The 62,026-nt window shown below is 43.9% G+C and overlaps 3 protein-coding genes and 1 long non-coding RNA gene across 8 annotated transcripts; 2 read left to right on the top strand and 2 right to left on the bottom strand.

Moving 5' to 3' along the window:
- The first annotated feature begins 6,420 nt into the window (after nt 1-6,420).
- Nucleotides 6,421-8,941, top strand: LOC135399333 (uncharacterized). The gene has a single exon (XM_064631204.1). It carries the CDS (start codon nt 6,641-6,643, stop codon nt 8,855-8,857), a length of 2,217 nt encoding a protein of 738 aa, XP_064487274.1. The 5' UTR covers nt 6,421-6,640; the 3' UTR covers nt 8,858-8,941.
- Nucleotides 8,942-10,504: 1,563 nt separating this feature from the next.
- On the bottom strand, nt 10,505-29,184 carry LOC135399332 (coatomer subunit gamma-2-like). 5 transcript variants are annotated; one of them, XM_064631198.1, is made up of 23 exons: nt 29,055-29,184; nt 28,343-28,395; nt 28,170-28,250; nt 27,498-27,649; nt 27,382-27,406; nt 27,254-27,304; nt 27,083-27,175; nt 26,552-26,638; nt 25,581-25,697; nt 25,233-25,273; nt 23,392-23,593; nt 23,117-23,328; nt 22,891-23,042; nt 21,868-22,032; nt 21,620-21,799; nt 18,984-19,118; nt 18,680-18,808; nt 17,804-17,866; nt 17,150-17,295; nt 14,675-14,846; nt 14,481-14,581; nt 12,162-12,300; nt 10,505-11,978 (listed from the first exon to the last, which is right to left on the bottom strand). In XM_064631198.1, the coding sequence occupies exons 1-23, from the start codon at nt 29,092-29,094 to the stop codon at nt 11,740-11,742; spliced, it is 2,775 nt and encodes a 924-aa protein (XP_064487268.1). In that variant the 5' UTR covers nt 29,095-29,184; the 3' UTR covers nt 10,505-11,739. The 5 variants fall into 5 exon arrangements, with proteins under 5 accessions (XP_064487268.1, XP_064487269.1, XP_064487270.1 ...); XM_064631199.1 differs by having other exon boundaries at nt 28,343-28,392; XM_064631200.1 differs by lacking the exon at nt 29,055-29,184 and adding an exon at nt 28,992-29,010 and having other exon boundaries at nt 28,343-28,392.
- Nucleotides 29,185-32,773: 3,589 nt separating this feature from the next.
- Nucleotides 32,774-33,808, top strand: LOC135397687 (uncharacterized). The gene is made up of 3 exons (XR_010423696.1): nt 32,774-32,814; nt 33,385-33,650; nt 33,734-33,808. It is a non-coding gene; the product is annotated as an uncharacterized LOC135397687 (long non-coding RNA).
- Nucleotides 33,809-36,110: 2,302 nt separating this feature from the next.
- LOC135399331 (mRNA-decapping enzyme 1A-like) lies at nt 36,111-54,540 on the bottom strand. Its single transcript, XM_064631197.1, has 10 exons — nt 54,374-54,540; nt 53,733-53,773; nt 53,519-53,646; nt 53,327-53,393; nt 49,132-49,282; nt 46,487-46,889; nt 46,109-46,338; nt 43,561-43,684; nt 43,325-43,482; nt 36,111-42,465 (listed from the first exon to the last, which is right to left on the bottom strand). Exons 1-10 carry the CDS (start codon nt 54,509-54,511, stop codon nt 42,385-42,387), a joined length of 1,521 nt encoding a protein of 506 aa, XP_064487267.1. The 5' UTR covers nt 54,512-54,540; the 3' UTR covers nt 36,111-42,384.
- Between the last annotated feature and the right edge of the window lie 7,486 nt (nt 54,541-62,026).

The raw sequence follows: 62,026 nt of genomic DNA, 5'->3' as shown, positions 1-62,026 counted from the left end.
TCGGCCCAAGTAGGAAAATTGTGAAAGAAGTCATCCCAGGGTGAAGGGTAAGCGCGCACGCAGCCCTCCGGTCACGCTCCGCCCACCACAGCAGCCCTCCACCCGAGCACCGCCCTCCTGTCGCGGGAAGGAATTCGGCACAAGTAGGAAAATTGTGAAAGAAGTCAGCCCAGGGTGAAGGGTAAGCGCGCACGCAGCCCTCCGGTCACGCTCCGCCCACCACAGCAGCCCTCCACCCGAGCACCGCCCACCTGTCGCGGGAAGGAATTCGGCCCAAGTATGAAAATGGTGGAAGAAGTCAGCCCAGGTTGAATGGTAAGCGCGCACGCAGCCCTTCGGTCACGCTCCGTCCACCACAGCAACCCTCCACCCGAGCACCGCCCTGTTACAGGTGGTGAAGGTTTTTCGGCTGGGTTTTTCTCCTTCACCTGATTGGCATCACAATTGGCACAATTCCCAGCACTATTGGCTTTAATAAATATATCTCAACTTGAATGGCATTAATAAATATATTTTCACTTGTCCTTTTTTGTGTATGACCCTTCTTTGCATGTCTCTGCATGTAAACCGCTCACCTGCTGTATCGGAAAAATATGTGAAGCCGGCCAAAGAAGTCTGCCCAGGCTGAAAAATGTGAGAGGGTAAGCGCGCACGCAGCCCTCCCCCGCCGATAATCACGTGGACAACCCTCCACACACGTGCCGCGCAGGGAAAAATACGCGCAGGGCTCAGGGCAGGGGTGCCATAGTTTGGACCGGCCGAAGCCTCGGCCAGACCTATTACTACTAACATGATTACAAACAAAATTACAAGTTGTATTATAAAAAGTATAATATTCCTATACGTGAGGACCATCAGTGCAATAGCGGGAAGTTCTGATAGTTGTATGTAATTAACTGTCAACAGCAGAGGCCCTGGAAGACCATGGGACACGAACGACACGAACACAAGAGGAAATAAAATCTATACCACTACAAAGAAGTTATTCTTAATCAAAACAACAGAGGAGAATAATCTATCATTTAACTATCATAAAATCGTCCTCGTGACATAACCTAATCGAACACTATACAATTCTCATTCTAAGAGACGCTACAAACATTACATTGTCTTAACAACACAGAAAATAGATATGTTAAAAATGAACTTCACTGCATAGCACGCTCCCAGCCAACAACCACATCTGATGATATCTGTCCTGGTTTGTTGAAGACGCGGGCCGATAGATGTATGGAAGACCACGGAACACGAACGACAAGAACGACAAGAACACCAGAGGAAATAAAATCTATACCACTACAAAGAAGATATTCTTAATCAATATGATTACAATCAAATTACAAGTTGTATTATAAAAGGTCTAATATATACGTGAGAACCATCATTGCAATGGCGTGAATATCTGTCATAACATTTCGAGCGCAATAGGGAATGTAAGTTTCATATTCCAACATTACACAACTTTTAATTGATCAATTTCTGCAATTTCATTGATCAATTTCTGCAATTTCTGCAATTTCAGCATAGACGTAAGGAAATAACGAGAAACAACACAATCAACAGCTACAATTAATAAAGAGCCAAACCTGCGCACCATCCAACACATAGAGAAATGATAGCTAATCAATCTATCAAATGGAGAAATCTTAACACTATAGCACAGACTTAACGCTGAAGAACAGAGGAACACTCTAAGCGGCGACACGTAAACAACAACAGAGGAAAATAATCTATCATTGAACCATCATAAAATCGAACAATATACAATTTTCATTCTAACAAACGCTACGAACCTTGATGGAGGTATCAAGACATAGAAAATATGCACTGTTTTCACTCTTTTCCTCAAAGCCGGGAGACTTTATGTCTCTATCTATATGACCAAAACGAAGCAACTCCCATGCTCTATCACTCAAAGGGTTGGGGGCTATATTCCTTCGTCCAGCAAACAGGACGCTCTAGAGGTCAGATAAGATAGTTCAAAGGCGATATATTTTATTGTGCAGTGCAAATAGATGCCAATATTATTCGAGGGGATCACTATCTTTTCGTATCCTTTCGTTGAAACGGAAATCTTTCATCAAAGTGGTTGACAAGTCGACGAAGTTTGTATAGATGCGATATTGTTATTGAACATGTAGAGAAAGTCCAAATTATTAAATGGTAGCAACAATACTCAATCAAAAACGAGAAACAAATTTATCAATTTCTGTAATATCTTGCAACAGAAAGTTCTATATAGATGAACCACACAGAAATATCAAATGTGAAATGCAGCTCAGAGGTATGATGCATTCCCATCTTAGAGATTATTTTTATTTATGTCAATCGAGTGAACAATTGAAACAAATACAAGACAATAATTATTTCAGGCAGTAACTTCACAACTCATAGAATATCAGACGAGTGAATACTTGAAACAAAGTCATAACAATAATTCTCACGACAGGTGGATATTATAGCATTCTAAACCAGATAATAAAATTTTAATCAATAAAATGAGCATAGATAGGCTTTTAATTAACTGTAGACGTGCACTCGAAAACAGAAGAGACAATTGCTCTACAGTGAAAACATGGACAGATTTTGTACTCGCTACCATAAGTCATGGGAAGATGTGATAAAAAACTGCTTCGAAAAGGAAGAGCCGCGAAACGATTCCATTATCGCTGCCTTTCAATACGTCCTAGACATGGTCGTATTCGGAGATATGGTACAAATTACAGAACTGAAGGTGCAAGAATTTATATGCCGAATCTACAATACTTATAAAAATATCTGCACATCAACGTTGGAAGGGCCACTGGGATTGATGACGGAGTTTTTGAGGTTTGCCAACGAAGAATTGAAATACACTAGACCAGATGTAATTGCAATCATTGCAATGGGCATTGCGTTCATCAAGAAAGCAGTCGGATCAAATTATCATATACAAGCGGTCTATATCGCACGATTCATTACGGATTTGTTGAAATTACACATATCTGAGATGGAAAGTACATAAAATGTTATCACGTGATATGTTCCACTACCATGGCAACGCAATTATTTTATTCTACTAGTCTCTGCAAAGATGTCGAATGAACAGAAGTTTAATATTGTCGTGCAAGGTCTGATGTATTATCACCTGTTGAAACTCAACAAACATATCAACTGCGTTGGACCACCGGACGATTTTCGTCTAATACTGTCTTGTACGCCATTCGAGAACATTCATACAAAGAAAGGAAACATCAACAAGAGATTGTGCAAGTTCGTCGGAACAAAGTGCCAGTTACTGAAGCGATACAAATGCGGCGACAACGTATCGATTGCATTAATCAACGCTGGATTCAGGCGACCGATAATAAGACATCATTATGTAATACATTCCGAATTCCTCAATCAAGACAACAAACGAAAACCTCAAAGATTGCAGGAGGACAATTGTAATTTATCGGAATAAACAAGCATATAACTGAAACAATAAATGTAATCTTTGTCATCATTATAATGAATTCCGTCCATTTTAGTCCGTCCAACTCCAACTCCAATTCGCATCACAATGAAAAACATGTGCATTTAGCATGGCTAGACTGAGAACAGTGATCGCTAAGGAAACGAATATTCCACACTGTGTGTAAGAATTCTCATATGGAATCAAAGCTGGCCATCAAATAGGTTTTACCCGACTACACTCTGTACAAGTTCAACATCCGAAGGATAGAATTGCCGGAGAAGGATCGGTCATTGAAATTTAGAGGCATGATACATCAGTCTATGATTACAAAAAAGGATCACTAATCTTTTGTGAAAACATATCATACTTCATGAATTAAATTCCACAGTGCATGTATACTTCTCAAACAGTTGCACAAGCCCGGACGCAGTAAAAGAGGAAGAAAAGGCGTCTTTGACAAGCAACCCGATTGGACTGCGGAATAAATGTTTTCGTCAACACAGTTGTCCGTTTGTATGACTGGATAGGAAAAAATAAGACGTCCAAGATAGGGCAAACCGGGAATAAGGCAAGATAACTGACTGCGGCGGGATAAGTCAAAGCGTTCGCGGCACAGTGTCATCAACTTTTACAATTGCATTCGGGTTTAGTGCCTGCGAGATAATACGAAGCCTTCGCGAAAAGCGAATCTATTATCAAATGTCGCGATGTAAACGGAGGAATTTACAAGCATGATGTGCAGGCGAAGTCTACATTTCTAATCACGTAAGCTTCGTAACACACGGCACACAAACGTATATGAAATAATTTCCAAGTGGCAATCAGATTTTGGGAGAAGCGGTGGTGGTGGTGGTGGTGGTGGTGATAGGGCTTGCCGTTGTCGGCCTCACGTATGTGGGCAACGTCACGACTCACGCCCTGGGGGAATGTGCGTCCTGGGCCGACTTCTAAGCGGATCACACAACTGCCATCAGATTAACCAATATACAATGAAGATGAGCGCTATGCATAAACACAATGGAAGATATATTATATTAATTATAATACGCAGATCAGCGCAGGTCACACATAAACGTAGATCCAATTCACAAAATATACACGAGAGATTTCCCGCAGCCATACAGTAAAACTATCACATTATTTTAGTGTCATAGCATCCGCGCACTACAAATGGAAAGGCCATACTTTAATTTTATAAGTTTTTAGCTCATAACGTTGTAAAACGCAAACTCCACATTTTCTCCTTTAAATTTTCAAAGTCAAAACAGCACGCTATTTCTTGCATTTTTCTTTTTACTATATACATTAAAAAGTTGTGCATATAGTCACGCCTACTATGCATAGTATGCAAGATATTTGATCAGTGTGGCTAAAATGCTAAACTTTATCGATTAACATTCAGGAGAAGTGGAGACTACCACACACCGGTAAGAGTTTAATTAAAATTTGAACAGTGTTGCGATTTACGATCAGTGTTGTAGAATGTGTAATTTCACAATACGCAAGCTTTAGCTCGCTCAGTTTGATGAGCACTCTTTCATGATCACAGAGAATTTAATCGAATCGATTGATATTTTCTATGTACACTATAACATAATGCGAATTCTCTATGTCGTGGATATTAAATGTTACGAATATTTTCCGAACGAAATTCCGAAGAAAGGGTCACCCGCGTCGACGAAGACGTTTCGGCACACGCCGGACCGCGTTTCCCCAATGCCGTGCCCGAAATGCTCATTAAAATGAGTCGTTCAAGTAATCCGATGAACGGCGGAGGTTGTAGCGCGGATATAGGGAAGGCAATCTCGCGTTCTCGATTACCTTGAGGCGAAAAAGAAATTGACATTAGAGCACCAGAAACTGAAATACTTGTTGATGCTTTCAATAAATGCGGTAAGATAAATTTATAGAAGTAAGTGAGCGGTAGCGTGTTTCTTCATTTTTCTATTTTTGTTCTTGTCGAAAGTACAATGATTTCGTGATTTGTCAAAAGTACAATGATTTGCAAATTATCATTACAACTGCACTTTACAGGCTTTGTCGATTGTTCTAGCAATGACTCAGGCAAAGCAGCCAGGTATGCCTCACGAGTCATCAAACGTACCATGCAAGACCTCTATATAGGGTGTTTCGCCTAAGGTGATAAAATATTCTAAATGGCTACGTTCCGACTCTTCACTCGCAGCCAGGTAGTCAAGAACTATACCCGGTTAACCTTTCCTTCTTTTTCCCGGTTGAGCTAACCTTTCCGTCTTTTTTACTTAATAAATATATCCCCCCTCCCCCAGTTATCATAATGATTTAAACGTTATCAGCAGACCGTCTGCATATCCGTGCTTTCGATTGCCCTCATGCTAGTCTTTTGCTTATTAGATGTAAGTTCCTCCGCCTCCCCCCCCCCCCCAAAGGAATTCTTTGTGGTAGTAAAAAAAAAGGCAAGAGAAAAAGACAGAAAGGAAGGTCCAAAAACAAAAAAGAGAAAGAAATCGTGCGAAATAAAAATGCACATAATGTTACAAAGGATAAGCAGGGGAGACAATGTTACAAAGGATAAGAAGCAGGAACCGACACTGAAGATATAAGACACTAAGATATCTTCAGTGTCGGTTCCTGTATTTTGTTTGTGATCTACAGGACTTGACTCCCCTCTTCGTATACGCTTCAAAGGATAAGAAGGGGAGAAAACGACACAAAGCAACACAAGGGCTCCGTAAAGTGGGCTTTACCTGACCTTACCTGATACCAGTGTCGGTTTCTGTATTTTGTTTATGTGATACCAAATTGCTACATTTCGCCGGAAACTTACGTGGCGGAAACTATGGCGGAAACTTACGTACAGTCTGGCCACAATGGTAGTTTTGTAAGGTGGGCTTCACCCATGGCTTCACCTAATGCACCCGTGTGCTAGGTGAAGCCGACTTGTAGAATGATGACGCCTACCGAAACAGCCCCGCACACTGCCTCAAAATCCAACTTGAATCCAATCCAAGTCAAACCGAAACTGCAGCAGCGCGTAAAAACAACTTTCGGTGGTGGTGGTATGTAGGTAGTTGTCCCATTCGTGCGTCAGAGAAACAACCTCTGCTGTTTAATGCCCAGCCTGTAAGAAAGCTACTTCTTCAGTTGAAAGTTTTTCTTCAGTTGCACTGCCTCACTGTCTCATTAGTACACAAATGTGAACGACGCAGAAAAACTCGGGCCATGGACGACACGTATATCACTGCCTACTACAACTCCCTCGTTGAAGCTACGTCAAGCTGTAGACCAGCTCGGCGAGCAAATTACGTCCAGTCACTTCACAGTACCATCGCACACTTGAAAGATCGTTTGGGAGGCAAAGGTATAAACATCGCACGCCCGTGCACGGGGAGCAGCGAAAACGACTGCTGGATATTCTCGCATTTAACTGTTTGGAACGAGATCCTCTACGCAATAAACAGTGAGCTCAGAGAAGACAGGGTTGGTCTGCTAGCGCTTTGCTCGCTGGATGGCGTACTACTCCCAGGTTACAAAGGAAGGACCGAGGCATGCGTTGCAGTACATTGGCTGCTGAAGGAGCATCACTGCATTTGCACGGTTGAGCTAGATGACGTGTCACTAGTGAAGGACCACGCTTTCTTGTTCTGCAATGCACTTTCGGTGAGCAAAGCCGTGAAAAATTTTGTCCTGTCCTTGTGTCATTTCAACAGCGAATACGGTGCTGAATTGGGCGCTGCTGTAGGACGCATGACATGCCTCGATAAATTTAAACTGCTTCTGCACCAAAGGGGCACATACATACACGATGATTATATTGCTGATATGGGTGCCAGTATTGGATCGACGAATACGCTAACTGAACTGTCTCTCGAGAAAACGAGGTGGCCGAGCAACGCCGTGGCATTTTTAAATGGTGTGAAGACTTGTACAAACTTGAAAGTTTTGTGCGTCACCCTCACGGAGCTCAGTGACAGTGGTGCCCGTGGCCTCTCCGACCTGTTACTAAACAACCCAGACTTAGAAAAAATTGAATTGAAAGGAATCCTGTTCACACACTGTGAGCTATGTGCCATCGCGGAGAAGCTAACAGCCACCCCTCTGTTGAAGTTGCAAACATTGCAGTTGCATCATTGTAGACTTCATGCATCTGCACTTGGTCTGCTTACACGTGCACTGCAAAAGCACAAGGCTTTGATTTCGCTCAAGATAATTGACTGTAATTTGGACTGTATTAATTTGGAGTCTCTCGTACATGGGCTTGACCATTGTGGTTACCTATGCGAGCTGTGCTTGGATTGTAACAGCATCAAGGACTTGGGTGCCACTGCCCTGGCAAGGTACCTGGGTGTAGCCCAGAAGTTGGAAGTTCTTTCCCTAAAGCGCAACATGCTATCGAGCTGTGGTGTGATGGCCATCATCGAAGCCTCTATACAAAAGGGGTCAGACACTAAGTTGTACTTTGGACACGTCGAAGTCAACGAAGAGGAAGCACACAAAATCAGTCAGACTTTGGAGGCTGAGGGAGCTCATGAAAGGGTCCAGATGGTTTATGGTTCCACCGGCTGCTTTCAGTTAGGAAAAGTGCTTCGGACAAACAAGTACAAATTGGACCAAATAGCTTTTGACGGAGATTTTGAATTGACGCCCAAGCATTTTGTAGAACTGTTCAGTTCACTTTCTTGCAACTGTACCGTTAAACATCTCGCAGTAGAAACTGGTGCATTCGACGGGGCATCGGCACAAGAGCTCGGATGTCTTCTGTTGACAAACAAAACGCTCAAGTCATTAGAGTTAGGAGCGATTCTTCAGCCATCACACATGATTATATTGTTTGAGAACCTCGCAAAAAATACCTCACTTTCTAAACTTGTTCTTCCCTATAGCAGATTTGATGCAAGCACCACACGTGTATTCGTAAGCATGCTCAAGATGAACAGGACTCTCAACGAATTTAGGACTTTCCTCGGAGCCAGCGAACCATTGAGTATACTAGTCGATGGCTTGCCAGATAACTACACACTTCTCGAACTTAATATTTTACCGGAGGTATACAACAGAAAAGTCATGTTCGATGTCGGAGAAGTCCGCCGTCGAAACTATGCGCTGCTGAACAAGGCAGCAAAGTTTGCGTTGATGAAGTCACCCGAGAGAAGTTTGGCATTGGCTTTCGAGAAAGTGTGCATGAACGACTCTTTGACATCTCATTTGAAAAGAATTAATGCGATGTCAGAAGAAGCTGCAAAGATGCTTATCAGACAAGCAGCTAGGTGTATTACGGACCAGTACACCGTCCTAAGTGGTATCGTGAAGGAGAAGCTGGAGTGTTGCCGGAACAGTGGTGACGCAGTTCAGATTGACCAACTGAGTGCCGAATGCCTTCAGAAAATATTTTCATATCTAAGGCTGGAAGATGTTATGTGGAGTGATGGCAAAATGTAGATAGAGCAAGTCAGGTCATGGCTGCAACATTTATTTCATTGTTTGTTTTTGTTTGTTTGTTTCTTTAAAGTTTGTGTTGGCTAAGTAGTCTGAATTGTCTATAATTTATTATACAGTCACAGGCACATTGTACAGTCTCTGAACTCCCCTGGACGACAACATCGGGGAAGCTGGAGCTTCCCATCAGCTTGAGGTATAACTTAGCTACACTTTACATACTTGGAAAGCAACTTGTTGCTCTAGTCGATTACTTTTTTGCCAGGGTGGGGTTTTTGGTTGGGTCCCGGAGCACAGAAGTAACGGTTCAAACCGTTTTACCGACATCCATGACGATTCAGCGCACTGCAGAAAAAGTTGTGCCAACATTTTCTAGTAATACGTTGGAGTGCACAGAACAGGATGCAAGCTTTCCCACAAACACAATGAGTCAACAGCATTATGACTTCAAGCGTTGATTAAGATATGCATGATAAGTTGATGACATTGCAAGCACACATTGTTGAATGCAAGCAGAAGTAAGAAAATGTTGGTAAAATAATGAGTACATCATTTATTAGCCAAGCGTATGATTCGCATGTAGATGAAATTTTGAATACTAACCTTTGTAGCATATGAGGCAGTCTTAGCCCAAGACTATGATGTGTCGTTCATATCATCCTTGTCCAAGTGCCTTACAAAAGAAAAAGAACCCGCACAACTGTTTTGCTAAAACAGTAGTTCCCATTATAGTTCCGGCTTGATTTTTTTGGGGGGGTTTGACACCCTGCTTTTTGCTATTGAGTATGCCGCTTTGCTACGCCAGACCCAGACAGAGAATGCTCGAGGCAGCGTATTGCTTTTGAAAGCAGTTAGTCCTGTGCTATGTGATGTAAGGTGGTGTGTAGAGTGTGCTGCTACAAGTACCATCATATTTTCCAGCAGAAGTGTTATACATGCGGAGAAGTGTCATGATGAGTAAGTGAATGTTATCTACCAGTCCGCATTTATGCATGGCATTTTTTTTTTTTGAAGGCCCATTTATTTTAGTAATGTTGCAGTCTGCAGTTGCACAGTCAAACAAGGTCCAGTGTGGCTTTCACTTTCATGCTACAATATGAAGTACAGCTTGGGACAAAAAGTTACGGAACGCCAGGGCGCCGCATTTCTCCATTGGGGCGACACCCTAGCAGCAAAGAGGAGCGGACACACATACTGAGAGATGGATAGAATAGCTTGTCACCCATTTCTTATTCGATCTCTTCCTGATCGCTAGCAGGAGACCACTGCGATGGAGAAATATGGTAGTGCCATGTTCCGTAAACTTCTGTTCAATGCTGTATTGTGTGAGAGCACAGCAAACAATGCCCAGGGATATTCTCGCCTCACCCCATCTCCCGTATGATTTGGGTCTGGAGCGGCCTGGTGATTTTCAGACTAGACTAGCCTTGTATTCTGCTGTGAATTCTGTGTAGATGCCATATATCTGACAGGACCACATAACTTCGGAGACCAACAAGAATAGCGAACGCCATATTCAGGTCTGGCTTCAGTTGTATAGTCACATAAGCACGAACTGCTGCACCTTTGTTGATGTCACGAGATGGATGACTGTGAATTTAATCGAAAGATTTAGCACAGTCACTCTAGGGTTCAGAACTTCTCTAATAATTGTACGTAGCACTCTTTATTTGAGTAAAAAACTATATTGATGCATTACACATATCTAGACAATGCTGAAAAATGCTGTATTTACAAACAACCCCCCAACGTGCATTTGGCAAAGAACTTTCCACATGGATGCAGCTGCTTTGAACAGCAGCCAAAACAGATGTCCTGGGTATACAATAAGTCTCTTACGAAAAGAAGTGGGTGCAATCGAAGACTGAAGATGTGACAGTCAAGTCAGAATGGGTGGCCAAAATGCAACACAGTTTATATTTGCAGCACCGCACTATCAACACCAAGTGGCCGAAAATGGTAGAGTGAAGGAGTATAATAGGCACCCCAGATGCCAAAAAGTAAACATTCCTCAGAGATGAATCTGGGGGGGAATAAAACTGCACTTTTACGAAAAGGAAAATGCAGCTGAGTAGCCACTGCCATTTTATTGATCTTGTTAGCAAGCATTTCATTCAAGACGTAGTACTCTGTACAGTGCTGTGGATTTGTGGAATATTTTTTTTGTTGGATTCGTCAGCTTACACCCACAGACAACAATTTACAATATGCTGCAGCCTCACAAGGAAAACAGCATTCAGCAATCTGCCTTTTATAAATTCCATGTTTCTGCTTGTAAGCCATACACACACTCTAAAACGGGAACTTCACCAGATAGCATGCTGTGCGCCTACCATTGCCAGGTATAATAGGATTCTCTCTTCTGATTCGAAGAGAGAGGTGGGTTTACACCCTTCCGGTGTCAATTTGGATATATGACAATTGGCACAAAAAGGTGTACGCCCCCTTCTCTCTTGGAATGAGAAGTGGCAACCCTATTATTTGTGGCAATGGTTGGTGCACAGCGTGTTCTGCAGGGAACTTCTGTTTTTTTAAGTGCACGTCGCCAAACCTTTTCTTGTATCTGATTAAACCCTACGTAAAACGGAATGCAAAACAAGAGCCTGGGCATAGCGTCCCACACCCCAGTGGCAGAACTGTAAAAAAAAAAAAAAAAATGGACGAAATAAACCACAATCTGTATTTTTTGCAAATCATGTTCTGCAAACGATCCAAAAGTGCATGTCTTGCACACACAGCAGGCTAGTGTCGGCTCGTAGCAAAGAGCCGAGCCAAGCCTGCGACAGTCCCATCTCTCTTCGTACCCAGTCCCCGTACGTACATTTACACCTTTCTCTGCTCAAGAAAGTTCTGGTGGCCCAAAGTGGAAAGTTCGGAAACCATTGTTAGCCAATGGCAGAAATTATGACCTGGCAGACATCGGGGTCTCGACACCGTACAGCCAGGTGCATCGTAACGCCATCCTGTGCAACTCCAATGGCTAGGCGTGCCTTGACGAGGGCCTCGTGATTGCCACGATAGACGCCGGCCAGCAGGAGAGTGTGGGAGCTCTTTCCTTCAGGCACTTTGTCCGAGCGTTCACAGGCCTGCATGCCCATGAACTGGGTGATGTTCTTCACAGCCTCTGCACGAGCAAAAGACGTACGCATGAACAACGGGAATTAGCCGAGGCAGGCGACGTTTAAGGACAAGCACGAACATGTAGGCCTCCAACACCCAAGAATCAACTAAATCAAACAACTCAGGAAAAAAAATGCTGATCGTATATAATTGTATATATATTTTCAGGCCATCAAAGCAGGATTACCTTCTAGTGTCTTCATGGTGCCGAGCACAAAGGTGTCCTCCAGCTCATTCTCAGGGCCTGTCTCATCCCAAGCTGCTCCAAAATTTGCCTTCAAGACTTTCTGGACATGGTCTGATACGGTTAACTCCAAATCCTCCAACTGAAGGGAAAATAATAAGTTTCACATTTTATAATGCCTTCTAAACTCTGAGTTTTGTTTGAAAAGGATGCCGATTGGGAAATCTGATAACTAGAGGTGTGCGCGGGTGTGGGTATACCCGCGGGTACCCGCGAATGTCATGTTCATGATCCCTTGGACGCAGGTAATTGCGGGTGTACCCGCACGGCGTCTGCGGGTTGCGCTGGCGTACCCGCACAACTCAGCGCGGGTGCGGGGGCCACACCTGCGGGTGCGGGGGCCACACCTGCGGGTGCGGGACGGGGGCGGGGGAGGATTTGGTTACCCGCGCACACCTTTAGTGATAACAAGTGGGTTGAAGCGGGGTATTTGGTTGAAGTACATACTTGAGTCGAACTGCAGCAAGGGACGCGGACAAGCGGGTTAAAACAAATGACAGGAGACCTGCAGACTGCAGGTCTCCTGTCGTTCGTTTTCACCACTTGACACCACCCCGCTTGATCGCACAGCCACACGACACAACCGCTTGAGGTTTTCAAGGTATTTTCTTTTTTTTTTTTATTCAGTCTTAGCACTGCGAAGCAACGGTGGCTATGAGTGGCGTACAGATGTGGACAGATGGAAAGAGGACAGCAGGAAGGAGTGGGGGACAGGGGGGTTAATATGCATCCTGGGCAGACTTCAAGGGAAACTGTGGCAACTTTATACTGGCCACTGATGGCACAGATAAACTCTGCATCGCCCATCTTAAAGGGGCACTAAAATGCAAAGACAACTTGCTCTCAAATGAAAGTCCGTGTTTCAATTAGTAGAATTCAAACAAAATTTGTTCACAAAACGCTACCGTTTAGAAGAAAAACGCAATAAAAAAAACAGAGCCGTCTTTGGCGGCAACGAATGAGATGCCCAGGAGGCAAAGATTGGCGGCATCCAATGAGACAGTTGGAGAAGTGCACGTGTACCTGTCGTGGGCATGTGGATTTAGAACGGATCCGATCGTAGTGTTCCGTATATGTGCAGCATGAAGCACACTGCTGCATTTTTCAATACCGATTCACTGAATTGTAGCCCACAACAGTTCTCGCGAATGTTTCACTGACAACATTTATCTTCAACTCCTTCGGACAGCGGCGCCAGTCAGCTTCGCAACGCGCACTATATTTTTCAACAGGACTGCTCCATGGGGTGGCATGCGCATCGACTAACAACACCGATGCACGAGCTGAAGCGTCGTTCACTGCTTAACATCGAAGCAAGAAAGGGTCCGGTATAATTTTTATTGTAGCTTCGTAACGGAATCCAAGTTATGAATTATGATAACAAGTACGAAATTAACGTAGCGTGTAACGTAATTTGAAGTGAACTTGTTTTTGCATTTTAGTACCCCTTAAAGTTTGACAGCAGTGTTGCAGTTTGACATAAAGGTACGTTCCCCCCCCCCCCCCCCTTCTTTTCGTACAAGCCAGAAAATGAAGATACTTTTGCATCTATATTCTAGACAGCAGGTATTCCTCCGGTCCGCAAATGAACCAGAAACCTGCTAACGATTTCTAGAAAAGTGCCATCCGCAAGGCAGGCGATGGTACTACTGCCTATTCTATCTATCCATGCCCCCTACGGATGTCTTCTTTGAACGCTGCTTGTGGACCTCGTTCTTCCTTTCCTTCAAATGCTTCCTCCTCCCTTTTAATTTTAATTTAATCTCATGCTAATCCCGAATCAGTTGTGTTGCATTTTCTGTGTGCCCACACTTTTTGCCATGGACAGGACCGCAAAATCACCCCCCCCCCCCCAAACACACACGAAACAGAAAAAAACTGCCATAAATGCCAATAATGACTAAAATGCCAGCAGATATGTGTGTCAAACACCTATGGGGGTGTGTACACTTTTATTTTTTTTATTTTTTTTGCTGAACGTCCCCGGCTGGTAAAACAGAGGTTCCGAGAGTGTCTGAAGTAAAGTTGAAAGCTTTATTTAATTAATGAGCATATGCAAATGAGCCACTCACTGCTCAGTTCTTGGCGGACGTCTCGGGATGCTCACTGACAAGAAAGCATTTCAACAGCGCCACTTGTTTACAAATTATTCGGCCAGGGGACCTTCGTGAAACACCCGGTATAAACGCACACACATATTCCGTGCGCAGGTACCATCTCGCCGCTCCTTTAAAGAACCCATAACCTCTACGAGAAACTTACCACATATTCGTCTTCGTAGCCCTCGTCATCATCTGGCTCCCCAGTATTAGGGTCGCAGTCCTTGACCAGATATTTCATTGTGTTAGCGAAAGTACCTGCAACTTTTTTTTTTAAGAAAAAAAGGAAGCTTAGTCAACTAATGTTGCCATTTGCACCTGTTCGACAGAGAAACATAAGGAGGGTCATAATCCTACCGAGTAAAGGGTCGTCCTGCGGCAGCCGGAAACACACGTAGGTCGTGGCAGGGACGTTGTACGTTAACACTGGACACCGTACTTCCGTTACCAGCTCGAAGCCTTCCGAGGGCTCAATGGCAACGTGTACTTTTTCCAGGATTTGGTCATTCAGGGTGTTGGTACAGTCAAACTGACAAACGGAAATCCAAACCAGGTTAAGATAAGTCTGGGATACAAAAGATCAGAGACTAGGCTTGGCAAGAGAGAGAGACTGTTTGTGTGCATTTTCTTTTCATTCCTAGTCTCAGGTTTTTTTGTCACTGACTTCTCGTAAAGCCTCTGCACGGCGCACTGAAGTCCCATGACTAACTCCTGAGATACACCCTGCAACATACCGTGTTGTATTGCTAAGGCCCCTGGTTTTCTGCTGCGGCAAATTCAAAATTCAGCGCCACTGACTTGTAAATAGGAATTGACAAATACCTGATCGAAATAGGCGCTAAATTCGGAGCAAACAGCCTAATTCCGTTCCAAAACCCAATTACCGTATTTACTCACATAACTTGCGCACTTTTTCTCCCGAAAAATCGGAAAACTTAGGGGTGCGCAAATTCGCGGGAACGTTCGTTACGACGTTCAAATGACGAAAAATTTTTAAATTTTAGTATGCGGGTCATATAGGCTCTCGGTAGAGCCGATACTGACGTTATTACTGCACTGCGCGAGTGCAAAGGAAGCACCCAAGTACTGCACAACGCCGACAGTCGGAAGGCAAAATGGCGGCCCTATTCCGCTCATACCGGTGAAATACGTCGAGACGCTGCTGGAAGACGCCACTAGTCCACACTTCGGAACCGAAAGCACGCCATGTTCGCAAACTTGACATGTTGTGCTGTAAGGTTTGCGGAAAGAAATGCTGGGTCCAGCGTTTCTTTCCGCATTTCGTAGTTCGAGTGACAGTATCGTCCATCGCTTCAGCGGACCATCGCTCGAAAATGGGCGCAAATGAAACAAAATCACCGCAGTATAAATTCGGTAGCACTGACAGCTCAGCAAAAGATAATCGCCACGGTCACTGAGACGTGCGTGCCAGATATCCGCGCACGAAAACGCGGGTGCGCATATTATGAGATTTTTTGCTTTGTCATTTTTAGTGCTAAACTAAAGAAATAGGCGATGCGCAAATTATCCGATGGCGCAAAATACGCGAGAAAATATGTCGAAGGGTCTGTGTACCTTGGAGCAGTTGCGAGCGTGCGCTCTTATCTGACGTTATTTTGCGTGAGCGTGCAATACTTCTCCTGCGATGCTGCACGTCATAGTAACTGTCCACATCGCACCAATCGCATCCTTCGACCCAATCGGATTTCCGCGGAATTCTGCGCAAAACGCCGCGAAATTTTGAGCAAAATAAGGAATTCCGCGAAATTCCGTGCCAAACGAAGGATTCCGCGATGGATTCCGTGAAATTTCACGGAATCGCGAAAAACCCGGGGCCTTATGTATTGCGTTTCCTTACATTGAAATGAGTACAGTCGACCAGCGTTTATCCGGACGGCTCGTTTCCTGTGAAAATGTCCGGATAGTGGGGGAACCGGATAAGTGAAACACGAAAATCCAAAAAGGACGTCTTTATTGACCATTGCACAGAGAACTATCCATTGTCATCTGTTTCATTCTAATACACGCATCCAGTTCTTGAAAACCTTTGCTAATGGCATTGAGTCGCGAAATATTGTTCTGTTGCACGAAAAATAATAGCGCTGTTCTCAGTGCCGCCCGCTCATTTTCTAGCGTCACAGCTGGTGCATTTACGCTTTCACCATCATTCTTCTTGAACACTATCGGAAGTGACAACACTGACGATGATTTGCTGTTGACATCTGTGATTGCAGCGCAGGGGTCCTCGTTGTGGACCTTCTCAGTCTGAAATGACCAGACTCCTCAGTGGATTACTTTTGTGTAATGTGCAAAGTCGGAAAGGGAGAAAATTCTTCTTAACAACACCGTCCTCGTGTCAGCAAAAAGGAGGCCACGACCAGGGTTCTCGACCTCGCTTGACTAGGTGTGGGCCAAGTGTCCTTCCTGGACGATGACCGGATAACTGAAGCCGACTGTTGGGTATTAGTCACTTCTGTTCCCTGGAATTCTCGTCCGAGTCCAGAAGCTGAAGTCCGGATAAAGGAGGGCGAAACACATGGGGAGGGAGAAATCCGTCCCCATGCTTTTTTGTCCGGATAGCGCAGGATCCGGATAAACGAAGTCCGGATAAACGCGGGTCGACTGTACATTAGTCTGCTTTTCAGGGATTTGTACAAAAACAAATCATGTGCTATGTGTGCGCAGCTAAATATGAAGAGCATATTATCAATTTCAACGCCTAAACGTCTTTCTTGGCCAATGCAATTTTTTTAGACGTACATTTCTTCTGTCCCTAACGGGACTTGCCCTCTGTCTGGTACATGCTTTGTAGAAGATATAATCCATAATTACCTGAAGCACAACATGATTGTTGAAGACGTGCTTGATGCATTTCACCACATACTCTGTCTCGGACTCTGTGAGGCTGACAGGCTGAGAGGATTTGAAGAGGGGACCCAAGTTGAGAGCAGCCAATTGAGGAACTTTGGCGAGTTGCTCTGTGGTAACAACAACATTTTGCTGACAATTATAATTTTGTGGTGTAGTACGCAAATAAAGATGGGCAAATAATCACACAGCATGCACAACTAAGTGGGGCTATAGAATGTGCATTTGCTACTCAATGTTTGCGAGAGGAGCTCAGACTTGCACGTGGTGCTATTATAGAACGCTCTCAACTTCAATCGTGAAGTTAAAGCTTCAGGGCCTCAATGCTCTCTCGAGAACACAAGTGGCCTTGCTCATCACATGTCACTCATTGCTTTCAATTGCAAGATGATTCAGTACCTAGTACTCCATACTGGTTGGAAGAAAGCTCACCACTCGATCATCTGTGTTCCTTATTATATTGAGCCTTATAGTTTGCCACACTAATCTACCTAGAGAGTGCAAGTCTACCCATTGCGTTGAAAGATTACACCTATCCTAGCACTACTGTCTAACATTTTTTCGAATCATTGTTCTATTGCTGTTTTAAAATGCCCAAAAAAACAACAACTTTCTTACCAGCAAAGAGGTCTTGCCTTGTGGCTGCCACCTTCTCTGGTTTTCCTTTCCTGACTGTAGGTGCTACAGAAAGACAATACAAGTCAAGACAACAAGACAATACAACCAACAACAACAATACAAAGAACAGGAAGCAAACAGACCCTAGAGAAAAACACACTGCACCAGCAAAGTATGTGTCTCCAGTTCCTATTTCTTCTACTAAAACACTATGAACAAACATTTTTCCTCCTTGTCTGACTTCAGCATTGCAGCTACTGAAGCGAGCAGCGTTCACACTGGTAATGATATGCCAATATATTTAAAAGTTTGCTGTTACAAAGGACTCATATCTCAAATGCTGTTTTTACCCATATATCATATCATAATAGAGCCATGTCTCCGAGTTAAATCTGGTAAAACCTGCCTTTATCCCTAGGGGTCTTCGTTTTCGGGTGAAACCCGATTATTCACGATAATTCCCCCCCCCCCTTTGACCTTTCTGGACACAATCAGACTTCGATACTTATTGTGAAGGGGCTCATTATTTCATTTCCCACATCACCACCAGCAATGGGGTAGAGTATTGCCTCTGCCTATGAAACTCCCCATTAATAATCTTAAAATAAAGTTGTTGTTTAGAAACTGTATGTGATTCTGTTCATGCTCAACTTGATGCTCAAACCCTTACATGCACGAGGCGAGAGTTAGGAAAAGTGACTGATTATTGCCAACTGCGGTACCAGATTTAATCAATTCCCGATGCATATTTACTGAACTGTTCAGCACTGCATGGATGTTTCACAAACTAAGAACGTTAATTTGCACTATGAATGTGAACACTCTGTTCACCCCAAAGAAATACTACACAAGCAAAGGTAAAGAGAAGAGAGATACTTTTTGGTTCGGCAACGGGGAGCTCGGCAACAGGTTCGGCACTGGACTGCACAGAAGTGGGCAATTTCAGCCACTCTTCAAGTGCAGTGCAAGTTTTAAGAGCAGTGCTTGCATCCGAGCCAACATCCCCTTGCATGCAGTGTTCGTTTGGGAAAGGCACAGGAGAAGAAGGCAGGAGAAGAAGAAGAAGAAGAAGAAGCAGAGGGAACATGCACAGAAAAGCAGCAGCAACAGAAGAAAGTTGAGATAAGCAAGTGTGAGCATTTCCATGCAAAGCTCCACAGAAACAAGAGATGAAACACACCTTGTTGCCTGTTGTCCTCAATGCGCAGCGGCTGTGTGGCAATTGGAACACTACTGAGATCAAACGGTTTGTCGCTCGGCTCCAGGGTGTAGTGGTGCAGTGCCTTCTCCAGTCCCACGATCGATACTTGAAGCCCTGTCATTTTGGTTTCAAAAGAGAAACGGGATCAGAAACATATTACAGCACTTTAATAATAATAATAATAATAATCCTTTATTGACAGTGTGCCTGCAAATAGACAAGCCTCGGTAGCAGTGAGCATTTAGGCTGAGGTGACGAAGCACCTCCTGTCTAAAACATTTCAAAGATGCATAAAAAAAGGATCCAGTTGATCCGACATAAGGTTAAAAGCAATCTGAATCTGTCTAGTAGGTGATTCACACGCGGCAACATCATCCACATAAAATAAGGTAGGACGACGAATAGAGTGAGCCGGAGCATGGAAGCGAAGTAAATCGATCACAGGTGGGACATCGAAGCTATTATGTACACATTTGTATAAAAAGAGAAAATCACGACTGGTCCTAGGATTTGACAGGAGTGACCTAGCTGAGTCGTGTACAGTGACTAACGGAAATCTACGTTGCACAACATTCAAATAGCGCTTGAGGATACTATCCAGACGTGTCACGTTCATTTGCCCAATACAATTCCATGCAACTGAGCCAAACTCAATCACAGGCAACTTTGCGACTTGATCATATGCATAAAGCTCTTGTTCTGACTGCTTTACCTGATACATTTGCAGACTCATTTATTCCGACCACTTTTTTAGAGGTACACAGATTTTTTTATGGACATTGGTTATGCGAAGGAATTACAGTTGCAGACAGATTTTTCGAACGCGAAGGAGACACAAAATCTGTCCAAATTATCGAGCTGTCTGAATTTTTAGAATTTTTAGACAAAGGCTTAAATTTGCAATGTTTCCAAAAAGCTTTACTTGAGCGCTCGCATTGGCTTGAAATAACTCAACATGAGCTTGCTTCGCCATGCAGACACGAGCTAACAAACCGAGGCAAATTTCTGCTAGCTTAGCCTTGTCGTGATACACTTCCATGAGTGCAGTAACGGCCGTAAGGACCGCCGCGGTTGACCGGGGCGCAACAGCAACCTCTTCGTCATGGCCACTACCTTGGGGCAGCAGATGGAGATCATGGCCCACAATGTCGTTGTCATCAGTTACTACTGGACAGAATTGGGCATTGTTGTCCACGTCTGTGTACATGTCGATTTCTTTTCTTTCTTTTTTTTTTCGAATGGTCGAATTCATATAGGATGATCCTTTTTGTGATGAAGAGCGTCCGCTCGAAACGTCAAGCACCCTAATTATCGTCCTCTCGCTTATTTCTCCCTTTGGGTACACTAGTCCCGGTTTTTACTCTTACATATCGAATGTTACACTATCGGAGACCTCGACGCAGGGGTTTCGAAGCTCTTCAACGAGGGCCGGGCCGACCGCCACACCATCGTCGTCAATAAAGTCGTCACTGGAACTCTTTTCTGTTGCATTTTTCTTCACGAATCCAGCGTGATGGAAACTATTTCCTATAGTCTTCACCTTCACGGCTTTACAGGAGTTCACAAGGATATGTATTACAGCCAGCAGAGTCACGTGGAACTTTGGTTTTCATAACGTAACATGACGCGCAAGAGGAGACGGGAACGGTACAGCACTTTGAAGGTTCGAATGCAACTGCCTCTTTCTACAACTAATTCGGATCGTATTGACAACGTACAATATTCCGTCAGCTATCCTGAAGCTTTGAACTCCGTCTCGCACTCGTGCAGTGTGCATCTACGCATGTGCCAGGTTGGCATGCTTACCTTAGTGGCGCGATCCGAAATATCGAGTCCCGAAACGCACAGTAGTGTGTCTGTTTTGGCTCTTGAAAGACAGAGTCCAAAAAAGTAGGCATGCAAGGAGCGAAATGAGTATGAAAAACCGGGCTGTACATCCGAAACACGGTCCGAAGTATTGGAAGCGGAAATACATTGGCTCTATGGAGCATTTGACAGCGCCAAGAGCTCTGTCCGAAAAATTGGAAAGCCAGAATTTTTTGAGTCCGAAATATAAGTCAGCGACTGTATAATCATGAAAGTCATAATCATGTTTGTCCCTTCTATGTTGTTCCAGCCTCAGAACATCAGTTCTTTCATGTTCTTTCATGTATAATCATGTCATAACCTTTACACATTTGTAATCAGTTTTTTGGTTCACACTTACTGTTTACCACAAGTTTAAACGAATCACGAACTACCTAGTTTGGCACATTATAACCATAGACACTTTTGTGCCAAAAAACCCCGCCTCATCGTCATCATTTATTCCGCTGGAATCACATTCCCTCATCAAGTTGCGACACCAGTTCATTAAACATTTCAATGAAAGCGCAAAATGATCATGTCATCTGTATTTGCTAACACTTGCTCAGATCTCCTTTTTTTTTTCTTTTCATTTTACCATTATTCCATGGTCATATGTACCTTCGTAACTTGCATTCGAACCATAAGTGTTCACCCGTGTATAACCCACTCCCCTCTGTAGTGAAGACCACAAGGGTAATTAAATAAATAAATAAAGACCCCCCCCCCGATTCATAATGAGGACAGTAAACAAGATTTATCCCACTAACCTGACAGAATGTAGCGTGCACTGAGAGCATTCTGTTTCTGCTTGAGGATGTGCAGGAAGTACGCAGCTCGATCTCGCACCTCGTCGTCTGTATCGAGAAGGGAGCGCTCAAGCAGAACGATCACATTGGGAAGCAGGTCCTCGCAGTGGGCCCCAAACTTTGCCAGCGCGCTTACTGATGCTGCAAAGCCATATGTCACAATCTCAGTAATGCTGCGTGCAAAGGCTGTACAGTTTTAGAGTACCCACCCGCACGTATGGGAGCCCTCTCGAGGATGAGCCTGTTGTACATGAAGCGGATGTACTTGGACGGAGCAGACGTCAGCGGCCCTTCGCGTCCTAACAGCGATAGGATGCGTACGGCCAGGCTTACGTGCTCGCAGTCCTCGATGAACTCGCACAGGTGGGATAGTCCTGTAAAGCATAGAGTCTTGTGCTGGAGTGATCCTTATGTTATATTTTAGGGCCTGACTTTTTAGGGTTATACCCGATTCATGCCCGATATTTACCGATTCTCGATTCAAATTAGGAAAAACAGGGTTTAACCCGGTATTTTCCCCGAAAACTGCTGGACCAGGGGAATCCGAAGACATCGCAACTAACACACAACTTTGGAAACTGTGTTGTAATTGCATAAATATGCTAATACAAACTGTTAAAACAGAGACCCTGCTACCAATTAGATGCATAGACTAAATACTGATGCGCTGCGTCTACTGGTGCGTCATGCGTATTATGCCGAGTAAACCAAAGATTTACACCTGATCCAACCAGATTCAACCAGAATTAGGTTGAATCAGGTTCAGTTCAACCCAATTCCACCAGAATTATTGAAGCGAAATATAACCCGCCATTTACCCCCTGATTTTGCTGGAAAATATAACCCAAAAAAAGTCAGGCCCTAGTTATATTGCAACTCTATCGGTCAAAAATAATAAGACAAGTAATCGTATAAAATAAAAATTTATAAATAACAAATAAATAATAATAATAAAATAATATCGATTAAAATGTAACCTGTCACCAGGGAAAATAAACAGAGCATGAAGTTTTAGGGTTTAACCCGATTCTTCCCCGAATTTGCACCCGGAATTGAAGGTTTCCTCAGTTCTGGACGAGGACGAACTATGAACCCATGCGTTCTGTAATAAACAGCTGCGTGGGCCACATGTTCTCATTAAATGTTTGCACTTTCACATTTAAAACCACCTGTTTTAAAGCAAGCACATTTTGCACGTAAAATACACTCGAGGATAAAATTACATAAAGTACCTGCTTCCTTAGCTTCAGGGTTGTCCTCGATGATGTTAATGACTGTGTCGACGATGGCCCTCTTGTACTCAAAACCGCCCTCGTCACGAAGCATGGATGACAAGAAGCTCATCATGACACCATGTTTTCGAGGAAATTTTTGGCACAAGGACCTGGCACCACACAGTTTGAAATTAGAAACATTTTATAACATAACATTCACACATTTATAACCGAAAAAACTTACCTTATTGCATGAACGACGACAATCTTGAACTCGTCGGATATGTCCGACATGAACGACGTGATTTGTTTCATGAGGCGGTCGATGGAGCTTTCGCTGCCGGTTTTCAGAAGGGTCGTGATGGCGAGCGTAGCGATTGACCGGTTCATATCAGTAATCAGGTTTTCAAGGTCGAGATTGCATGCAGTCACTGCTGCAGGGTGTGTCATTGCCACCTATGACATTTGTGACGCGATTTAAGGACAGTGTTGCAACGCAAACTTTCTTCGGAACATTACCTTGTTGAGCGTGCGTACAGCAGCAAACCGCAATGTTGGCTTCGGCGAGCTGCAGAACAGCTGCAAGACCGAAACGGCTGGCGTGAGCTCGCGGGTGGTCGTGGAGCGAAGATTGACAATGGCATGGGCGGCTTCGTAGATAACCATCTCACTCTTGTGCCTCAAGCAACTCTCGATGAACTCGAACATAGGGCTATCAGGCCTGAGTGGAGAACGCAGGCAATGGCGGGTTAAAGCCCCTAGCTTATTGCAGTGGAAAATTTACTTTTCCGCGAAGTGGTATTTACTAATCCGCAGGATTCTGCAAGCAAGAGGCAAGAAGAAAAAAGAAGGTGCAGCATTATCCCAAGATCGCATTTTTCCAGCCTTTCGTAACTTTTCAGTGCGCAAAAAAAAATAGACTCAACTCTGTCAATCTCTCTCCAGGCGTTCCTGTTGTTAAATTTCCTTTAGTCGTGGCACACTGAGCTGTGTAAGCGCCAGCGTTATCAGTGGTGGCAGGCATTGCAGTCCCAACTGATCGGGTTTATCCAAGGAAAATGTTGCAGATCGATTGAAATATTTCCGTAATTCTGTAAGGTTCTGTGAGACATGGCCAATTCCACGGAAACCCGGTGAGCTACATGGGAGAGCTAAAGGTGGCTTCATTATAATCTGAAGAACTAGTATTGTTAACAAAATCAGACCCCCTCAGAGAGAGATTATGCGTTCACTAGCGGTTGTGCTGCAAACACATTCGATTTTTTTTTCTCAAATATGGGAGAGGCAGGCCACTGTGACGGCAGACCGGAGTGTTCTCTCATTCACTCTGGCAAATTTGTCTTCTATGGACACAACGCTGCACTATTTGTGGGCTCTCTGCTCTGGCCGGCCACACCAAACTGTGCAATGTCGATGACCAGTTGAACGTTCCACCACGTGCAAGAACAGCTACTGCGTTATGGCAACGCCACCTAGATGCAGAAGGTCTGCTTATTGCCTCCTCTCCCTCCTTCGCTACGTCGACATATAAAGTCAGAATTCGTCCGCTATTGAGATTCGCCATTCTGCGAAACTCGCAAATGATTGCAACTAACTTTGCAAATCTGAACCCGTAGACTAAAAGTGCAACACACTTTAATCAGTACTGAAAAAAATATGGGCCATGTTGCGCTTCATTTTGTTTTCCCATTTACTATGGGGGAGGTTTACTCGCAGACGACAGTTGCTGCCCAAGAAGCCGACGGTGGCTCGTCATCATGGTTACGACCGCTGAAAGCACGTTCGTGATTGGCTGCAGCTGTTGAAAACATTATCCTCATTGGCTGACTCTTAGTTGTTACGTCACGTTGACGAGTAAGCAGGCTTTCTGTATCTAGGTGGTGTTGGTTATGGTGGTACAGAGAAGTAGATAAGGACTCTATATCTGAGGGATGGGGTGCGGAGATGAAGTATCTTCAGTAGGCGCATAATGAATTCCTGTGTTATCTGTACATTTTTTCTTTTTCCTTTTTCTATAACGGTTGACTGTTCTGGGTTTTCTTTATTGCTTGCATCTAAGCTTTGAAGTTGTTAATAAATCTTTGAGTCGAGAGTTAACAGTCATCCTGTGTGTTGTTCTTCCTGCTCTTGTCTCCCCTTGGCTTCTGCTTCTATTCCACAATGTCACAGTACAGACTACCCCAACTTTCCACGTTGGTCCACCAGATACCGCGTTTTGTGCCTTGCACTGCTCCTTTAACTGGTTTGGTTTGGTTTTAAGAAAGAATAAAATGGAGATTTTGGCTTCACTAATGCGAGGCCCACAGCTCCACATCACTTGTACCAGTTACTTTGGTGGAAAACCCCTGCATTCAGCTTACCCCATATCCTCTTCTTCAATGAGCTTGCTAGCTATCCGGATCTGTAATGAAATAATTTATATGCAGAGCATATTTGCAAAAGGATCTTGTAATGACAATATTAGAGTTTGTTAGCAGGCCGTTTATAACATCACCGTCAATCTACCGTAGCTCCCAGAACCAATGACAGTGTGCACGACACAGAATCTTATCAGATGATTCGGAGCCACATCATTAACAACTACTAACACCCACTATTATCATAAAATGGTACCATCCATCAAAGCAGAAAGGCTGGACTTGAAATAATGGCAATGAGGGACATGACACTGTGTTAAACAGAGGGGGGAATGCAAGAAATGGACTCACCAACATACAGACAGCATATGGTGACTTGAGTGCTGCACGGGTGTACTTGGTTACCAGCTTTGAAATGGCCAGCCGGTCAGATTTCCTGATATGGTACAGCAGACCCAAAGCGTGGTACTGTTAGAGAAAGTAAAGATATTATTTGACAGTGTAAGCATATAAAAAAAAAAGTGTAAAGCTCTCTTTAAGGAAAGCAGGATATCACCCATAATGGTATCTGCGTCAGTTCTGGACTTCAATGTCTTTGAAGAGGCATACTGCCTCATCAGAATGATATGGCTACATCTATGGCATGTATCCTGTTCATTCATGCTTCTACAAGGACCGAGAATTAAAAAATTAGCGGGGCTCTCTCTCCGTTGGAGACATCCACTGGATTATGGGTGTACAATTGACTTTGGGGACCTTTAATTTAATTTCATCAATTAGCTAACTATCAACTGATTAACTAAACGATTATTTAAAAATGTTCGTTTTACTGATCTTCATTTATTACTAATTAGAATTATTCAATGATTAAAATGAACTAGATTAATTTAAGCCTACACGAAACTAATACCAAAATGTCACATGAAATATCTTACAAGGAATGTTAGGTATGAAAGATGCCATTACATTTGACACCAACAAAAAAGGAACGGGATTAATCCGTCGCGTTGTTTGCGATATATGAGCGAAAGAAACCACAACTTACACTTGCCCTCCCCCTGTCCTTCTCAAGAAGGCCGACAATACGGAGTGGGCTCCCATTGGTCTCCTCAGACGATTTGTCCAATGATCGTGGGAGACCACTTGAGGAGACCAATCAGAGGCACCTCCGCACTGTCGGGCTTCTTGAGAAGGCGGGGGGAGGGGGAAAGCATACATTGTTGTATCTTTCACACATAAATCATGAACGAAGTAACGGATTCATGTTCCTTTTGATACAACAGATTTACCAGACCCAGCATCACAAATATGTGTTTTGTTACCTGCACCATGATGTTGTCAGAGTTGACTGCCTCCTGTGCTTCGTTCACCCAGCGCTTCACTACCTCCGGACTGATACGCATCAGGTGCTGCCGTGATATCCAAATTCGGTGAGAACATCAGAAAACGCTCACGTGTGCTTTGCGCATAAAAATTACGTGCATATCAGCATTTCAATTTTAAAGCAATTGCAGCGCAAATTGCTTATAGCCACACTGCGTGGCCGTGCTACAAAAGTAAAGGTGCTCTAATTATGCAAGCACGTTGATTATGCGCGTAAATATTGTATTTATCCTTAACAGCGACGACTGTTTATTGAGGAATATAATGCTACAACCACTCAGGTAGTTATTTACACCATTTCCCACGAAGTCTACTACATCAATACAAGTTTGTCTAAGCTGGTTGTTACTTCAATACAAGTTCTGTCTACAGCTGGTTGCATCTTTTACTTAGATGGTGGGTTTTTTTGACAAATCCAATATAGTTGTAATTGAATGTATTTGCTGAAATAAATAAGCAATATCACTCACCAATGATGACACTAGTGCTGCACTGGACACAGCACAGTTCTTATCTACGATCGCTTGTTTCATGTAGCGCTCGATGGCTTGCAACATGCTGCTCTGTCATCCAAACAGGACACCAAAGTCAGTGAAACGAAAGGAAGCGCACACATGATATACAAGTAGTACATCACTTACATCCGTAATTTTGCAGAGGGCTCTGATAGCAGCAGCACGGTATTGGTCCTCCTGGAAACCAATCGGGAGTAAGAAATTTGCGCGAAAAGTGTAGTCGAAACTAAAATTCCTGGTAATGTACAGCTTACTTTGCCTGTCATGTCTTTCGTAAGGCTGGAAAGAACACAGACGACGACACAGTGAAGGGAGAGGAGTAGAAAAGCTAGACAGCGTATAATATGAGAATATCAACACCGCGACATACCTGCTCGTGACTATGATGACATCATCTGCCACTTTCGACAACTCTTTGATGCCAAGATAGACGAGGCGTCGCAAAACTGTGTCCTTGCATTGAAACAGCTTAGTCATCGCAAAGAACGCGTCGGTGGCCTCCGTCGTCCCGAGGGTTTCACCCTATGTGCAACAGACAATATTCAACTTACTGTCAAAAGGACCAAGCACAAATTAATGCAAGTACAGTAATTTCTGGTGTACAATGCACGTGAATTTGCCCCCTGGCCTCTACTGCGCAGTATATGGCTGTGCATGTTAATCGTGGCATTTTGTCTCCCGGTAGCAGGCTTTGATGCGAAGGCTGCAAGCTCGAACCCTGCCGAGGAGGCCAGCAATTTGGCAGCAGGGTACATGCTGTGTTTGGCGATGGATGCGAAAGCTACATTTCACCACGAATTATAATCACGTGATTCATAACGATGAGATACTTTCTTGTTTTCCCGAGTGTAAGCAATGATTGACTGATTGACTGACTGACTGAATTTGTTGGTACAATACATTGGTACAATATGGTACAATAAGTCACTCTTATTTTAAAACCTGAATTGAAATTAGTTGAAAAACTGAATCTGTGGTACGCATTATCTGCAAGAAATGACAGTACTGCTATTAGTACAAGGGCACAAACGTATTTTCCTACCTGGTTCAAAATGTACAAGATCTTCGTCAAGATCTCTGCACATTTCCTTGGTTGGATGGGAGTTTCATTGAATGTCCTGGCCTAAAAGATGAAACGTAGAAACGTATGGCAAGAATTAAAAGCATAGTCACATTACAGTTCTTTGTTGTTGTTTTTTTGTCAGTCTGTCTTACCTCTTGAAGCACAGACGTCTTCTCAAGGTTGTTGAATGGGTTCCCACCACCTGCTTGATAAGGATTGAGAAGTTTCTAAGGCAGAGCTTAAAACAGCTGTTTCAAGTGGGAACATGTCAAGATTGTGCAGAAAATGTTCTTTTCAAACAACTGACAATACAAGGGGCGTAATTCTTCCAATAATGCACTATTTCTCAGCATCGTTTCTTCTTTGTGGTCTATTTGGCTATCTAAAAGCTGACGGACGGCTGGTCGACACGTATGTTATGCGAAAGACCTAGCGTTTTAGATTGGAGTCCGTACCTCAGGTCAGGCTAAGCGCGGCAGTACGCCTGAGAGAGAGTTCTATTTCAATTATGTAGCGTTATCAGCAAGTGAACGAAACGAAAAACGACATTCAGAACAGACTAGTCAATAAATACTCATAGGCAATGTAGGAGGCGAGAATTAATCCTGCCAAATGCTATGGGCTCGATGATGCGTGTATTGTCGCTAGACACAACAACCACAGTGCGTGCTCGGACCATTTATTTATCCAATGCTAGGTGGTGTAATGCGGAAAATATGGTACAAAATCTACAAGTACACGGCGGTTCTACCGGTAAACATTGGTGTTAGGGTTAGAAAAACTGGAGCTCTCATAGCGCACACATCGTTCTTTCCTGATCAAGAGAGCGGAGAACTTGTCCCAGCACAACGAGGGATGCCTTACCGTCCTCATCGTCCTTTTTTTCTCTTTTCAGGACATACATTTCGGTGGCCCACTAGTTTACTTCACTTAAATGCCACACACCTCAAAGCCACGTATATGACATAACCTCGTTGACAAACGGCCACTTTGCGGGTAACGTAGGCGGCAGCAGCGGTCGTGTGCACACTGTCGTCTGCAACGGTTTCGGTTTCGTGCGCACAGCAGCTGAACATGTCCGAAACAAGTGAATACGATGCCGTAATTATCGTTAAAGGCATTGAAAGAATGCGAAACTTGTTGTTGGAGTATGAGAACCAAGATGAATGTAGCGGAACTGATGTTGACCTCGCATTTAAGGAACTCAAAATGGACCTGGATGCCGTGCCAACAGACGAACCGGAACTCAGGCAAGGGATATTAAAAGCGCTCAAAGACGGTCATCACACCTTGATGGAAGAATTTTTTCCTAAGTCTTTCGAAAATGCAACTCAAAGACTGCTCTTGAATACATGCCTCGACTTGATACTACATGTTACAGCAAATGTACTGTCTAAATGTGACCTTAACTCGTGGCAGTACATCAACGTACTTCAGGCTCGCGTGGAGACTTTGCAAAGCATCGTACTCGCTCTACTTAAAAAGGAGATGTATGATGATCTTGAAATAACTACCAAAGTACTGTCCCAACAAGTACACTCCCTGAAAACGGCCACCAAAGGAAAAATGAAGATGAAATGCAAAAAACTTCACCATGCAGAAGCTGTCGTGCAACTGTGCATCTTCGAGATTAAAATTCACGCACACGAAGATCCCTACGAAGACACCATAGAGTATCTCTACCGAGCAAAAAACGCGTGTGACAATAACTTCCCGCAACTGCAGAATCATCTATCCTTGCGGGCATACTGCGTAGGATTTCGATGTTACGAAGCAGGAAAATACGCACTAGCCGTGAGCTATCTACGGGAGGCATTTGCAATAACGAAAAGCAACACAAGCAACACTCACGAAGCGAAAATTCTTCACTTACTCGGCTGTGCCTACCTGAAATGGAACAAACATGAACACTGGCAAAAAGCTATCAACGCTCTAGACATGGCCATTTGGCACGAACCAAACAAACTCAGTCATCTCACTAAAAAGTTAGAAGCAATGACATGCAATCCAAATAAGGATGCCCTCTCCGAGCTCCTCCGCGTCATCTTCATACATCCCGAACTGAATTCCCAATACATACTAGCCATCCACCACATGCTTGTAACCAGCGGCTTAAATGAAAAGGCTGCCGAATTTTTGTCCCAAGCTTATAGGCGTGTCAGTCGTAATTCTGGATCACTGCCAATATTGCTGAAGATGTTTGAAACCGAACTTGAGGCATCGGAGTATGGGAAGGCTGAATCCATATTTCAGATGATTTTAAATTACGAGCCCGAACCTACCCCAGACTTCAAGAAGATGCTCGATCACTTGAAAAATATGCTGTACCATTACAGCACCTGCTTCATTGATTGCAACGACACTGCCGCCGCGGTAACTTGGCTGAGGAACTGCGAGACGCTGATACTACGATTTAATTCGGTACATGACGCGTGGCTGTCTTCAGAACCGAAGCTGGCGGATGTGCAAGAAATGTTAGCATATTGGCAAGTGAACCTCGGCATGCTGGAAGAGGGCAAGGGAACCATACAACGCGTAGATGAAAATGAACGCAGTATGCTGTCCAGGTACTTGTTGTTCAAGATCGCCGTTCAACAAGACGACGAAAGTGCAGCGAAGCAGGCAGCTGAATCATTGAGTACGTACAAATCTCATATCAATTACACATTGAACCTCATTGCAAATTGAAGTTATACCGTTTATTTTTACCGAGGGTTTGGCAGGAGGTATACAGGCAAAAAGCTACGATCAAAGCTATGCATCAATAAATTAAATTAGTGCCATAAATGTGATTCCAATTACAATCCCGGCTGTGCTGTCTGTCGTTTTCCATTGGTTTTCCGAAACCTGTCCAGACGAATGTCGGCACAGTTCCCCTTGAAGACGGCCCAGGACGCATACTAAGCCCCCCCTGTCCCCCACTCCTTCCTGCTGTCCTCTCTCCATCTGTCCACATCTGTACGCCTCTCATAGCCACAGTTGCTTCGCGGCGGTAGCATGAAATTTAAGAAATATATATACGTTCCCCGCAACAAATTTCGAACCGTAGTCTTTTATAGTAATTGAGTTAAGAGTTATTTGTTCAGTGACACCAGCTTTAAGCGGGTATATGACGTGTAAATTTTAAAATTCCAGATTAGGGCCTTGCGAATAGTACGATTTTTCGAATAGCGAATGATAGTGTGTTCGATTCGAATTCCAAATCGAATATTGTAATGTTCGAATTTCGAATTGAAGGTTAAAAGAAGAACGAAGCAAGCACGCTGGTGTGACGTAGAGTGAAGATTCATACCTCGAGTTTGAGGAGGGCTGAAAGGACAACACAGCTACACTAACTCAGAAATGAAGCAAAATCTCTTCCAAACTGAATATTATTCGAATATAGTTTCGTTCGAGGCCGCACCTGTAAGCCCCAAAATGCAGGACGATAGGGTATAAAATAAGACGAATGCTGCTCCATGCACGAAGATACGCACGTACACATATCACGTATGCATGCTGCACAGAATCGTTCTGTGAGGGGGGGAAGATGCGAGATGTGCAGCAGCCCCGGACGCCGGACGGCAGGTCCCGCGAGCTACGTTGGGCCAGACAACGAGAACCAAGAAACTTTTTGAGCTGGAAAGTCCAGATGAGCTGTTTCCTGCTTTTTTTTTCTTTTCTCTGCATACATATCCGCGCGTACCGCAGAGGCGCGCGGTTTCATCCGAATTTTAGCCGCGCGGAATTCAAACCTAACCTATCCGCAAACCAGGATGCCGTGCGGATATCATCGCACCCGCGCACACCTCTAAACATAACCATTTGGGTCGTGTTCGCTTCTGTATTCAAATCACTATCCCACACATACAGCCCTATTCCAGATAGAATTTTTACTGTGAAGAAGAAACCACGTGACAAAGTGTCTGTGTCCAATCACAAGGCAGCAATAAGGGCCGGGGGTATAGTCGTAGACGGTAGACCGGCACGGGTCCACCTGCATCTCACCTTGCACCTCCCTTATTCCGGAAAGGGACCAATGTTGTAACTCCACGGGCAACAGAGGAGAAAGGGAAACTGCCAGGCTGCGCAGACAGCTTACCTACTCGCACAGCGATGCAAGCACCAAAACATCAGAACTGGATAATGTCAATAAATACTACTAAAAATTACACTCCAAATAGCGAGTATTTTGATACTCTCACAATACCACGCAAATATGTATCTATTGCCCAAGTGATAGAAAATTTTTATCCCTGACCTAACCCGTATTTTAATTCACAGTGCGCCTCGTAGGTTCAAGCGCCCATTCGGACTCATCATTTCACGAAGCCTCCACAGGCATCCTTCACGTCTGTAGCTACGCTATTCAAACTGGAAGAGCAGATTTCGTCAAGTCCATCCTAAAATCTCTCGTGTCGCCTCCCCAATACGACAGTGTGCTCGCCAGCATGCAGCTCAAGTGTCTTCAGTTCATCGTCGGACTTAGTCTGGAAAACACGGGCAAGTAATTTTATGCACATTCTTCTTCTTATTAATGTGTATAAGGACAATTGAGTTTGTCTTCGCAGAAGATGCTTCCGTTTACGAAGACGTGGTAGACTGCACCCACAAGGTGCTAGCAATACTCCACAGCTGTGATAAGGTAAAAAACTACAAATATTCTTTTGAAAAATTCAAAAAATTGAATATTTTGCACATTTGGTGAACTTGGGACAGTTTCAATGATGGTACTAAGAATATTTCAGATGTCCAAGTATAACAAAGGAGATAATTTTCGGGGAAAAAAAGTGATTTGGTTCAGGACTGCTGAACCAAATTCAGTTATGCTAACAAATAAACTGTTATTTGAGCTGGACCTTCCACAGTGCTCTGTTTTCTTTCTTTCTTTTTTGATTCCGTGTTAGCTCCGCGAAGAGACTGTGGCTGTGAGCGGGTACAGACGTGGACGGATGGAGAGAGGACAGCAGGAAGGAGTAAGGGGACAAGGGGTTTAGTATGCGTCCTGGGCCGACTTCAAGGTGCATACCTTGCCGACACTCGTCTGCAGAGTCTGCCGGAAAACCCAGGGAAAACTAACAGACAGTACAGCTGGTGGGATTCGAACCCACCACCATATATCCTGTCTTCAGCAAGACCTCAGTGCTGTCCTGCTCGTATCAGTCCTCAAGGGTATACAAGTGAAATGTATCTTTGGGTTTTGTTGACATTTCAGCTGCAAAGAACCGCAGAAGTATGCTCTCTAGTTGCCTGGTTTACCGGCATTGCTTGGAACCTCGCTCTCAAGCCCGAGGTCGACCCGTACCTCCAGTTCCGCCTGTTCCAGAGCTGTGGCAGTGTGCTCTTGGCTGTACGGTCAGAAGCAACAATGAATGCAAAAGTAGACGCGCAGCTCGAAACCTACGCAACGATGGCAGCCATCTCCGGCATCAGCGCTGCTCTCAGTGTTGACAGTGACCAAGTGAAGTTTGATGTATTAAGGTACATGGTGGGCCATCATGTTTTTGCAAAGAGAAAAATGGAAACAAATAAAAAATTATTGCGTTTTCATTATATCACCGCAGGGATGTTCAAGCGATTGCATCTTGGCACAAGAACAGATCGTCAGTTCTACAAATATCTAAGGGCTGTAATTCGACCCTTCTCGTTCTTCAAGCTGAACTTGAGGCGAAGATTTACAGCGACGCTGGAGATGCAATGGAGACGCTGACTAATTTCTTGGAGTTTTTAGAAGTCCCAATTAGCACATTACAGTCACTAGCCAATATTTGCCAGGTATAACTTGAAGTGCCGTTCCAGAGTAACACACACACAAAAAAGATAATTTATTTTATTTCGCAAAAACAAATCAACCTCGCAGACACTCAGCGCACAAAATACAACATTACGTACTTCTGCAGATTTTCTCAGCTTCATACGCGAGATTTCATATTTTCGGACTCTCCAGCAGTACGTGACGTCACCGAAGTCTCTGGCGTTTGTCTCATAGCAACAACACGCGTACCTTGCTAACAGCCAGCAGCCCCAGCAGATGTGGTGGTGGTAAGGAAGGAGCGCGAACTAGGAGAGCGTTTCCGGATGCGGATACTGCGCGCTACACGACCTCGCGCGGAGAAGCAAGGTTGCCAGACGGGTGGTAGATTGCGCAAATTGTGACGTCATATTTTTCAAATCTACAAAATTATAATTTTATGATACTTCCGCGTCACGTAGAAAAACGATATTTTGGGAGAATATGCAGTGTGAGGTTGCAATGGCACGATGTTTAGTCTGTGGTGGACTATTGAAAATGCGTTCCAAATGAAATAAATTCATTGTTTACAGCATACAGGAACGAAGCACCTGGCGCTCGCATGTAGGATTTACGAAGAAATACTGCAACGTCTCGAAGCAGAGTCGGGAGAGGAAGATTTGATTGTGAAAAACTTCCACGGCATGTTCAAGGTAATTTTCTATGCGAATGTAGCCTCTCGAAGACCGTTTTACGTGGAGTTGAACTTGATGAATGCGCAGCACATGTTCTCGCAGGTTCTACTACACTCCAAGCAAGATGATGAGCTGCTTCATTGTGTTGACAAAGTCATCCAATTCCAACAAACACGTTGCAAGGACTACCCTGAGGCCGAAGTATGTGTCAAAGTGTTTCTGGTAACGCGCGCGAGCAAGGACGCGCGAAAAACGTTACATGCGTTTCTACGATAGTAGTGCCTTCCCTAATTTACCAAATCCCCGTTTCACTTGTCGGCGACTTGATCGGTATAATTTGTTATTGGCATTATAAATCGTTTGAATCCAGTTTCAAATTTCAACACAGACACACGTGACATCAGTGTGACGACATGGGGGCGTTCCCTTTCACCTGGCCTCAACTACGCGGATGATTCCCTGCTGCGAACAAGTGAGGAGGAAGTATGGGAGAGGAACACTCACACGTGGTCGCGCTCATCAGCGAAACGTTGCGAAAACGTCACACATATCTCTGGAAATACGTCGATTCGTTTATTTAAATTACACTTTCTGCGGTTAGTTTTTAATGCGTAACATTAAAAGCCCCATTTCGAAGAGAGGCCGGCGTCGTAGCGGGGTGACCGTGGTGTCCGTGTACAGCGCGACACGTGACGGAGAAGATCGAATCAGGCTGCGCTCCGCAAGCTGATTCGCTCTGAAGCGAATTTGCTGAAGCGACGGCAGTTGCGCGGTTGCACCTCGTCTCTGGACGTATTCAGACCGTTCAGACGTCGTCGTGTTCGTCTCTGGAGTCTGGACGTGTCTCGTGAGCGGCTGAGTTTGTGAATGATGTCATGCGTGGCGTATGTCATATGTGTTATGTCCGTATGCGGTGCGGTGTTTTTACTTTTTCGCGTTAGACGTGTCGCGGGCAGTCTCGTACCATACATATCCCTGCTAGGAAATGATCAGTAGCACTTAGCAAGCCATGAATGCCAGTGATCATAGACAGGCTCCGCGACGCGAATTCACCTTAGCCCTCAACCTCGGGCTCCTGCCATATGCTTGTGCCATCGTATTAACATGTTAAAAAATTTCAGCTTATTTGGATGATGACCAGAGTTTGGAATGCTGGACTAGAATGGCTCATGGAAGAGGATACAGAACGTGCCAAGAAGTACCTTGACTGCGGACTGAAACTGGCAGGCTGCCTTCCAGTCCTACAGTCCGTGTATAGCACTCACATGCTCGTACATTATCGTAAACTTTTTCCCAGCGGTACCTAAGTTTTCTTTATTATTTTGATTGCATATGTTGAAGACCTGTAACACGTTTACACTAGACTACCATACTATACTTCAATAAATACTATATGCAAGACAAAATGCTAATCCATACCCTGACGATAAAAATTTCAAATATCAACTCGTGTGAAATGTATATAACGTGTCCACTGTGTACATCAAACTCAATTCCACACACAGACAGAGTACATAAGTGCCAATTGAATCTTGTTTATTGATAAAAAATAATTCTTTGGCAACACAGATTTATGGGCCAATCAGCATACCTCTATAAGACATCATTTCTCACAGAGATCCAATTTGTTTTCATCATTTCTGCAGAATACTGTAAAACCCGTTAATTTTGCAGCCCCAATTTTTACCAATTAGATGCAGGGTACATATTTACAGTCACTAAATTTTGCAAATTCTCGTTGCTAGAATTTGTGCCCCCCCCCCCCCCCCGATAAATTGTCTGTACCACTTCATTTGATAAAACTGCCATTGGCCACGCTTGTGGTGCAAAATAGGTCAAAGGCATAATAGTATCCCGTGCAACCAGCTGTGATGATATACCATGCAATTGCAGCATAGTTTTTTAAACATGAATTAATTTTCTGCATGCCTTTAAAATTCAGGGTTTGCAAACATTAAGGGTTCTACAGCATATTAAGTGACATTCTAGATACATGTGAAGATTTTTCACTGAAATCAGCTGATAAGTTGAAGCTTATCATGTGTGAATCCATTAACATGATGCACATGAATTCTGATAAGCATTAACAATAATATATTTCGACAAGTAAAATGGTGCTGCCGAAAGACAGCATCTCACAGCCAATGTAGCATAAAAATGGCAGCCAGGTACAGAATTGACTGCCCAAGATGTGAATCAAAGACTTAATACGCGTATGTCTTACTTGTATCGTTTACTAATGAAACTCAATTGCATCTTTATAACACAAGTTTTGCCGTAACATAGATGCCACATAACTCTGCACATCCATTTATGACAGTGGCAGCTTTATAGATGTTCAACCCCAACCTTGAATGAAGATGCTTTGTCCCCTCTCAAAAAGAAGAAAAAAAATAATACTCCCTTAGGGGGCAGTTTAATGCAAAAATTAGTCAAAATTAGACCTCATAGCGCATCTTTTAATAGCGAGACCCCACGGAAATGTGACTTTATGCTCACAAATACACATGCCTGCAACAGAGAAACTTTTCCTCAATGCAAAAGATTTTGTTACACTTCTGCAGACTGAAAAAAATTTAGAAATAACATTTCTGCGCCAAATGCATGGCGATATTAGACATATGTGTTAGCAACATCAGAAATAATTGCAATGTGAAAGCAGAGCAATGGAGATTAAAATGCCCTTTCCAGAAGCAATTTATAAGTTGGATTCAATAAAAAAGAAAGCCAAATTTTTAACGCACATTCAGGCATATGTTTATATATGTACATATATATCTATATAGATCTCTCTCAATATGGCACTTGAATTCAGGTCTTCATTCAACTATTGCTTATTTTCAACTCATTCTAAAGATTATGCTACCACAGGTAGCCAATGTGAAAATGCAAATGATGTCTTTCTTTCTTTCTTCCTTTTTTTTTTAAAAAGGTTTTCCTTCCCAGAAAATATAAGTACCACAGCACTATCTGACATACACTACATGCACCCGTGAAAGCAGCATGCAATGTGTCAGGAGGTCATATTAACTTTACCGAAGATAGATAGGTAGCAAGTTTTGCACAATTTATATTGCGCATGACGATACTGCTGCCTTCGAAAGTGTCATCGTATAAGCAATAGCGTGAAGCTTGTAAAACAAGTGCCGTGCAAATGTCACAGCAATTGCAGTCAGAATGTACCACGTAACTAGCATCGTGAGGCATTAAAAGCAATGATACTATGTTCTGCGTGATACCTTTTAGGAAAAACATGTGCAAAATGCAGCAATGCAGTGGTCGCATGGATAACATCCGAATGAAGAAGAACAACGTACATATAACACATATATTGTGCACATGTAACATGGTCACTAAGCACACTACTGAAGCAGTTAGTATTCGTGGGTGTATCATGAGCAGTGTTAATGTGTTACTAATTTGAAACCAGGCTCAGAGTAAAGTCACCAAAGTAAAAAAACAGTTCAAGCTACCCGGCTTTCAGAAAACAGACGCATTTTCTAGATGTGTTCTGCAGGTACACGTGTCAAGGTCAATATGTGCGAGGTACAAAGGTTCCAACAGCAAGTTGTCATGTTGTCTATGCTTGCATCACACACTGCCTCTGTCGAGCAAAAATTACTGCGGGATATTTCTTATATGTGCACTCGGGCTTGCAGAGAAATCCAACAGAGGCCATCAAACTTGCTGTTGGCACGTACTTGACATCATGTAGGAATATCACAACGTGACAGTTACGACTGTGCGACCACTTGTTAATCAATTCGCGCAATACCTTTTGATTTTAGCTGAATGAGCAAAAACACACAAAGGTTTTGTGGCAACTGCACAACTTTTACATAGTGCACAGACAGACAAGAGCAGAAGCATGTACGCACTTTTCCTGAACAAAGCAGGGTTGCTTTTGTGATTAGTTTACGCATGCCTGCATGTGTCTACACGAGAAAGTGTATGGACGTCAGCATTCACACTGAAAAAAAAAAATAATAATAATAATGCTACTACAAGGTTCACTCCAAAATGAAGAGGAAAACACAAAAGTCAAGTTACTCAAGTTTGGTTTAGTGCATCACTAACAAGATGAGCATTAGCACATACATTTTTTTAGCCAATCGTTTTTTTTTACAGTTGTAAAAGACAGAAGGAAAGAAAAAAAGGTAGAAATGACGAGAGCCACTATCCGACTCTGTGATGTCACAATGCTTGTGACTTGCACTGACTGGCGTGGATATTGCACGTGTCTGGGAACAAGGCGCCAATGCACCAATCACTTAATTACACAGTGCTCGCAGCACCTATTTCTTCTTCTGCACTCCTACCACCAGTAGTGTCACTATCACCAACTCTACTAGAAAGGCAAACTTTCTCAATCTACCTTGGCTATCACAATCTCCGCCTAGTCGTGCGATCCTGAGATACACGTTGACGCGTGTTGATGCCTGCACTGCAGAGGAACTTGCTGTTCGTGTTGAAACGCTCGATAGCGATCCGCAAGTAGGCACAACACAAGACTGTTTTTCGAGATGTGTCATCAGGGACCCGTATTATCGACGTACACTCTTCACTGAAAATGTCATCATTCGTCGATGAAGGTCACTTTGGTCACTTTCAGAGCCGCCACTTTTTGCTGAACCTCTCAGCAGCACAACTGTTCGCGGATAAGAAAGTGCTCGGGTCTCTGGAGGACCACAGTGTCTTTGTAGTCAAGAACACTCGTTTCTAAAAAAAAAGAGAAAAAGAAACACAGGATAAAAACTTCGTGCTGATGAAACTGGCAGCTGGCACAGCCCGTCAAAGCTTTCTTGCATCTTCACAGAGACATGAGTCCAGTTATGTCCACTTTGCCATGTCGCAATACTTCTCTCTCTCTCTTTTTTTTTTTGCATTCATCTGTCTGATATTTACACTGTACAATTTACAGTATGCACAGATATACATTCAGAACACTGCACAAAAAGAAAAAGAAAAAAAGAACAAGAAAAGTCACTCTTGATGTGGTGTCATACATTACACTGCAGTATGGGCAACACCGTGAACTTGGGAGCATGTCAAGCTGATCCCTACAGCTTTTTCTTCCATTTCCGACATCGATATCATAGACAAAAATAAATTAAAACCCAAATTCAACTTCCATGATATCTGAAGGTTGCACACACTTGGGTTGGTGCTCTCGCAGGTCTGATTACAACAGTGTGGCTCTCAGCAATAATGATGTAAACCAATTTACTTTGCTTTCAAGAGAAGTCAATCAGCAGATACAGACCCACTTCACATATAGTCGCGAAGAGGACAAAACTCGAGACAGAAAAGAAAGACACAACACATACACACACAGAATGTGTCTTTCTTCCCTGTCTCGGGTTTTGCCCTCTTCGCAGTTTTGCAGCAGCTAGTCAGCGCCCTTCAACTCCTGTCAATTCACATATAGTCATCAGAATAAAAAAAATAAAAATAAAAATAAAGAAAGAGAGAGAGAGAGAGAGAACGGTGTACTGCTGCATCAAAAAATTGGTGGGGAAACTTCGCATACAGTTAAGAACCAAAGAACTGTGCACTGCACTGAAATTGGTGCAGGAAACTGCAGTTCGAGAAAATGTGTTCCCTATTTCCAGTTTTTCCTCCACTTTTTGGGCAAGAACAGATTTTCACCATCATTGCTGAGAGCCAGTCATTTGTTGTTTTTTGGAAATTTGTACATGCATTTCCATATTTTGCTTCGTGGTAAGAAACGGTGAGAAAAAAGCGACAGTATGCGTACAGTACTGATATCAACGCAAGCACGCCTGCACAAAATTATTTCCTACCCTGCTACCCTATAGTGAGTGACCTTCTGAAAATCCACCCAACTATTTACAAATGCTCACTTACACTGCTACGTACGACCTAGAGGCATACAATACAATATAAAATGGCCAATGGATATGATATTCTGCCCACAAGAATACTACATTAAATACAACTGCCACAGAAATAATACACAGTTTGTTTTTACAATGACTGCGACACCTTAAAGCAAAGGACACATCTTGCAACCCCTTCCCTGACAGAAGAACTTTAAAATTTCAAGTACACGCTACTGCACACCCTTGCTGACAATGCTAAAAGCAGAAATTTACAATTAAAATACAATATAAAACTAGATAATGTATCCACAAACGGGACAGTGACAAAACACATTAAAACATGTACATACTACTGGCTCTTTCTTTTAAAATCTGAGAAGACACATGCCAGTCTAGCACCTCTGTACAATAAAGAATGCCATCATGTTGACACATAGATATGCACACAGTGTTATGCATCACAGAAGTGAGTTCAATGCGTTGCATCTGGACCTAGATTAGGAACTTTAAAATGTAAATCATGCCTTATGTGCCGATGGGAGGAACACCAGCACTGGCAATCTCGTAGCAACTGTTGTCTGAACGCTCAAGTATATTCTCATTGAGAGTGTCATTTTTAGTCACGGCCATTGTGTTCATGTTGTAGTTAACACGTGCAGCCGACAGGCGCAGTAGACGAAATTTACCGACAAGCTTTTGTAATACCCAATGACGGCACATCTGCTATTCAAGCAAAATCTTCCGAAAGTGGCCGCCAATCAACAGACTGCGTCAGTGCCAAGCAAAGCAAGTCTTAAGGCAAATTTTAACCATCGAGGTTCGATGCAAAGCACATTAATCACAAACAGACAAAACACCAAGGTTCACTTCCATATGCTTAAAAGCAATTGATAAAAAAATTTGTAAACACTATCCTCCCTTCCCGTATATTACAGGAGGCAGCCACCTCAAATGTGCACAAGTTTAGATAAATCACACCGGCACAGCACCACGTGCCTAACTTTCACATCTACACAACACTCGGTATGTCTGCACCCTGTGTAGCACTTCAAAGTTGCACATTAAATCAACATTTTTACAATGCAGCCCTTCACCGAGCCAAATCCATGTGTGTGAAGTGTGCACTGCACTTGCGCGGTATCGGGAGGGATGTGGCTCATCTTCTATGAAGAGCCTCAGAATCCAGAGATCCACGGGTTCACTAACCCTTTACACATGCTGATAATCTAGACATGCTTCACATAACCATGCACACATACCAATATCATGCACACTTATTACAACAGGTATGATGAGAAACACATGGACGACCTCATTCTATGCTAGAATTAAGTAGAAGTCGCTCGAAGCATAAAACAAACAGGGTAATTCGTGCTAATACCTCTGGAGAAGACTAGCTGAAAGACTTGCAGACGTAACACAGTCACTGAGGGAAGTGAAAGCCGTCTCTGCTTGTAGCACTTTGCGGTCGATCGCTGATGACAACGTACATGTGTGTTAATTAACGCTGTATATGTATGACATGAGGTGCTTTCCAATACGTGGGGCTAGCAACACAGATACGATGAGTTTGCTGAAGATAAAAAAGGAAAACTGGCAGAATAAAGCTGCAAAAAAGAAGAAGAAGAAGAAAAAAAAAGAGAGCAGTTGCACGAGACATAAAAGACACTGGAAATTGCACCAAAAGTTAGAAGCGTGGAGGAAGACATGTTGACACTAACTGAACCGATGACGAAACCGATGATGATCAGGCAAAAAACGCTCCACACGGGGGCTTTGCTTCCGTTTGAGTTCGGATGTATGCAGCTACAACTAAAACGCCAGAAAAAAAGTGACAAGTAATAACAATTAAAAATGTACATCACACAATGAAGTGGTGCCGATATCGTGCTGAATTTTCCTCCGTTGCCTTAGCCGCGACGTTTCCGACATCCTGTAGTGGGATGTCACAAGAAGCCGAGGCTGAACCTCGACCTGAGGCTTGATATGTAGGCCTCGTGTATCTTCAGCAAGAAATCATCATCAGTCTGAAAGTAAAAGCAGTAATTGCAGCAATTTTGTCTGCTTGGAAGAAGATAAATCAATCAATAGACAACAAAAAACAAGCGTTCTAATTATGAACAATTTGGGGTATTTTGCCTGGAGTTATCTATCATTTCAGGCTTAATAACTGCAAGAAGGGAAGAGTAGGAAAGAAGATGAAAGAAAAGAAGATAAGAAAACAAATTAAGGTGCCCTGGAGTAGTTAGTCCTGAGTGTTTTGGGACTAACATCTACACTTTTTTTTCTTTTTGCATCAATCAATCAAGCTAAGGACGACAAGGGGGTACAGCAGACTCACGTTACTTCAGACTCTGACATTTCGTACTTTTGGTTAATGGAGGCACACTTCTGAATTTCAGTTGGCCCGCTATATTTTCTGTGTGTTCACCAATTCATACTTTCCGTTTCCTTGAACAATGTTGAGGGAGAAAATGGTTTCTGTGCCCTCTATTAATTGAACATAAGGCCATGTGTTTTAGGGTTTCAACCAGGTTAAATATGCCCACTCATAAGGTGCAGGCGAAACGCAATGTCAGCTGCTTAGACATTCAAACAAGGCTACTACTCTGTGAATGTGGAACAATGTGGCAGTTGGTGACTCAAGCAACATGCATGCATGATGCTCCCAACACTGTGCAACAGCTTAGACACTGTATGCCGGTCACTGAGTGCTCTGGGTGTGGGGGGCATCAGGTGTACTGGGAGTGGCATCGCACTACTCAGTTCACCTAATTTGAGCAACTAGTTTCAACTCACTCATGCTCAGCTCATTCACCACATTGAGCATGAATGAGCTTGCTGATGAGTCAGTTTTGCTGGGGTATGCAGTGTTGCCCATCTTACCTGCAACATGTGGACCAGTGCTTCGCGTATCTGCTCTTTGGTGAGTGGTGTGACTCGCTCTTGCTTCCGGTTCAGCGTAACCGGTGCTGGATTTGCAGAGAGCACACGTAGTGGCACCAATGGCTCCTGAGTATCATCGCCATTCAGGTACGGGACTTCTGACAACCAAGAAGTTCACATCTTTCAGGTTCACACGCAATGTGATTCACACGTGTACTGTTAGATGATTATCTCACCTGGCTGCACGAAACTCTTTGGCACTGGAGATGCACTGCCATTAAGTAAAGTGGAGGACGATGACTTTGTGAAGGCCATGGGTGACAGCAGGGGCAGCTCAGATGCCGGGGGTGGTATGCCATTCTACGGATTAGCAAGATGAAAATGAAATAGGATGCGACAAGTTAAGCCCTTGCTACAACATTTGTGGTCAGTTATAATGTGCGCCACATGCAGAAAAAAATGCGAATTAAGAAAAAAAAGAAAAAAAAAGTACTGCATACACAATACCAGACCAACTAGATGCAATGATTACGGTACGGTAAGATGATTTCGGAGTATTGACCCCGTACTGAATGACAGTGCAATGGTGCATTCGCCCATGTTCAGTACGTTCAAAGACCCCAAGCTTTCTGCGGTGGAAAATTAACATTTCCGCGAAGACGGATTTACAAATCCGCGGAATTGTGAGGGCAAGAGATATCGAGCAAAAAAATGTTGCAGCATTCTCCCAAGATTGCTTACTGACTCGTCTTGTGAGCTTTTCCACCCTTTCGTAACTTTTCACTGCGCAAAAAAAATTAGACTAAACTCTGACAGTTTCTCTCTGGGCGTTCCCGTCTTTAAATTTTCTTTCGTCGTGCCGCATTCAGCAGTGCAAGCTCCAGCAGTATTAGACTCGTCAGGCAAATGCAGTCACGATTGATCAGGTTTAACCTGTGGAGATGTCGCAGGTCGATTGAAATCCTCACACAATACTATAATATGTTGAATATTTCACGAAAAAAAAGAAAACACGATTCGGAGGGAGACAGCAGGCTCCGCAAGACGTGGCCAATTCCGCAAAATTTTGCAGAATCGCAGAATGCAGAAAGCTATGAGCTATAAGTACTGTGTTTGCTCGATTCTAACATGCCCCCCGAATGTAACGCATAACTAATGTAACACATAAATCGGGATGTCTACCACATTGTAACCTTCAAATTCCCTGACTTTTCCAGGTTTTCACTGACTATTTCAAGCAAATTCCCTGACCACAACAAAATGCAACTTGATGCCTGCTGCTACGTTTCGATCACAACCTACTAGATTATAACGACCATGTCATTGGCACCCCTTCCCAGCGCCGCATTTGGAAGCTAGCGGTGGCGCTACTCATCGACCTGGTTATTGCTTCCTCAATTTCTGCAATACTTCGTATTTCAGCTTACCCTAGTATTTTTGTATGAGTGGTGGATGTCCCACGGGAGATGCTTCTTTGTAAAGTTAATCATCATCATCATTATACAAATTTTCATGGGGGCTGTTGCTGTCGTCTGCTACGGTAGTCGTACGTCCGCTTCTGCACGTTCAAAATTCAAATTTCCATTGTCCAATCATGATACAGATCTCGCGGGCCGATGAGTGGCACCCCTAGTGGATCGTGCGGACGGGCTCCTCATAGGGGTTGCCGATTATGACATTGTCGTTATATATTCTAGTAGGTCGTGGTTTTGATACAGGTCCCTCATAAAACAGATCAGTTATTGAGTATTAGTGAGGCTGCCCTACTTTTCTGCCTCTGAGCTTCTTGTATTGGCGAACTGATACTCGCGGCAACGTCGCTGCAGCGTGGCCGCTCAACCACCGATCGGCACTTACGATTTGCTGCACATCGTCGCGGCACTTGTCCGCGATTTTCCCTGACTTCAGCTTCATTTTCACAAATTCTCTGACAATTCCCTGACTTTTCCAGTTGCACTGAAATTCCCTGACGATTCCCGGTGTTCCATGTTGGCAGACACCCTGTAACTCCCAAAACTCCAACAAACTTACTACATGCCAATTCTATCGCGCAAATCACGTCGCTGGGATGCCCAAAGCATTCGATGCGGCAACGCTCGATTCTTTTGTCTACCCACACAAACTGCTTTTGCCACATGACTAAAGGCCTGCGATGGCACAGAGCTCTGAAGGCACAGAGCTGAGCAACGTGGCAATGGGTCAGCTACTGCGTTCCCTTTCTTGTGCTTGTGTGGGTACTACGTCGTGAACCAGAGCAACTGAGCACTATCGCGGAACGTCAAGAGTAGAGCTCGCTCAACTCTGACGCGAAACATTACTACCGCAGCCAAAGCATGCTCGATGCTGGAGCAAACTGCCGCTGAAGCCAATGTCATTGTGCATGCTCGTTTGTTGCAAGTGCATGAAGTGCTTCTGAAACTTGCAAATGCAACAATGCTACAATCAAAAACAGTTATCGCGAGATGGACGCAAAAAGGTGGTGTCTATGGCAATGCGGCTAGCCACCTTTCACCGAGCTCTTAATTTGTTCTTTGAACTTCCGTACTTGGACACGATTCTAACGTGCAGGTGATACCAAACGCACTTTTTGAGTCAATAAAGGTGCGGATTAGAATCGTGCAAATACGGTATGTTCACCCGTTGTGAATTGCCAAGAGTGCAGTCGTCATAGTTTTAATATCACAGAGGCGAGCTTAGCGTCTCTCATCTCTTCCTCTACCTGGTTTCACACGCACTCAGGACTACACTGACTGATTTATTGTACTTGAATGGGCTGTTCCGTACCTGCTGTCTCATCAAAGGTGATAGAAGGGACGTTGTCGGAGAAACGGACTTCCCCAGTCTGGTCACACCTCGTTCTAACATGGCCGGGGTGATCAGAGATGTCTTAGCATCTGTGCATGCATCCTCTTCGAGTTTCAGCTTGTGCCGAAGGTCTTGTTCCACCTGTCTGGCAGCACTGGGTACAGAGCATGACTGAGCACGCTGTCTCGGAGAAATCTCCACTGCATCACCTGAAAGTTCACCAAAATTGACCTGGTTCAGCACACTAAAAAAAAAACCTGAGAGAGAACCCTTCCAGAGCGTCTTCCATCGTTACTTCGATCTCTCATAACGTCAGTCCAACCTAACTGCAAGGTAATCTACAATGCGTGGACTCACTCTCGTTGCGCTGCACACGTTCCACATGCTCCAGCAGATTCGCTGGGTTGGAAAGCAGTTCTTGCAGTACATCGCCTTTCCCATTCACGACTGTACATTCGCTGACACCCACAGAGCTTGGCCTACAAGTCTCGGGTGTATTCGGCCCACGCTGAGCACACATTGCTGCCGAAAACAGGGACTCCACCGAAAGTGGGGTCGACTGGGTGGGAGGTTCGGCGCGGCTATTGGTGGCCGCTCTCACAGGGGTGGGCTTCAAGACACTGGCCTGTCCGTTCGTGACAGGCTTGTGCTGGCCGTTGACTTGCTGGATGGTGCCATTGCGAGTCGCAGAGGAGGGCTGCTTGCGTGATCGGGAGCGTCCACCACCATGGGGGCCATTCGTGTTCGCTTCAGATTTTTTCTAAAAAATGAAATATGCTAGAGGTCGCATCGATGGAAAAGAGCAATAATGAAATTGTGCATTTGCCAAAATTAAGCTCAAGTCATGATCCTGTAACCGTTAACTGTAGCGAACAGGTGATCTCCTCAACTGCTGGAAGACTGGAATAGGGTGGGCGAGACAATGTGTCCACCCTTCCACAGTCCCTCATGTGCTTGCTCACTCTTTAACGCGTAAGCGAGGCAACTGCACCAAATGTTGATGTCTTAAGCACTGAGGAACCAACGATTAAAAATAACAAAAAGTAATCTGAGACAATTGATGTTCTGAGGCTGGAACGGTAATCCAGAAGATGTGGGTTCGAGTCCTACAGCTGGCTAACCTTTTCAGTGACTTCCATCTTTCATCAAAAAAGTTATCTGTTTTGGCACCCACCTCTGGGCCTGAACCGCAAACCTTCGAAGACTGCTGGTCTATCCTTAGACTCAGAGGAAAAGAATTCCTACAAGCTGCTCCATACCTCAAGTACAAAGGCATTGCTGGAAGTTGCCTCAATTTTTCATGTTACTTAACTATGCATTACTTGCTTCATCACTTATGCGCAGGAAAAATGTCAAAAATAATTTGGAGAGCGGTGAGCAGCATTGTTGTGTCCCCCAACTCAGAATACACCACAGTTGATGGGAGAAGGACTCAGTGGTGTTTACACAAAATGAGATAAGGATAATCAGGTACATGCGAAAAAAGAGCCGAGAGAGCCAACGGGGTGTTACATCCCATTATGGAATTCCAACAGTGCCAGTAATAAAATCCTGCACAAATCACTGTACAAGACCCTAGCCCAGGCCATGCATGTACCAGGTGAATGCGTGTAAACAAGTGCAAGTAATCTGCCTATCGGCAATTTTGACTGGAACGGGGTATCACCCCTGGCAGGGCCGGTGCTATGGGTGTGCGGGGCCTGAGGCAAAGGCACATCGCGGGGTCTGTTTCACACGATTAAGTGCATACTTAATATTTTTAAAAAGTAATCCCTGGTTGAGGGCTTCGTGCGTGGGGCCTATGCAAGCGCGGGGCCTAAGGCGGTCGCCTTACTCACCCCCCTATCGCCGGCCCTGGCGATGAAACTCCCCACCCATCATCATTTAAATAAATTTTTTGCAGTTTTATGATTTGAACGAGTCAATGATGTCTAGTGACACATTGTGCTCCAATATGCTCCAATGACGCAGAGTCGAGCACGGAAGTCCCTCAAACATGGGAGCTCTGTCACTTTCTCCAGAGCAACACCCTGGCTGCGGACAGAAGCGAGCATGTCAGGAAGCATGGTATCAATGGGGACTGCACTACTGAAATGCACTACCAAAGGTACGATTTTGGAAGAATTTGAACCTATACCCCCCGGTATCAGGGGTAGACTTGTTAAAGTCCCCGGAGTGTTTAATGGTTGATTGAATGGGATTAAAGCAATCCCGAGACGTTTCCCCTGTCAAATGGAGGGAAGGTAGAACTCAGGGAATGATAGTTGCATCACCCCCCAATATATCAGTAAGAAACAAGGACAGACTGATTGAACATGAAAGTAATATTCCTGCGAGCCGGTGTATACTTGAAAAATACTTGAAATTGTATACTCGTATACTGGCAAAAAACAACAGCTATGAGGTCCAGAGACTTGGTACACAGAACTTTTAAAGTTTCTAGACTTGATATTACACTATGGTTATGCAATGAAATCACACGCAATATTAAAGGTGTCGAGAAACCCCATGCAACCCACTAAACGTATGGCTCCATTTCATACATTGTACTCCGTGGATTCGACACGCAAAGTCTCGCCACTGTTATTTAAAATGCGATTCTTTCAAGCCACTGTCGACGGTGGGGCCGGACTGTGCTGAGGTACGAGAAGTGACGTTTTATCCCTGCACGCTTGCCCGAAGTACCCCATACAGAAGGCCGTTCTCCTTTGGCCAGCCCCCTCTCTACAACAGCCTACGTCGTCATGAAAACGGAAGAGTATGCGCTCCCTTTTTCAATGGTAAAACGTCACTCCAGAAATGGGCGAGGAGGTGAAGAGTTGAGAGCGACGGAGTAGGTCGCGACTTTCGGAGTGCAATAGCTTCGTAACACGATACTGCACAAGCATAGCATCTTGTTGTGCATGCTTAGTACACATAAATCTACGTTTACAACATTATTTCTTCGAAGGTCTTCACAACCCATTTAAGGATGGGCACAAGATGAAGATAACAACACGTACCATGTCATACTGATCCTTGGCACGTGCCAGCAATGACACAATGTCACGTGACTTCTCCCCATTCTGCGTGCCGGTCGCCTTGCCGTGGCTGTCGCTCTCGGACATGCAGCGCTGCCTTCCTCTAGCCTGTCTGTTTGGCATTTTTGCTAGACTGAAAGTTGCATGTATACATTACATTGTGATGAACTGCCAGTGATACTGCCTGCAAAAGACATTAGGACCACAAAAGAGAAAGTAAACAACAGACATAATGTAAGTGTGTCGTGAGGTGCATGCAGAAGGCATGTAGTCTTCCAGTCAAGATTTCAACTTGGAGTTTCATGCTTAGAGGGACACTAAAGTGCCAAAATTTTGTCCCCGCTGAATGAAAGATTCTGTTACCTTAACACTAACACAAAAGCTACGGGATTCATTCATTATGTTGTTCATAATTTATAAGTGAAAAGAACAACAATGAAGTTCCTGAGATCAGTCCCCTTAACCATCTATTGGATGATCGGACCAATGAGATTGTTGGCATTCCTGAGAAGAAGGAATACAAATTGTGTCTGTTTGTTTTTCTCGCTCGCAAGTCACAAATGATGCAACAGAGGACTCCCGTTCCTTTTGTGTTGGCATCAAGGTAACGACGTCTTTCATTTCTCAAGAAGAAATATTTGCAATTGAGTGCCCCCTTTAAGCTTTGTAGTTTGCTACAAATTGGTTTAATACGTCATGAATACAACAAGGAATAAAATGGTGAGTCCACAAGTTTACAAATCCCTGAATTAGATTACCAGAAGATAAAAAGATTTGCACAGCAACGACCAGAAGGTCTTGGGACAAGCTCTTGGATATCGTGGAACCAGGGGTTATGTGGAAGCAGAGGTTTTCTATTAGCCATTTCCTATCACTGTGGCTGTTACGTGGGGGAAGCAAACAACTTTAAGTGCATTTTTCAGTACTTGTACTTCACTTGAAGTACATTTCTATTTGCTTACTTTGTACTGTACTTGAAGTACTTTTCTTTGGTACTTTCCTTTCAAGTACTCAATTACCCTATTAGTAATACAAACACAAAACTTTGGTGCAAAATCATTTCTTTTAGTTCACACTAATAAGTCAGCTATAAACTATCCATGTTTTCTAACTATCAATGGGCAAAAATGCTGGTTAAAAGCTTTCTAGAGATAGCAGTTGAAAGATAATTACCTCACCTTTTATCAGTACCAAGCATTGAAATGTTTAGCAATACGATCTAAATTTGCAATGTACTTGATGAGTACTTCAAAGTACCTTACTTTAAGTACAATTTTGAGGTACTTTGCCCATCACTGGCCCACGCATACATTCTGGGTAATTTGCACCATTAAAGGGGCAATAAACAGGTATACGAGGCACACTTTTTTTAAATACATTGTGATACGTTGCCGACGGTGAACGTTTTTAAAAAAATGTTGTCGCAAAAAAGTAAATAATGGCTCCAAACCGATTGAATATTCACTGCACTATTGTGCTCTCATGCACAGCCCTGCGATGTCCTGGCGACAATAGCGACACGTCATTTTGACGTCGCGCATCATCAACCATTTAGAATGCGGGACGCCTATTAATTTTGTTGTCATATCGAGAAGTGTGGTCAACTCTAAACATGCTCCCACTTGTCCAATCCAAGGTAGCCAGTTCAAACTGTACCAAAAACCCTCAATATTCTGTTTCACATGCGCACTATGTTTTCAGTGCTCTGTTGTTGCACGAGGTCACCGCGATGTTCCTGCAACTGGTGCCCTCGCGAGCTGCAGCTTGTCTCGGTGGGATCCATCATTGGCTAGGAGAGCGAAATCGCCCCCACCTCCAGCGCCTAGAATTCGGTGTTGCTATACGCTGGAATATAGTGACGTGGCCCGGTTCCAAGGATAAGGAGAGGCTCGCGCGGATTGTGCTCTTTGAATGGCATTGTTTCGTGTTAAAGATGCTCGCTGGAAGCAAAGGAATTTCATATTTGGATATAGTTAGGGTTGCCACCAGGCTGGTATTATACCGGCACGGCCGGTTATTTGCTCGCTCTGCCGGTTGCCAGTAGGAAGGTGATACCGGCAGCCTTTTGCCGGTATTTGTGGCTCAAGACCTTTCATAGGGGCTTTTGCGAGCTTTTCCCTTCAACATTCCACTACAGCTTGAATAAATCTGGAGCACAGACCCTACTCCGCGCAGTCACCAGTTGTTTCCTTAGTTACTCATTATTACACACAGGAACACGTCTCCTCGTATTGTCTTGAGCTCTCGCTCTCTGTTGCCTTCTGTATGTACTCTTCCAACCCTCACCCACTTCCCTTTCCGGCGAGCCTTTCCCCCTTTCCCTCTATTCCACCCTCCTCTCCCTCAGCCGGTATTTTTCACTACGAAAGGTGGCAACCCTAGATATAGTGAGCTCCGTTCTTTCATTTCATAGTAATTAAAAAATGTTCGTCGACCTGTTTTGTGCCCCTTTAAGACTTCATGAACGTGCAATGCTATGCAGTATGGCTAGCAAAGAGCTTGAGCCCCGCAATTCAACTGCATTTTGGCTCGGCCTAACCTTAAACTCGGTTGATACAACAGTAATCTCTGGTCTGTAACCAGTATCTGCACCAGTATCGGCGGTAAATACTGATGCTTTGTTTATCGTATGATTATGCATGTACAGTAACAACATGAACTTCTATCCTCCGCAAAAAGGATATACGTAGTACAGAAAATTGGGGGATTCATTGCTTTTTATTCCCGTCAGAGTTCGTGAAAATATTCATACAGATGCTTTTGTTTTTATGTAAGGAATGCTTGGTACCAGATACATCAATAGTAAATATGTCTTGCCATTTGTGCACTGCCATGTATGTACTACATGAGAAACACAATCATCACATTATTTTGATTTGCAACTGTTACTTCTCGGTCTCATTGGGTGTGTTAAGTAGGTTTGCAAGTGTTTCATACTTCACTTGCTTCATGTGACACACGCCACACTGGCGAACTCCAGCGTGTCAAATATAGTTCCTAGCACTCCCGTTCCAAATGGATGCACGGGAGCGGATAACATGTGCCTGGGCTTGAAACACTTTGCATGACATACTTCCTTTTGAGCGCGACAATCCACTGGGTGTGAGCAGCTCGCACTGGCAGGATGGTACTTTTAAGTATTTCAAAACATATGCTGGGAAGCTATATGTTACTGAACTCTCAGATTTCTGGAAACTGTGTTTTTTTTCCCCTAATGGTCCGTAATGCAGGCATTTTCATGCTGTGCAGTGACATCTTCACTGAGAGTAGCTCCTGTGGCATCTACTACGAATCTCAGTTTTCGGTTCTTTTTCAATGCATCAAGAAAATGTTCCCAAAACCACTGTTGTCTAAACAAAGCTGCCGTTCCCTCAATCTGTGCACTCCACGAGTAGACAACAGGAAACAACGCCGGCAGGAGAGCCATGCAGGGCTCCAAAGCTATTTCTTGTTGTCCAGTGGTCGCTCCTACTTAAAGGGACCACTCGCATCCGTTCCAGTCAATTTCCAAACTATAGTGTCATTTTATTCCTCGTGAACCACTGATCACGGTGTCGAAAATCCCACACGAAAGAGTGGTGTATATAGTTTGACTGTTAATCTATGGAATACATGACAAGAGCAGATTACAAAAGTTCAGAGTATGTCGGAATCCCCTCTCTGGAGAAACGAGAAGACGTCGCTCCCTAAGAACCAATGAGGGTGCGACGTTGAGAAAAAGAATGGAGCTTACAGAGCCTTACAAAGTCTTGCAGAGTTACGGGGAGTCTGGACGGCACCTTTCTCCTCTGAAACAGTCGCTCTCTAACTCCTCCGCTTATGCAGTAACGTCATGCCACTGGAGCCTCCACAACTGTGCTGATCTTTAAAATTAGCCAAGTAGATTGTTGGACGATGCCGAACATACTGGTATCGGTTTCATAAATGGGTTTCCGGATGCAACCATCCCTTTATTGGGGAACCCGCTTAATGTGCTCATTTCGTATTTACTCTGTATGCTCAATCACAACTCATTCCACAGCACAGCTGCCATACTCCATACCTATGTTCCAGAAACGGATGTAAACATGATGCAGAGCTACCTCAAATAGGTAAATGACTTCTGTCCGAGGTCTTGTCGTAGTGTCAGTGCATCAGAGATATCTATATATTATCTGCAAAATGGATGCTTTCTTACCTTTGACAAACTTCTCCTATTCTGTTGCACTCTTTCTCTTCGTAGAACCACACACCGTAAATATCAGCTGTCAAAGCGAAGCAGACGAGGTTGGCAAAAACAGAAACAAACAGGAAGCAGGAATAGATCATACTGTATACTATTGCACATTTGAAAATGAAATGCAAAAGAAAGATCAAATGAAGGACTCACAGCTTGATTTCTTGTATAAAAGAAAGGGGGACTGCACATGAAACTCGAAGTCCTGCGTAATGGGCTCCAGGAAATTTGTCGTGTTCAAACGGTTCATCACAAGCAAGCCATTGCAAGGCAATCGTGTCCTGCAAGACAATAAATGACATACGCGGACAACGTTATATGACCATATGGCGACAAATACATTGACAAATAAAGCAAATTTGCTCACCACGAAAAAACAAACAACGCTCCTTCGATTTCGGTCCTTTCCTGCAGAAATGAGGAGTGCCCACGATGTAATGTTTTGCGAAAGCAATTCAATCGAATGAAACTGCGCAGAAGGAGCTCCAGCCCATGACAACACACTTGAAGAGACACCTCAACGTTTTGCAAAGATAGGATTGACGATCGGATGCAGGTAACGGGTACGACGCAAAGTAAACAACCGTTATCACAGTTATCGCGCTACGGGACTAGGCACAGTTATTATACAAAGACTTCATGGCAGACTGAATCTGACCTAAACCTTCGACGCAATACTTTTTCGTGGCAGTTCACCTTTTGAGCATGAACATACACCGTAAATGTTCTGCCTTAACCCAAATACCCATCCTATGCCTACTTGACCAGCGATCAACAAGGATCTCATCAATGACCTCTTTGGGCAGACAGTAACATGAATCGGCGATTAAGAAAACAAAAAAGTAAATAAACCTCTTGTGTGCTGCACGAATCTGCTTTACTAATACGTCTTGGCGATCAAGATCGGACTGTATGGCTGGATCTGTTTCCTTTTGTTCACGGTAACAGACACAAATCAACCCGATAACCACACAAGCCCGCTATTTTAAAACCAGTAGACACACTTACCCAGCCACCAGCTGCGGATGAAAACTTGTAAAGTGCAACTTGGCTGGCAGTATCAACAATTTCAGAAATCGCAGAATCTACTCTTTGCAAGGCAGCAAGGTTCATGCGATGTGCAGCTGTGGAGGACATTTTTTGCATAAGCACGAAGCACCCAGTCAAATATCACCTGTCCAGCGTTGCCAGCGTTGTGTAGACTTGCGCCGCAGGCAGCCATAACCGCAAAATCTTGGATTTTCGAGAAAAGCAGTGTTTGCTGTAAGTTATTTAAATGCAGGTGTAGACTACAACGCTGAGGATTGGAGGAAGTCTATGACAAGGGCGTAGCTGCTTTTCTGCAGCAGCTGAAGCATCTGCGCCGCAAACTGGGAGTCAAGGGTGGTAGATGCCAACTACCAAGAAGGAGGTCGCCAGAGCAAAGAGTCACTAAATAGGAGCACCCCCTATTTAGTTACTCTAGTCAGAGCGACACCGGTGCACTTTACCAGTAATTTTCCCGGGTCACACAGACCTTGGACACAAAGGGGGCCTCTATTATTCCCCTTCCCCAGATTATCCCAGTGACCTCGCAGGGCCAGAGGTTATATTGGAGGCTTATCCGCATTTCTCCTATGCCCAAGGCATTTGTCGTCTGAAAGAGTGCGTCCAATGCAATCGCTTTTGCAGGCGGTTGCACCATGCACGGTCACGCACATCTGGACGGCCATCTTTTATTGTCTCGCCTGAATGAAAATCAAGACTCTGCCACACTGAGACAAGTGTCCAGTGCGCTGAGAGCAGATCAGCGCTATCTCATCAGATCATACAGTCAATTCTCATTTGTCATTCTCCTTTGAAGATTGGTATGTGCACACCCTGGTAGGACAGTCCCTCTGAGAACATGTTAAAATGTAGCCGCGCGCCTGGAATAAAACGTGATTGGAGGATGGCTGTCCGAATAAGATATGCACAAATTGTATATGAGTGTTTTTTATATTAATTACAATTTTTTTTAAATAAAAAGCTATGAGAGTAGCATATACAGGGTGTCCCAGTTAAATCCCCGGGCTAAATAATTCGCAAACGGGTGCACCAATCGATGAACTTTCTGCTTTACAAGTATCTGTCCGATACCACCTACCGGCTGCGCACCGTGTGAATGAGTGGGAGGCGCGCATTATTTAAATAAAAATTCAAATGCGTTTCTTGAAAAACATAACTTCTAAAGCAGGGCGCCGATGGGGTGCTACCCCATTTTGGGCCTTCAGTGGACACCATTTAGAGAAAAATCTGCCACCGCAACGGGTCAATTGTTGCAGTAATTAATTGGTTTTGATTTACATATTTTTGTCGCGGCTGGTAGCGGTGTAGCGCAAAAGGACGCTCTTCCACTCCCTTATCCACCGATGAGTTACGTGTTCTTGAGCTTACTTCGCAATGGGGAGTGCTGACGACAAAGTAACAGCGTCAGACAGGCTACGCCACACTCTAAAAACAGAACTTCACCGCATAACACGCTGTCCGCCAACCATTGCCACGAATGATAGGGTTACCGCTTCTGATTCGAAGAGAGAGGGGGCGTACGCCTTTTTGTGACAATTTCGATATATGAAAATTGCCACAAAAAGGCGTACGCCCCCCCTCTCTCTTCGAATCAGAAGCGATAACCCTATCATTCGTGGCAATGGTTGGCGCACAGCGTGCTATGCGGTGAAGTTCTGTTTTTAGAGTGCAGTCCCCACCCCGCTTATCTGACTGATATGCGCCCTTTCTCTGTTATGATCCCTCGGACGATTAATCACCCTTGATACCACATGCTTTCCATTTTCTCTTCAACTGGTGGATAAGGGAGCGGAATAGCGTCCTTTTGCGCCTACCAGCCGCGACAAAAATATGCAAACCAAAACCAATTAATTACTGCAACAAATGGCCTGCTTCGGTGGCAGATTTTTCTTTAAAAGGTGTCCACCGGAGGTCCCAAAACGAGTAGTAGCCATTTTAATGCCGATGGCACCCTGCTTTAGAAGTCATGTTTTTCACGAAACTCATTTGATTTTTTATTTAAATAATGAGCACCTTGCACTCATTCACACGGTGCGCGGCTTGTAGATGGTATCGGAGAGATACTTGTAAAACAGAAAGTTATTCGAAAACAGACTTGTACGTATTTGGAGTATAGTATGTAAAATACTGTATTTTAAATACAATTTGCGGTATTTTGGTACTCTACTCAATACTTTTTGTTTTGTGTATTTGTACTCTATTTAAAATACATTTTATGGTATTTTCTACTCAATACTCTAATTACATATTTTGGATCTCCCTCTCAAACTTTCTGAGTGTTGTCTTTCCATTATCTTGCTTGGTCAGTGGAAATTTCCTGAATTTTTCGGACTTGACCCGGACATTGCCCTTTCTTGGAAGTCTCCATAGATCATGGCCCGTGTGTACTAATCGTTTGCGAGTCAGAGTTCTATTATGTGTGCCCTGACGCGGTAACGCCGAATTCTCACCTCGCCGAACAGGGACCTGCTAGAACAAGAGATAAACTGATGTTCTGAGGCTGGAACAACATAGAAGGGACAGGTACAAACAGTACAAACAGGTACAAACCTTTTCAGTGACTTTCATCTTTCATCGTTGACCTGCTAGAAGTTTGCTTTGTTCTGGGTCACATATACTTAGTGGAGTTATGTGGTGTCCCTTTGTCATTTTTTGGGGACTTTGTGTTTAGATTACTCCTATCACACAGGGATGGCTTGCGTAGTACGCGGGGTTTAGGTGATCCATGTCACATAGCGGCGACATGCCGCATTGACCAGTGACTGGTGACTTTTTGCGTTCAAGGATAAATAGTATCTTAATTGTATTTCAAATACTTTTTGAAGTATTTCGTACTCTATCTTAATTACTTTAATTTTCATGTATTTATACTCTATCTTAATTACATTCTAACCCCAGTATTTATTATGTTATCTTAAATACATTTTTGAGTATCTTGTACATGTCTGTTCGAAAATTATTTAGCCCGGGGATTTATCTGAGACACCCGGTATAGCACATAGATGCTCTGTTTGCTGTCGAGTTATACAGCCTGGCGGATGCACTCTCTACAAGGTGACTAACTCTGTAATTACACGATTTCGGGCAAAAGCGAGATATAGCAGAATGGAAAACAATCCTCGTTGAAAGTCATTCTGCCTTAATTCCGAAACGAGCGCGTGCCACCGAATTTCGCTATGCAAATAAGTCGACACCAAAACCACGCGCCTCGGAAGTGCATGACCTTCGCCAACGGAGTTTTTTTTTTTTGGTCGCAAAGCGGTGGTGGTGATGGTGAAAGGTTTCGCCGTTGTCGGCCTCACAGAGGTGGGCAACGTCACCATTGACGCCCTGGGGAAATGTGCGTCTTGGGCTGACTTCTAAGGAAACTGTGCCGACATATGTCTGAAAGCGTCTGAGGGAAACCCAGGAAAAACCCAAGACAGCACAGCCGGCACCGGGATTCGAACCCGGGTACCTCCCAGTCTGACTGCATTGACCAGCACGTGCCGCAAAGCGGTTGATCTTTCCTGCAGGTCAGCACTAGAGTCAGTAAATAGATTCGCTCAGTGCTACTCAGATACTTACTATTCAGCAGGGATGGGCATAAATACATTTTTTGAGTATTTAAATATAAATACAAAATACTTAGTTGAAAGGGGTATTTAGATACTCTTCATAAATACTTTTCAACATGAGTATTTAAATACAAGATATAAATACAGTATTTTAATACCGTAACTACTGGGTAGTTTCATTTATAATCGAATGATGCCCGCCGGTCACATTTTTTATTTCTATCGAAAAAAAATATATGTTATCCCACCCACAAAGAGATGCAAAAGGTGCCTGACCGCAGGTCTCTGCGATATTTTCTTCTCCGTCCACGGCGCTTCGAAGCAACAGCCGCGATTTCGCGGCTTAACTTTTTCCAACTTTGTGACCTCGTAGCTCTTGCACGAAATGTCCCATTTGAACGATTTTTTTTTTTTTTTGCTGACAGAGTGGATGGTGCACGTTCCACCGTGGGCGATTAAATTTATATGGTCAAGACAATAGCATACGAAAAAAAAAAAAAAATCCCGAAAACGCAACAGAGAGCCTCTTTACCTCACGTTTGGAAGGTACATGGCCGAGGCCCTGGATCTCCGACTGTGATGCTCTTTGCATGAGCAGAAAGATCATTCGTTGCTCTTTCGTTTGACGTTAAATACATTGTTTTACCTTCAGCCATTATCCCGTAACAATGCTGTGAACACGGAAGGGTAGGGGAAAATTCTCATTTTCGCGGCCGTTTTGACACAAAAAGGACATCTTGAAATTTTGCGATATTTTGTACTAACATAGCTGAGACATAGCTCTTTCAGGATATGCAATAAAATGTTTGCTTATTTTGGTCCCACAGGGCGCGCAATTTTTTTTCGCACCCGTATTGGGCAGTGCTCGCAGGGGTCAAACAAACGCACAAAGAGTGGACTTCTACCCTACCCCCTGTCCTTTTAAAGGTACTGTAAACCAGTAGACAAGCATGATATGCCGGTGATGTGACTAGAGACTTTGTTGCTGCTAAATACCATATGCGGAACCATACGGCCGACAACGCGCTATAAATATTTGAAATTTGCCATGAAAGATGCGGCGTAGTGGAGGGTGCGACGTCTGTCAAACAACCCCTGTACAGCGGGCAACACTGAAAATTGGTATTACACACTATTACACCGGAACTTCGTTATTTTAGGAACCATATTATTAGTTTTCCTGTTTACCTATGCATTCTGAAACCCCTGTTAACAGTGTTTTTTGCGAAGTAACCCAGCGTTGGCCGCTGTTCGATGGAGGCTCTCCCTACTTCTCTGCTGCGCCTGCGCGCTCCTTCTGTTCGCGGCCTCTTTCGAACGAACAAACTCTCTCTGTGAACCTCTGTGAACAAAACAAGTCCCGACGCTGTCTGGCTTCTTGAATGTCTGACACATTTTTTTCAAAGGCCCAGCATTTCATTTCAGTTCGCTTATCCGTTTATCCTCAGATGTGGATCGTTGTGTGGACTGCAGGGGCGGATTTTATGGTGGATTGTTATGTCGGGCCCAGTGTTATACTCATGTAATGTGGTTACCTCCGTATGTGTCAGGAGTACGGATTCATTTCGAATACCTCGTACAGTGTTGCCCATAATCTTTAATTGCAATTTTCTAATTAATTGCACTGTCGATTGGAATGAAACTTGCGCAGTTTTTGTCCTGGTGGCTTGGACTATCGAATAGCCACACTAAATGACATTTGATCGGTGCTGCTTTAAAGTACCTTTAATTTTTTTTTTGCTTTCGGTGAGGGTGCCGTCCTAAACCCCAATAGGGGTGCGGAAAATCTTGCCTCTTCTGCGAATGAAAATATACAATCTTAACAACGAACCTCAGAGACAAGATTTGGGCCTGTCGTTACGGGCCTTGTGAGTCCGATAGACCGTGCAGACTCTGAGAGAAGACCAAAACGGGTGTCGGACGTCACAGTGTAGGGCCACAGTCATGGTGACGTAGGAACCCTATGTGGAACCATGGGTGCTGGGAAAGTCCCTGTCGCACAAAACCCACCAACATCAAATCGCGCGGCGTAGGGCACTGTGACACCCACCCCATTGTCCTAATCACAATGAGGGTATAAAGATGACGGCGCAGAGAGCGACCACTAGGCATTGGACATTAGATACCAGTTTGCCCCCGGCTATCCTAGCATTCACTCCTCCGGCGTGGGTTGGTAGCGTCGATACGACATGCTAAAACGTGCGGCAACCATTGCGGCGGGTACCCCTGTTATGGGGTTTAATTTGAACGGGGCGTACGCCACTTTGTATCAATTAATGATAGGTTGGAACACTCGTTTCGTTGTTTAAGTCACCGGAGTCTCCGTAATACTTTTTTTTCTTTGTGTAAAAGGGAAGCGAAGAAAAACCAACAGAATCACTGCCGCGCTTCAATATCTGATTGGTCGAACTAATTTAGACGTCATCCTCGCGGACTCCACCTCTTTCGAGAATTCAAGGTCACTCGCAGGTTCATTCCATTTAGTGATATGACCGTAAAACGCCGCGTAACCAATAACTACCGAGCAGCCGGAGGAACGCAATCGATGGACCCGAGGGTCGGGGTTGACCCAAAAATTGCGTTGACAGCGCCCTCCTCGCACTTTCGCGGAATTCGTTGGCCAGTGTGCACGTGCAACTGCGTGCGATAGCATCGTTGTCGACAACTGCGTCGTCGTCATGAATCGGCAAGTCACGCGACGATGACGGCACGCTATGGATAACCGTTAAAATGTGAGTGTTCATTGTTTTTGACTGAGATACTGCTTTTTCTTTCTCTGACGCCTATCATACGGGCTGCCGTTACTCGAAACGAGAGTAAAAAGAAAACAAGAACAGCAAGGAAAGACGAAACCGTGCTATTTAGTCTGTGATCGTTGATCTAGTAAGGCGATTATATTTAGTAGTTAGAAACAAAGGTAACGTGAGGACACCCAGAGAAGTATCGCTTATTTTCTGGTCCATACCCTTACTGCGAGAGCGCCTTCATGGTTCGTGTACCCAGAGTCGGGACGGTTGCTATTTAAGGCAAACTAAGTTTTGTTATTCTTGCATGTAACGAATCTATACTGCTACTGGAGCCCTACTACACAGTATCTAGTCACGTAGGAACTCAATTAAATTGCTCGAATTCATCGTCGTTTTTCGCAAGTGTAACGAGCGTAGAGCTAGAAGAAGAAAACGATTTCCGCAAATGCTATATTTGTACCGTGTACCCTAGCAGTACAATATTCAAATTCATTAGGAAATGCTTCTTTTACTTCTTTTTGTTTTCAATATGGCTGTCTCTGGAAAGCAATTCGCAACATTTCTATGTTTCTACCGTGACATTTTTATACAGTTAAGAAGTTGTTGCCATAACAAAAGCATGCGCAGAAGATAACACTTCTATCCTCAGCCACCTATAAAGCCACCGTCATCAACCGTAATCCTCGACACAACTTCAAACCAAAGGGGAGTACTCGAAGTACCAAGTACTCAAGTACAACTTTAAGTACATTTTTGAGTACTTGTATTGTAAGCACATTTTAAACTGTGTGCTTTGTACTGTATAGTTAAAGTACCCTTTTCGAGTGCTTTCCCATCAAATGCTCAAGTACCAAACTTGAACTGATTGATTGATTGAAAGAAAGAAAAAGAAATGCTCAAGTACCAAACTTGAACTGTTCCCTGTTGACTTCGGTCTTTTTCCCTGATGTGCACCATACACAACGCTACGCACTGGGCAGACGGATCGGTCAGGATATTATACTTTGCACTAGCATAGCAAATTATGACACTCAGTTCAGTTCATATTCGCGAATAGGCAGCTAACTGGGCTCCATCACCAGCACTTGCCACAAAAACTTGCTAAAATTTTGCCAAGACCTAAAACTGTAATTACTTTCTCAAATTTTTACAGCTATACGATAAGCTAAGTGATACAAACTACATTTTCAATGTAACGTCTTGAGTACTTTACCAACGACACCAAGTACTTGGTACTTTACTGTGGTACTTTGCCGATCACTGGTCCAGACCCAGTCTTGCAAAGTATACGGTCTTCAGAGACGTCGCGA

Source organism: Ornithodoros turicata, chromosome 6 (assembly GCF_037126465.1).
Source record: "Ornithodoros turicata isolate Travis chromosome 6, ASM3712646v1, whole genome shotgun sequence".
In the NCBI taxonomy this organism is placed as follows: Eukaryota; Metazoa; Arthropoda; class Arachnida; order Ixodida; family Argasidae; genus Ornithodoros; species Ornithodoros turicata.
Note: the sequence above shows the minus strand (reverse complement) of the source record. Positions and strands in the feature narration are given on the sequence as shown.

Coding starts and splice junctions, on each gene's coding strand:
- LOC135399333 (XM_064631204.1), top strand. CDS start 6,641: ATGGACGACACGTATATCACTGCCTACTACAACTCCCTCGTTGAAGCT.
- LOC135399331 (XM_064631197.1), bottom strand. CDS start 54,511: ATGCAAAAAATGTCCTCCACAGCTGCACATCGCATGAACCTTGCTGCC. Junction 53,774..54,373: donor CATCCGCAGCTGGTGGCTGG/GTAAGTGTGTCT, acceptor TCATTTCTGCAG/GAAAGGACCGAAATCGAAGG. Junction 53,394..53,518: donor TTTATACAAGAAATCAAGCT/GTGAGTCCTTCA, acceptor TCGCTTTGACAG/CTGATATTTACGGTGTGTGG.
- LOC135399332 (XM_064631198.1), bottom strand. CDS start 29,094: ATGTATGTCCTGAAAAGAGAAAAAAAGGACGATGAGGACG. Junction 23,329..23,391: donor CTGTACGCACGCTCAACAAG/GTAATGTTCCGA, acceptor CAAATGTCATAG/GTGGCAATGACACACCCTGC. Junction 17,867..18,679: donor CCCCGTTGCCGAACCAAAAA/GTATCTCTCTTC, acceptor GTCTTTCTGTAG/CACCTACAGTCAGGAAAGGA.